General features: G+C 39.1%; 1 protein-coding gene across 1 annotated transcript; it reads right to left on the bottom strand.

Annotated features, from left to right (window-relative positions):
* Positions 1–37897: 37897 nt before the first annotated feature.
* Positions 37898–57860, bottom strand: LOC136878761 (F-box/LRR-repeat protein 2). Its single transcript, XM_067152218.2, has 2 exons — positions 57740–57860; positions 37898–39809 (listed from the first exon to the last, which is right to left on the bottom strand). The coding sequence occupies exon 2, from the start codon at positions 39804–39806 to the stop codon at positions 38478–38480; it is 1329 nt and encodes a 442-aa protein (XP_067008319.2). The 5' UTR covers positions 39807–39809; positions 57740–57860; the 3' UTR covers positions 37898–38477.
* Positions 57861–72089: the final 14229 nt, after the last annotated feature.

The raw sequence follows: 72089 nt of genomic DNA, 5'->3' as shown, positions 1-72089 counted from the left end.
TGATACGTGAGGGTTTTTCAAGCCCTCTTATTTTTCGTAGGTGTTCCCAAATTGTGTTTTGTGGGGTCTGATGAGACAGAGATGACACATACTTCAGCCAAGATGCTCGTTTACTCTCTTTTATGACTTTTCGGGCTGCAGCACGACTTTCTTGGAACCGTATTTTGTTTTGTAAAGTGGGATGGCGTTTATACTTGAAGAACGCTTGGTTTTTCTTTTTAATTGCAACTTTACAGGAATCATTCCACCAAGGAACTTATTTTCTGTAAGTTGTATTGTTGATCCTAGGAACAGAATTTTCTTCGACTTTAAGTATGATATTGGTGAATTCTCTTACAATATAGTCAATGTTGTAATTCTTGAAATGGGTAGGTGGTGGTAATCTATATAACTCTGCCTTAATATTTTCTTTATATTCTTGCCAATTAGCATGTTTAGTATTCCATTTATTTTGGGCATACACTTGGGTAGTGATGGGCAGTCTGAGACGAGGTCTCGAGATTTCTCGAAATTTCTCTAGACTACCGCTGACACTATTTGTCGCGAGAAATTTCGAAAGATCTCGAGAGGGTTTTCCCCGCATTGTGTGGCGAGCAACGTGTCGTAGGCCTATGTTGTTTGTGTCGAGTATGCGAATAGCCAAACATGGACCTTCTCCAAGCCGTCAATACGTGTCTAAAAGCGGCTAGGGCGTTCATTTGTTTCATTTCTACCGAGGTCGATTTCGATGCAATATAACATAACTATAAATTATAAGCATTCTAGCATTGTATGCAGCAGTGTGTACCAGTACACGAATGAGCAGGATAAGTACAGAAACTGGCGGCTACTGTAGGTACCCCTACCTGGATACTAGAGACGTGTATTATTCGAACTCGAGACGGGACAAGATGTGCCTTTCTGCATATGCAACCACCATTACGCATGAGTGGAACGTGTAATCTAAAATGCCTGAGTTTCCTCCAGTTCTTTCGACAGGTAAGTGTACATCGTTCTCAGATCCCACATTGAATATCATACGACTACTATTTTTGTGTTTACCGATGTTCTGGTGACGAAGGAAATAATTCCTTACAATGTCATAGAGTATTCGCGTCATAATTAGGTACTTTCGTATATGACGGTGCAATGCGTAATTGTGTCTAATTGTACGCGACAACTTCAAGGCGATGTCCGAAATGCAACGTAAGTCATGGATGTACGTTATTTTGAAGAGATGTCATATAGCACAGCCAGCTGTGTTGTTTATTCAAAAGGAGTAAAATACTAATAATGTTATTTGTTTTACGTCCCACTAACTGCATTTTAAGGTCTTCGGAGACGCCGAGGTGCCGGAATTTAGTCCCGCAGGAGTTATTTTACGTGCCAATAAATCTACCGACACGGGGCTGTCGTATTTGAGCACCTTCAAATACCACCGGACTGAGCCAGGATCGAACCTGCCAAGTTGCGGTTAGAAGGCCAGCGCCTTAACAGTCTGAGCCACTCAGCCCGGCAGGAGTAAAATACGTCAGCAGAAATACTTCTGGGATGATCCGGCACTTAAAAACAGTAGCGGGCGGTGATAGGTGGGGAGGCAGTTGCCCCACGTTGTGGAGAAAACATTGCATTTGTATTCTATTTTAACCTGCTGAAACTGGCAATTATTTTTAAAGCAATTTATTCAAGACCTGTTGTCTTTTCAGCTCTTACTCTATTTTATTACAAACGTTTTGGCAGAAATATGCACAAAATGTCATTTGTAGTGGCTAACCGATTTGTATAGCGTCACAGCAATTAGTGAAGACTTTGCATTTGCATGTGCTGTGAGGAAGGGTAGCAGTCTTTTATTTGCCAAAGTTATGAACACTAAGGTATGATTCACCCGCTTGCCGTGTGCATTCGTCAGTCTGACAGTCTCTTTACTGTCTGTTAGTTTCTTAGTATGCAGTCAATTAATAAATGATTTTAATTGTATTATCATGCCTTACTTCTATTAAATTGTAATACATGTGTAATTGTTCCTTTGATGAACGTTTTAATGTATAGTATTGAATCAAAATCTCAAAAAAAACTCTTATTATCGCACTTAAGTTCGTAAACTGTTACCTCTCTGTCGAAATTCGCTCAGAGAGCTTCAGAAATTTACCGTTTTGTAGATTTTGTTTTCAGTTTTATGACCCCCCCCCCCGTCGCATTATACCACAATTCCGGGTACTTTTTGTTATATGTGCATTTTTTGCCCCCTCACTTCTAATTCCCAATCGCCGCTACTGCTTAAAAACGCATATCTATGAAGGGGAATCGTCACAGAAACGTCACAGGTATAGTAATACCCACAGTATCCCCTGCCTGTCGTAAGAGGCAACTGAAATTGGCTCTTAACTTGGGAGCGTGGGTTGGCGACCACGGGGCCCTCAGTGGAGTCATGATATTGCTTCCACTTACTTGTGCCAGGCTCCTCACGTTCATATCCTATCCGACCTCCCTAGGTCAACTTGTTCTTTTTAAACCCCGACGGTATTACAGCACTCGAAGCCTAGGGCGTTTTTCAATTTCACGCCCTTCGTGGCTCTTGTCTTCCTCTGGCCGATACCTTCATTTTTCGAAATGTTGGACTCCTTCCATTTTTCTCTCTGATTAGTGTTGTATAGGGGATGGGTGCCTAGTTGTACTTCCTCTTAAATAATAATCACCACCACCACCAATTGTCACGGAACACCTCCGGCTTGGTCTGCACCACAAGAAGCTACCCTCGTGACAATAATTGCGAGGTATCCAGGCAGGTGTACGTCCTGTCTACAGTTATTAACAAATTATAACGTAAGGGTTATTCAGCTACGATGTCCACCTGAAATAACTCTTGAACCGACATTCTGTTTTCACTTTCGTTAATGGTATTAAGGCTCATAGTTCAACATGCAGTACTTTTCCAGGCTTTTGACACAATTTATTGGCACACACATTTCCAAATGAGAACTGCTGATGATATACTATCAAGTTTACGCTCGTAGTTACTGGGACGTCGCACAGCTCGCAACACAGAAGAATCGGTCTCGAGAGCGTTTCCCATAACCCCTGTCGAAAGAATTAGAGCAAATCGGGCATTTTAGATTACACGTTCCACTCAGGTGTAATGGTGGTTGCATATGCAGCTGTGCACATTTTGCCCCGTCTCAAGTTCAAATACTGCGCGCCTGTAGTATCCGAGTAGTTGTACATCCTATCTGCAGTTATTCACAAATTATACAGGATTATTCAGCTAAGATGTCCACCTCAAATAAGTCGTGAACAGTTTAAGATAATGACAATCTCTTTTCACTTTCGTTAATGGTATTAAGGGGGCCATAGCTGAACATGTAGTACTTTTCCAGGCTTTTTAAAAAAGATGTCAGTTCACACGTTTCCATATGAAAACGTTATTTCACACAATAACTGCTTACGGTACACTATAAAATTTACACTCGTAGTTGCTGGGACGTCAGTCTCGAGAGAATCGAGCGAGAGCATTGCCCATCACTACACTTGGGTGGGGCTTGTTGTTTCCCATTTATTATGATAGGAAAGTAATCACTTCCGAAATGGGTTTTGCTAGCTGATCTGGAGTGCTCAGACACAGATCTATAGTATACTAAAAGTTCCGTGCTGGATATCATAAAGAGTAGGGTCATTCGAGTCTATTCGGATCAAAATTTCAGAATGTAGCAACGATTCAATTATTCTTCCTCTTATGTTAGTGTAAAGACAGTTCCATAGGGTGTTATGGGAGTTCAAATCTCCCAAGAGGAGGAATGGTTTAGGAAGTTGATTTATCAGATCTACTAATTCATTTAAATCCATGTTCTGGCTGCTGGGCAAATAAATATTACAGATGCATAGGGAAAATGTTAGGAAGACGGTACTGTTACTGCTTCCAAATTGGTTTTCAGTGGTATTTATTTTTGAGGAACATTGTCACGAATGTAAGTAGCAACCCCTCCACTTTAATGAATGGGATTGTTGCGGCTTTTGTGATATGCTGTGAAATGTCTCATATTAGCTACGTAGTTGTCTCGAAAATTAGTTTCTTGTAAGCAAATTCGGGTTGGTATTCATTAATAAGTTGTTGTAGATATTCGTATTGAGGGTAAAATCCGTTCATATTCCACTGCAGTATCCAAAAATTCATGATGGCTTTCTAAAGATGTATTTACTAGATTTGATCCTTATCAGTTATGGGGATTCTCTAATCTGGGGCAGGCCTATTGCTTTCTCCGTTTATGGCAGTAAGTAGTTTCTTAACAAGTCTGGTACTCTGGTTTTTCATTTTTTGTCCTGATAGTAGGGGTATAGTTTATGCAGGGTCTCGATTAGATCTTCAACATGGTAAGTGTAAGATAATGCAATAGGTAAGATATTTGTTGCTGATGTTCCTTTAGTATTTTCAAATAAACTTTTGAATTGTATGAAATTAAGAATAAAATTTGAGGGATTAGCTTTTATTACTTCCTTAACAGGACGTAGTTGTTCTTCAAGACTGAGGGGATTTAATACCATTAGTTTCTTCTTAGGCTGTTTAATGTCTTGGGTTTAATGTGATCCTAGAACAGGAAATTCATCATCTGTTTTATCATCTCCCGAGATAGAAGATTTATCTAAGAAGGAATTATTATCAGCCTTGGAAGTGTTATTTGAAGAGTCACTTGAAAGGAAGGGTCGTTTTATTCCTTGAAGTTTAGTTATGAGTGATTATTTACTTCATATATTGGGACTGAAGTGTTCAGGTTCAAGGAGACGCCCTGTTGAGGGAGGTTTCTAGAGGAAGATGATGTGTCATTAAAATGTTCAATAATTTGCTGAGGGTCAGTAGTTGGCTGAGGATTCATAGTGCATTTGCTGGGTTGGAGGTGTCCTCCTTAGAGGAAATTGAATGTTGATCAGGTGGCTGGTTGTTTTCTTCTAGAGTCTCAGGTAGTGAGGGACATACTCGGGCCAGGTGGCCTTCTTCTTTGCAAATAAAACAGGTGGGAACGTCTGACGAAGTGTAGATCCAATAACTGGTTCCTTCAAAACATATTTGTAGTGCATTTGGTAGTTTATAGAAATCGTCGGGCTTAACATATAGTTGTCGGCGGAAGCTAAGAATGTGTGTGAATCCCGGAATATTAATTCCAGCCTTTAGGTTGGATATAGATGACATTGGTTTGATACCCAGTCGTTGTAAATATTCTTCAGTGACTGTGTTGGGTAAAATAGGACATACATTGGATAACATCACTCTCTTGTTTGCGACAATTAACGGTCTGAGAGTGAGATCAATATTATTGATTATAATTGCAGAGTGACTGAGTGACAATTCCTGAACAATTTTTGTGTTCGATAGCAATATGCAAATTCTTGAGTTTGAAATACGAAATATAGAACGTATGTTAGCTGGATCTGTTATTTTTCCTACAGCAAGGACGTAGTCTCTTATTGGGATTCCGTCGTGAGCATCAATAATAATAGCCTGTTCTTTTTTTGGTGTTAACTGCATTACAGAAGCATAACTCTTCTGAGACTGTTTAGGAACATTATGGATAGAACTGTCGGTAAGGTTATATACGGTCTGATTTCCTTGGTAAGAAGCCATTTCTTTGAGGGTGGAAGGCTTTAAAGCTCCCTGAATTACGATGTTCAACTGTTGGTTATTGATTTCCTAACGGTTTTATACACGTAGAACAGAAAACAATCAATTTCTCAGTAATTAAATAAAATTATGTCGAGTCCAGTCCTCGAAGTTTTCACTGAGTCGTAATACTCACATTTAGTCCAGTGTTTGCATTGAGAAAGAACGTGAAGTATGTTTATTTAGGTAAAAACTGGCACACATCAATAACAGGTTTGTACACATTCACTGCCACCTCGATCTCCCTATGTATGTTATTTTCTCCTCTGTCTTATTATTACCATATATGTATTACCGAACTCGTACGCCCATGTTCATTACTGATTATATAGGCTACTTGCTGAACATATTTCTAATTATTATGAAAGGTGTTGTCAATACAATTTGAGGACAGGTATATGCATAATTCCTAATGATGTTGACAGGAAGGAAATATCCATGTAAGACCCATCTGCGGTGTAAAAAGAATCTGTTGAAGTAAATTTTAAAAAAATATGCTACATATAGCATACTTTAATAATATTTTATATTGATTTAAAATTGGCGTCCGCGGTATGTTCGCCCAGTGGGTACCGAAAGTTTTATCGATTGATATTGCGCCGTGGTGGGGGTGTGATAGGCGTCATTCGATTGTAATTAATTATTGAGGAATATATATTTCAGTTTCAGAAGCAAGAAAATCTTACTTTACATATAGTAAGTACAGAACAGGCCGAGATGGTATTGTGCAATCTGCCACAAACTATTGTCTCCACTAAGATTAAGGAATACAATGGCTAGCAAAATTAGAATTCTCAGAAATTGTGACGAGGGGGAAGAGACAGGCAAGAGTTATTTCCGAGTCAGTGGAAGGTTTCGGGCCCGCGGGCGAAATTATAGTGCGACACACTGGATGGAGCCGTGTGCAAAATTCCTAGAAAAGATGTCAAGGGAGCTACAAGTTACTAGCAGGAGCTGAGTGCAAGGTTGGCACTTGAAGAAAAAATATGAAACTTCTCTGTCCCGCGCTAGCTTGGACCAATCGTAAAATTCATAGACCAGTAGTAGGTACGACAACTTCGTATTGAAAGAAGCACTGTCAACCTTAACTCCACGGATTAAATTTATAGAAGGAAGTGATTAATAAATTCGGAATGAGGTGGAATTTAGAAGCCTAACCATATAATAAAAGTTATTAACCGAGGGAGATTGATTGACGTAATTCTGAGAATTCGTGGATGCTATCCGTTGATTGGCTGCAGGCAAGAGACGCGGCAAAAGAGCGCGAAATCCCAGGCCGGGATACAAGAGCTAAATTCGCAATTATATCAATTACCAGCGAACGATATTAATTGAGAATTGGCATGGAGCCTTTGAGAACATAATTACATCATTGGATCCCATATTTAAGCCACTGGCAGAGCCGCAAATAGTCGTATGAGGATATTGGAGCTGCGCGTCGTAAGATGACTTTTCGTGAACTCGGAGGAAAGGGGAGACGAATACAAATATATGGTCGTGGAGACGGACTTACTTCTGATAAGGTGTTCGAGCTGTTACCACCCCAGGGGTGCGTCACTTACTTGTGAATATTCCGTGCCGTTACTACGCCAGGGAGCATGTGTGTATTTACTTGTGGAGTAGTGTTCGAAGTGTTAGAATGTTACGTAGCACAGTGATTCGTGACGTTAAGTAGTTCATATTACAGTCTTGAACAATATACTAGCAGGAAGAGTTCCAATTTTGACAGAACTCATTAAATTAAAACCTACGGATAGCTGTGTGAAATTCTACAAAAAGAAATTAGGAAGTACGTGGCGTGAGAACGATCACGGGTGTTCGACGTATTTCATCCAGTAAACAGTCATTCATCAACTGATACCTGGTCAGCAGCGCGTTCACGCGACGGGAATTCGAGTGCGCGCCCGGGCCGTTGTAAAGGGGATCCCGAGATATCCCACGTTCCTAGTGTCCGGGAAAGGAACGAAGAATGTATATTTACATTAAGTGGGCTAGATAAAGGGCCAGACATGTAAAGTTTCAGTTCAGTATTAGTGTGTGTAAATTTGTTAAAATGTTAAAATTTTAAAACTTGAAAATAAATATGTGTAAATCTGAAAAGTGCATTGGATTACCTCTTCAAGCTGGCATGAAAACCAATAGTATGCGGGGCTAGACTGGACGGGGCCTGTGCTCCTCGTCCAGTTTAGCAAACTACAAGGCTGAGATGAGTACACCTTAATATACATTTGTAGATTGCTATCGTTAGCGGGAGGAAATCACATTCTTTCATTATGGTAACTTAATTGTGAAACGAGCCGTTTCCGGCTCGTATAAATTCAAAGATAGGTAGACAAATGGATAACTTAATATGTACATAATTAGATCAAGCACTCATCATAATTTTTATTATTTAATAGAGTACAGTAGGGTTGATTTGTTTATTCAAGTGCTTGAATTGTTTGAAATTATATGGAGCACGTTTCACGTAAAGATAAGATTAATATTCATTTCATAAGTGCCCAAATGTTTTTTCCGTTATCGGAAACTTTATAGATATTAAGGCAAGTTGTAAGAGTATCCAGAGGTAGAGAGTTGCCGAGTGATTTCGTTCTTGTGGGACGGAATGAAGTCCATTGAATTGTCTGTAAATATCGATGATTATTCGTGCAGCGAAGTTCGGCAGTGGACAGACACATAATAATCAGTAGAAGTATCGGAGTGTTAAATGAACATGTGTAATGTGTAATGCTTCGTGAATGAGGGCACGGGCCTAAGTATGAGGATGATTACAAGTTAAAGTAATTTCGATGTCGAGATAACATGTGGCGTGAATATTTTAATTCGGGCAGTAAATATGATTTTAACCTTAATTGTTGATTTAACGGTTTTTTTGGACTCCATACTAATTATAAATATTTGTTTAGAAGTGATAGAGGAACGTGCATAGGATGGTCATGATATGTTGAAAGCCCAGAGTGGTTTGAGCCCAATTTTGAGATCGGAAGTCATGCGGGTCGAGAATCCGGCATGAGGTGAGAATTGAACCGTACTGTTTTTGAGGGTGAAATAGATAAATCTCGATGCCTACGTCGACATAATATGCCGATTCGGTGTCATGAGTGGCAGGAGTCCACGCGCCGAAGATTAATAAATGAATTAAATGTTTGAAGAGTTCCAGTGGAATAAATGGAATTCAAAATGAAATGAAAGGAATAATTTAGCACTTGCAGAGATTGGATGTGTTTGCCCAACTGCGAGGTGCCATGGGATTTGAGATTTGTCTTGGGAGGACATGGTGTTCCCATAAATTAACGACAGTACGAAAATAAGGTTGCGGGTTCGAATACCGTTATTATGTCCCGAGCGATATGAAATCGGATCTGGGTGGTTCCTATTTGAGAGTTAACATATGTGACTAAGTTCTAAAGATGGGAAATAAAAATATAAATTTTTGAAATAATAATAATAATAATAATAATAATAATAATAATAATCAAAGTAAATCATAAATCAATTACCTAGGGCCAAAGTAGACCGAAATTGTAAAAGTTTATGCATTAACCATAAATATCGCTAACGGTGGGGTAACGCCTGAAATTAATTTACCATAATAATAATAATAATAATAATAATAATAATAATAATAATAAAATTTGAAGAATCAGAAGAATTTTGTATTATTTATGAACATAACAATGATGGTGGGAGTTGAAATGAAAATATTGAAATTTTCAAACTACTATAATAATAATAATAATAATAATAATAATAATAATAATAATAATAATAATAATAAATTGAAGAATTAGAAGAAGAACCTACTTTTTTATTTCAGATGAGAATAATAAGAGTGAGAAGTTGAAATATTAGAGCGAGGATGATTACGGGTTACGATAATCATGATCTCCACTAATAATAATAATAATAATAATAATAATAATAATAATAATAATAATAATAATAATTTTATTTTTTTTATTGTTATTTCGGATGATTATTGTTACCGTATTTTTGTGGTAGGTAGAGGTGAAAGAAGGTGCGGGGGTGAACAGGTCTCAGGCTACGAAATTAAAGTTAATTTAAAATTTAACAAGGTTATATTTTCTTTGTAAAATCAAGAAATAACAAGCATGGCAGGTACAGAGTAGCAAAGCCACTTTTCGAGAATATACAATTACAGAGTTACAGGATGGGCTCCAAGAGCCAAGCCCACAATACTTGAACAATTAGCCCAATCTTACGATATACAGAAATTCAACAAAGGGGCAGAAGACCCCAATCATGCCCAGGAGCACTTGCTCCCAATTACACAGAAAAGCCTCCTCGAGGCATACAACACTCAATTTTCGAGAAAGAGCCACTCGCTCTCAACTTTAAGCCTATCAAAGGCCACACCAAACTCCACCTTCAAGTTGTCCTCTAAGGACATAGACACAGGGGTAAAATACCCCACCTACTGAGGCCTATTAAGTGAGAAAAAGGTTAATTACATGACCTCTAAAATAACAATTTGAGAGGAGGCGATCTGCACTCCTAATACATTTTGTTTAAAACCTAATCTGGCTCTAGGCCGCTAATGCAAGGGCTAATCCCATACTACAGAGGTGACTTTAGAAAAGAACAATTTACATTACATTAAGGAAGAATCGGTTGTGAGAAATAAGTTCACCTCAAAGCAATATGAGTGGGAGCTCGAGAGGGTTAAGCACTCTCTATCCCAATATGTAGCTTTAAAAGAGAATAGATGCTAAGAGTAGTTACATTTTAGGGAAAAGTTACATGGTGGAAACGCTTCGGACCCGCCCCGAGAGTTAAACTGCTGAGCTAGCAAGAAAAGAAGTTATTAAATGGCCATTACCTGGTTGTTGAACTGCTGCCCGAAGAAAGAGGCGCTTCCCGCCCCCTGCTACGTACTTTACACACCAAAAGCTGTTACTGGAGTGGCCCGGAGACCCGAAAATCAGCAGTTTATATACTCTCGCGGAAAGTTCGAGGCGTTTTTGGAATGAGAACACCCGCCCACAAAAACTTTATTGGCTAGGGTTAAGCAAGATATTCAAGTTGGGGGAAGATACATCAGATTGGTCAGAAATTAATTAAAGAAATTCGGGATTGGCTAAATACAAAACAAGGGGAAAGAAAGGGGTATACAGCCAACTTAAACAATAACAGAAAGAAATTTAACAAGAAACAAACTTTTGAAATAAAAATTTCTCCAAAAAACAGTTCTTTCACTTCTCACTAGGGTGCACCATTGTAGTTTTTCAGTAGTGTCCTCTAGAAGAGCACACTTCTTACTACAAGCAAAACAAAAATACGTCGAAAACGACCCAGTTCAGAAACTTCAAAATTTCCAAGTAGTGACATCTTCTGAGAAACTTGAAAATTAATACCGTAGATAAAGTTCAGACTTCCTCCAGCAGAGGAGTTTCAACTGGCGCAAATTTTAAATAAGCGGCGTGGAGGTGTACCGCCCGGTACAATTATGATGAATGTTACTAGGGAAGTCAGCTGGTGAAATAACGTAATAATGTGAAGTTGTTGTAAATAATAAGTTAAGTTAATATTGGTAATATGAAGGCAAATCCCTACATCTGGACCATTAGGTTAGAGTCTCTTTGTCGGTTCCTTCAGTTAACGATTAGCATATCTTGGTTAGGAACCCGGAGAGATTTTGTAGTGTCGCGGGTTGGTCTCATCTCAATAAAAGTGGAGGCGATGACATGGGTCATGTGATCGCGGACAACTTGGCCGTCAGGTAATTGGTCCATGACCATCAATGGTCATTTTGTTAACTAGGGTAAATCTGATACCTTCAGATATCAACGTTTCCACCACCCAAATGGATGGGTGGTCAAAAGTGTCAAATACTGTGTAAAAATTTCAGGAATAATTTGCCAATACCGGCAAATTAAGGATCAACAGATTTTGGTTGTGTGTAAAAATATTTTTTTTTACTTAAATAAAATGCTCCTTTATCATTTGCAAGGAAACAGTTCCAGGTTCTTGTTCTTGTAGAATAGTAAACCCTTGGTAACCATTTAAATATCCGTCCCCATTCCTAGGACGGAGCCTTCATATTTTTCCTTGTGATCTGAATTAATATATTTTTTATGTATTTTTATGATGGGCCTTAACGTTAATGATTATAGAGTGTCCCGTTCAACCCAGTAGTACTGATTGGATGGCGCCCATACATTTAGTTTGAGATCTTATATCTCTATATTAAATCTTATTGTTTATTAGTTGCGATAGATTCGGACCGTAACACTCCCTGAGATAAATGCTGGTTGAGACTCAGGCTTTGAGCGGGTACAATATATACATGAATTCACTTTGGAAGCTGTTAGTCTGTTCTGGCAGGTTATTGGGCAACGCTACGAAGTACGTCCCTATAAATATTCACATCATCGACCCTTGCCGTCAAACGCTACGAAGTAGAATGCACTAAAAATCCAAATTCGCTAGGAAGTAGTATGCGACAGAAATTCAAATCGCCTACTATTACCGCCATTCTAATAGTTTAGTTGAATACTGACTGATGGCACATGCAAAATACACCTTATGCGCTTACACGGCTATTACTGAAATCGAGACTCCTTACCGCTCCTTACAAGCATACTCTTTGCTTGTTGTGCAGAAAAGAGGGTGTGCAGCGAGGAATCCAGGTGGCCGAGTGTTGGACTCGTATATACGCCACTCAATAAAACGGGGATCACGGCAGTTCCAAGGGGGAAACAAAATTAAGGGAATCAAATATAGGCTAATGACCAGAAATATTTTGTGTAAAATCATGGCAAAAAATTTGTTGTGTATTCGATAATGTGACATGTTTAGAGCATTGTTACACTCTGCACCGAATTCAGATCAAAAGCAATGTTTGATATCAGTTTTATCTACTACTGTTTTAATATTCATTTACATATATTAATTTCGTACGTAGTTTTAATAATGGCACCTCCAAAAAGCAAGGCTTGGAAATACTTCCAGAGAGTAAATAAACAAACAGTTCAATGTGATTTGTGTTTGAAAATGTTGAAAGTTACCAACACATCTAATATGTTTGGTTTAAACAGGCAAGGCGTCCAGCTCCATGGCTAAATAGTTAGCGTGCTGGCCTTTGGTCACAAGGGTCCCAGGTTCAATTCCCGGCAGGGTTGGGAAATTTAACCGTAATTGGTTAATTCCGCTGGCACGGGGCTGGGTGTGTGTGTGGTCTTCGTCCTCATCACGACGCGTAGCTCGCCTACGGGAGTCAAATAAAAAGGCCTGCATCTGGCGAGCCGATCTTGTCCTCGGACACTCCCGGCACTAAAACCCATACGCCTTTCCATTTTTAAATGTAAGAAAACACAGTTTCATGTCATCAAGCCCAGTAACTGGATTAGCATCTGTATTTCTGGTATATTTCTGTTTCATGGGGTGTTGTATATTACAGACTGACCATCACTTTTAAATTATTCTACAAACTGAATTGTACCATGGAAACATCCATACCTTGACTTTGAAGAAATTCCAAACCAGCAACATTCCTAGGATCACAGCTTTTTACTGCTAATGATACATTCTGTTTCTATTGGCGTTGGATAAAGAGCCTTCCTAGATAACTTTTAGCAACAATCTCTTCTCTGAATGAAACAACTCTTCAAGGTCTGAAAATTTGGCCTCCATAGTTGTAAATTTACGAACTGACTCTGTATCAACATCAATATTGACCAAACCAAACCCCACAGCGCAGCAGCCCCGAAGGGCCATGGTCTACCAAGCAACTGCTGCTCAGCCAGAAGGCCTACAGATTATGAGGCGTACTGTGGTCAGCATGACGAATCCTCTCGGCCGTTATTCTTGGCTTCCTAGACTGGGGCCACTATCTCACTGTCAGCTAGCTGGTCAATTGTAATAATGTAGGCTGAGTGACCCTCGAATCAGCCCTCAGATCCAGGTAAAAATGCCTGAACCTGGCTGGGAATCGAACACGGGGCATGCAAGTTAAGAAGCAGACATACTACACCTTCACAACGGGACCGGCTATCAATATTTACCATTTCACTTAAAACAGCAAATGTCTCTATCAATGTTTGGTATAATAAAGGTTTCATTTGACGTGTTCAACCAATTATTTGTAATGCACTTGAGGATATGTACACACTGTCAGGGACTTCAATGGATCTGCTGAATTTGGTAGGCAGGGTTTCAAGTTATTACTACAACACAAAAGCTCAAACATTTTCCTGACGGTGCGATGATATCAGCAGTAAAGTAGAAAACATCAAAACCTAATTCTACCATGAATTCTAACACCTTAAGTGTCTGAGTTAATGTTATTCACCAGAAAAAGACCAATGACATCTCTATTCCCAGAATGCAACGATAAAGCCATAAATACTTGCACGCTAGATGCTGCATAATATTCTTAACTATTTTCAGCCATTCCCACTAATTTACAAGGTTTATATGAATTTTATCAAGCATTAATGACACTATTTTTTCACTCACTTTTACAGCTGTACTTATTTCTTTCAAAAAGCTATTTATTCAGGACCTACACCTCGACTGCTGGCGCCTATTGACATAAATATGTCTTGTGGCTGAGGGTCAATGAAAATGTGTGTTTCGGATGTATATCCCTAGCAACTGTGCAGGCTGGTGGTCATCGGAAATTAGCAGCCGTTGATGGATATATTCCATGGATAATTAAGCCGCAAATTCCAGCAGCAAGATAAACTCGACCAACCAGTCGCGTGCACAGGCAGAATAAACCAATATTGATATCTATGCATTGAGGTCTGATGATATTGTAGTTGGTCGTGGACTCTTGTGTTATCATTAGCGATATATCGATGTGAAAAAAAAAACCTCTTCTTCCTTCACGCAAACAATAACCAAGTAAGTACTTGAGATATGGTATGATATCCTAACCCACTGCCATTAGTCTTACCTATTCCTGCTTTTCTAGTTTCTAGTTTTTAACTTTTGTATCTTATTGTAAATGTTATTGTAGATGAATTTCAATATTTGATTAGTAATGATCTTCTGATCATCTCCTCTACTTAGACATTATACAGTAGTCTCGTTAATCCGAACTAATTGGGACGAGAGTGTGTTCGGATTACGAAATTTTTGGATTAACTGGAAAATATCTACTACCGGTAATAATAATGTTATTGCTTTTATGTCCCGCTAACTACTTTTATGGTTTCCGGAGACGCCTAGGTGCCGGGATTTTCACCCACAGGAGTTTCTTCCTGTGCCAGTAAATCTACCTACACGAGGCTGACGTATCTGAGCACATTCAAATACCACTGGACTGAGACAGGATCAAACCTGCCAAGTTGGGGTCAGAAGGCCAGCACCTCAACCGTCTGAGAAAAATAGCTTCTACAATACAGTACATACTGTAATTTGAAATGTCCATTCTTTAGCAGTTACATTAATAAAATACTGTATAAAATTACAGTAGGGTAGTTAAGAACCTGTAGAGGAGAAAAAGACTAAAACTAGGTTAAAAGTTGTCTCCTAAAACTGCTAAAATACGGCAACGGGTTACACTTTTGCATTGTGCTTGTGATGTTAATTTAATAACACTGCATCTTCGAGTAGAAACAGACTTTATAAAAAGAAACGACCAGTGATTGATGGTTTGTGATATGCAATTATGTCTACATTTAGTTATTCTAGTAAAATACGACTAAAAAAATGCAAGTAAATCTTCATTCTATAATATGTACTTTCATTTCAATAAGGAGAATTGTTTTAAAAAATGGAATATTTCGGTTCGGATTAACCAGACTTTCATATTAACGGGGTTCGAATTAACGGGACTCTAGTGTATTTACAACCTACTGACTGAATACTTTCCGCCTTCTCTGCCCCGAAGAGCTGATTTCTGCTTCCCAGCACTCATTGAGGGGCCATCTTAACACATGATGCAAGAATGTAGAAGAGAGGAAGAGAGAAGAAGACAGCAGTGTCCATTATCAAACTCTCTGCTGTTTGCTCCTTTCCACCTAGCTAAGGCATTTGATAGGGTGGATCATGTGACCCTGCAATAATTAAAAGGAGAATTCCTCAAGGAAGTATTATTGGACCTTTATGTTTTCTTATATATAGGAATGATATGAGTAAAGAAGTGGAATCAGAAACAAGGCTGTTTGCAGATGATGTTATTCTGTACAGAGTACCTAATAAATAAGTTACAAGATTGTGAGCAACTGCAAAATGACCTCGATAATGTTGCAAGATGGACAGCAGGCAATGGTATGATGATAAACAGGGTTAAAAGTCGGGTTGTGAGTTTCAGAAAAAGTCCTCTCAGTTTTAATTACTGCGTTGATGGGGTGAAAGTTCCTTATGGGGATCACTGTAAGTACCTAGGTGTTAATATACAGAAAGGTCTTCATTGTTGTAATGACATAAATGGGTTTGTAAATAAAGGGTACAGATCTCTGCACATGGTTATGAAGGTATTTAGGGGTTGTAGTAAGGATGTAAAGGAGAGGGCATATAAGTCTCTGGTAAGACCCCGACTAGAGTATGGTTCTAGTGTAAGGGAACCTCACCAGGATTACTTGATTCGAGAACTGGAAAAAAATCAAAGGAAAAGCAGCTCGATTTGTTCTGGGTGATTCCCGACAAAAGTGTAGCGTTACAAAAATGTTGCAATGTTTGGGCTGGGAAGACTTGGGAGAAAGGAGATGAGCTGCTTGAGTAAGTGGTATGTTATAGATACTGATTCCTGTAGGGAACCTGATATATTTGTCCCAAATGAGTAAATTTATAACACCAATATAAATGGTCCATTATCGGACATTATACATTTTCCAGCTAACTCATTCCTGGTTCCCAGCATTACGCCCCAGTGTGCTAAGTTGGGCTCATCAGTTTGGTAAACAGCACATCTACCAAGGTGCATGGCTAGTGTATACTGTGGAGGCCATTGCGTAGGCTACTTGGAGCCACCGGCAGTGCCAATGCACTATCAGAGACTTTGTCTCATTACCAAATTTGATGCATGCCTGGCCATCAGATATATTGATTCCCATAGGGAACGTGAAATATTTGTCCCGAGTGAGTAAATTTATAATACCAAAATAAATGGTCTGTTATTGGACGCTGGGAACCAGGAATGAGTTAGCTGGAAAATTTTATGATGTCCAATAACGGACCGTTTATATTGGCATTATAAATTTACTCATTCAGGACAAATATTTCAGGTTCCCTATGGGAGTCAATATCTATATCATCTGATGGCCAGGCAGGCATCAATTTTTGGTAATGAAAAAAAGTCTCTGATAGTGCATTGACTTCAAGTAACCTACGCAGTGGCCTCCACGGTATGCACTAGCCAGATAAAAAATTAGATGGATGGCTTTTCCGGCGTTTGCTCTATTAACCAGCGTTTCGTCTTAGGTCTGACACTAGACTCTTCAGAGTGGGATGTGTCAGACCCTACCCACTGACGCTGGGGTGTATGCAGGTGAACTTATCAGAAGCTTATTTATGAAGCACAGTCTGATAACTGCATACGGGAGATAAAACTCCACAATGGAATTAATGCCCGCCTAGCAATTCCAAATGGAAATTCTAAGTTCCCATGAAGGGAATTAGATTTTTTTCCACCAATAGAGCATATCAAATATCAGATAAAAAATTAGATGGATGGCTTTTCCGGCGTTTGCTCTATTAACCAGCGTTTCGTCTTAGGTCTGACACTAGACTCTTCAGAGTGGGATGTGTCAGACCCTACCCACTGACGCTGGGGTGTATGCAGGTGAACTTATCAGAAGCTTATTTATGAAGCACAGTCTGATAACTGCATACGGGAGATAAAACTCCACAATGGAATTAATGCCCGCCTAGCAATTCCAAATGGAAATTCTAAGTTCCCATGAAGGGAATTAGATTTTTTTTCCACCAATAGAGCATATCAAATATCAGATAAAAAATTAGATGGATGGCTTTTCCGGCGTTTGCTCTATTAACCAGCGTTTCGTCTTAGGTCTGACACTAGACTCTTCAGAGTGGGATGTGTCAGACCCTACCCACTGACGCTGGGGTGTATGCAGGTGAACTTATCAGAAGCTTATTTATGAAGCACAGTCTGATAACTGCATACGGGAGATAAAACTCCACAATGGAATTAATGCCCGCCTAGCAATTCCAAATGGAAATTCTAAGTTCCCATGAAGGGAATTAGATTTTTTTCCACCAATAGAGCATATCAAATATCAGATAAAAAATTAGATGGATGGCTTTTCCGGCGTTTGCTCTATTAACCAGCGTTTCGTCTTAGGTCTGACACTAGACTCTTCAGAGTGGGATGTGTCAGACCCTACCCACTGACGCTGGGGTGTATGCAGGTGAACTTATCAGAAGCTTATTTATGAAGCACAGTCTGATAACTGCATACGGGAGATAAAACTCCACAATGGAATTAATGCCCGCCTAGCAATTCCAAATGGAAATTCTAAGTTCCCATGAAGGGAATTAGATTTTTTTCCACCATAAATAAGCTTCTGATAAGTTCACCTGCATACACCCCAGCGTCAGTGGGTAGGGTCTGACACATCCCACTCTGAAGAGTCTAGTGTCAGACCTAAGACGAAACGCTGGTTAATAGAGCAAACGCCGGAAAAGCCATCCATCTAATTTTTTATCTGATATTTGATATGCTCTATTGGTGGAAAAAAAAAAAATCTAATTCCCTTCATGGGAACTTAGAATTTCCATTTGGAATTGCTAGGCGGGCATTAATTCCATTGTGGAGTTTTATCTCCCGTATGCAGTTATCAGACTGTGCTTCATAAATAAGCTTCTGATAAGTTCACCTGCATACACCCCAGCGTCAGTGGGTAGGGTCTGACACATCCCACTCTGAAGAGTCTAGTGTCAGACCTAAGACGAAACGCTGGTTAATAGAGCAAACGCCGGAAAAGCCATCCATCTAATTTTTTATCTGATATTTGATATGCTCTATTGGTGGAAAAAAAAAAATCTAATTCCCTTCATGGGAACTTAGAATTTCCATTTGGAATTGCTAGGCGGGCATTAATTCCATTGTGGAGTTTTATCTCCCGTATGCAGTTATCAGACTGTGCTTCATAAATAAGCTTCTGATAAGTTCACCTGCATACACCCCAGCGTCAGTGGGTAGGGTCTGACACATCCCACTCTGAAGAGTCTAGTGTCAGACCTAAGACGAAACGCTGGTTAATAGAGCAAACGCCGGAAAAGCCATCCATCTAATTTTTTATCTGATATTTGATATGCTCTATTGGTGGAAAAAAAAATCTAATTCCCTTCATGGGAACTTAGAATTTCCATTTGGAATTGCTAGGCGGGCATTAATTCCATTGTGGAGTTTTATCTCCCGTATGCAGTTATCAGACTGTGCTTCATAAATAAGCTTCTGATAAGTTCACCTGCATACACCCCAGCGTCAGTGGGCAGGGTCTGACACATCCCACTCTGAAGAGTCTAGTGTCAGACCTAAGACGAAACGCTGGTTAATAGAGCAAACGCCGGAAAAGCCATCCATCTAATTTTTTATCTGATATTTGATATGCTCTATTGGTGGAAAAAAATCTAATTCCCTTCATGGGAACTTAGAATTTCCATGCACTAGCCATGCGTCTTGGTAGGTGTGCTAAGTACCAAACGATGAGCCCAACTTAACACACTGGGGTGAAACGCTGGGAACAAGGACTGAGTTAGCTGGAAAATTTATAATGTCCAAAAATGGGCTATTTATATTGGTATTAAGTGATATATTCTGAGCTATCTGTGGAGAGATGGTGTGGAATGACATTTGTAGACGAATATGTTTGACTGGTGTTTTTAAAAGTAGGAAAGATCATAATATGAAGATAAATTTGGAATTCAAGGGGACAAATTGGAACAAATATTTCTTTATAGGAAAGGGAGTTACGGATTGGAATAACTTACCAAGTGAGATGTTCAATAAATTTCCCATTTCTTTGCAATCATTTAAGAAAGGGCTAGATAGGGAATCTGCCACCTGGGCAGATGAGTAAATATGAAAATTGAGATTTGAAAAGATGTAAGAAACCTATTTTGTGACCTTGTACAGAAATCCTTTCATTTTTGGTTTGTTGAATAAAAACTGAAATACATGGAAGCAAGAATAAGATTGAGCTGCCTGTTCTCACCGACATGTTCATAGTTTATGTCACGCCAACACAGACAGGTCTTACAGGAAGGGAGTGACCGTGGTCCCAGCATTTGCGATAGTCAGAAACCATGGAGAACCATCTTTGGGACTGGCTAACAGTGGGGTTTGAACCCACCATTTACCAATCTCCAATCTAACAGCTCTGTAACATGTTCATGCAAGAGGCAATTTTGGAGATGAAAACAAAAACAACAGGAATTAAAATTAATGGTGTTTCTGTTACTGATTTTATGTCACACTAGCTTTTGCAGTTTTTGGAGATGCCGAGGGGCTGGAAGTTTGTTCTGCAGGAGTGTTGAGACTGGACTCAGCCAGGATAGACTCTGCCAAAACTGAGCTCAGAAAGCCAGCACTCTACTGTCTGAGCCACTCATCCCAACAAAGAGAGATGGCGTGGAATGACGTTAGTGGACGAATAAGTTTGAGTGGCGTCTATAAAAGTAGGAAAGATCACAATATGAAGATAAAGTTGGAATTCAAGAGGACAAATTAGGGCAAACATTCATTTATAGGAAGAGGAGTTTGGGATTGGAATAACTTACCAAGGGAGACGTTGAATAAATTTCCAATTTCTTTGAAATCATTTAAGAAAAGGCTAGGAAAACAACAGATAGGGAATCTGCGACCTGGGAAACTGCCCTAAATGCAGATCAGTATTGATTATTTGGTTGGTTATATGGGACAAGAAACACACTGTACAAGATATGCAGCAACTGTAGCTAACAGTACTGGCTGGCACCTCAAAGACTAAAGCCATTCAAAGATCTCAGACAGAAATTCGGAAATTCAGAACTTGAGTAGATAAGTCAGTTTTGCCATCATTATCAGTAGAACAGAAGTGAAGGAAAGAATATATACAGTATGTCTAAGTAAGCCTTCCCAAGCAAACAAAATCTGCTAACCACATAAATATTGGAACAGGAGGGTTTTTGTCAGGACTGTACTTACATCACACATTAAGGTCAGAATGTGTAGCACGAGGATGTGGAGAAGACTGACATTCTCAATGGAAATCTCATCCATGAAATTCAAATACACAAGGCAAAAATTGTGGTGCATTATCTTTGAAGGAAAAGTTGTTGAAAAGAGGGAAAGTGGATGATCAAGAGCAACGGTACAGTCTACATTTGTAGCAGACCTATTACACTTACATGAATGATAGCCATTTGCTGTGAGCTCTGTACCTTGGAGCCTCAGTCTACCTCGCAGGATCATTGCGACAAGTCCTCTTGGCTGTTATTCTGGACCAGAACTGTCACCTAACTGTGAGATAGATCCTCAATTGTAATCACATAATCTCAGTGGTGTTTGAAGAACCCTCAGACCTCACCTGGCCAGGAATCGAATCAGGGGCCTCCGGGCAAGACCAGTGTTTTTGGCCATAAAACACGTCATGTGAAGGGAACAGCTTAAAATATGTTACAATTATTTAAAAACACTCAAATTGTGTTTGAACAATTCAATCGATCATCATTGATATACATTTAGAGCTGTCAGCAGATTCCTTTTATTAAACATTTCCTAAGAGCTTGCAAATTTATCAAACATTTCCGTTGATATATTATTCCAACCCCTTACTTCTCGTCTTGTAAATGAATATTTGCCTTAGTTTGTCCTCTTGAATTACAACTTTATCTTTATATTGTGATCTGTTCTACTTTTAAAACTACACTCAAGCTTATTCATCTACTAATCTCATTCCACGCCATCTCTCCGATGACAGCTCGGAACATACCACTTATATCACTAAGTTTACACAAGGAGTAATTTATTATACCACCTATTCAATACAATTTATTCCACTATTGTGTGGTCAAATGCACATAGAAATTACCAGATTTTTAAGGTACATGTTTCGGCCACATTTTATTGGGCATCAACAGCCTTGTTCAATCTTAAAACACACATTGGTCTGAGGATCAAATCAAATTACATAAGTCGTATTGATGAACTCTTAATGGTATTGACACTGTGGTTATGTAATAATTACAGCACAAAAATATGAAATAAAATATATATATATATACACATACTAAAATCACTTTGAGAATTAAAATGTTGATCTAAAAGTGATTGTGTCACATTGTATTTTAAAAACAATCCATGTCTGACACTGAAATAGATCTTCTTGATAAAAAGCTTGAACAATATATATCACGCTTGGGGAACAGAATATCTGATATTCTAACTTTCTTATTACAAATACAATGATGTATTGCTCCTCTCGTGTAGAGGTGACATAGCTCAAAATTGGCTGCTTTCCATTCATCCGTGTTCATAGTGGTGTTACCGAAGTTTAAACAGAAAGGACAAAAGCCATCACCTGCATTTGGTTTTGAAAAATCTCTATTTTGTTTTGCCTTGAAAAACTGACCAAGTTTAATATCTAAAATTATTGTTCTGGATGAGGACAAAAAGAAGAAACTTTGGAATCTTGTTTTGTGCAATATAAAATTATTATCGTTTTATTTTCTGTATATCAAGGACAATGTTATTTAATTTGGGAATGTGAACTCTATAAATTATTTATGTAACTTGAAGAAATTATGCGTATAAGATGGACATCAGACTCAATGTTTACTATGCTGTTTAAAAATATTATTTTGGTTTTATTGTAGAAAACAAATACATATGGACCATTTTGATTTAAATTGTGTAACAGGATGTTTTTTGATGAGGTTGTGAGGCAGGCTGTACTGCCACGGGTCATTTTTAGGAGTATTTTTACAGTAAGTTGCTGGTTCATCAGAAAGAATATTCTCGAAAAGCTCTGTGATAGGTTAGAATAAAGAACTTTCTCATTGGTGAATGTGAGAGCCGCAAGTGTGCTCCCGTGCTCTAATTGCTTACCTCCTGATTGCCCCATTTCCTGTTTCTGGGCTCATCTGTGAGAGCGTACCTTTCCAGCGGATTCTCCTCGACTTCACGGTTAGTGCTATTCATTTTGGTGTTTCCAGCTTTGTTTTATTTAAGTAACTTTCAGCGGAAATGAAACTTTTAATTTTGCGTATCGGAGTTTCCCCCTAGAGTTTCACATTCGCCAATTTTGCCCGTTGACATTTCATTTTTATTTAACAGTTATTAAGATGTATCTCATGTTGTTAGCATTTCTATTTTCTTATTCTCACTTATTATGTACCTCATTAACTTGATCTTGTTCTATTATTTTATTTTACTTGTGTTTTTGTTAATATATTTGCGTTGGAGGATAACCGAGTGGTGCCTTTCTTTCCCTACAACGAGATATCTTCTCGTGGCCTAGTCGGGTTCCTTCCATGTCCTTCCGTAGTTGTCATTTAGTAGACCTGCAAATTACAGTTTTTGCATCTCCAACAGGGTGTTAATTTTGTTTTAATACCATATACTTCTATTTTCTTTATTTCATTATTATTATTAATAAGATGTGTAAGTGCCAGAGTGCTACAGTGGGAATATTGAAAAATTCTGGCTCTATTCCTGCAGTTTTCTGGAGTCGTTCGCCCAGGAACCTTTTGGTAGCTGGTAGCAGGTCTTCTATGAACGAAGATGTTCCTGCTAGCTGGTATACAAGTCGATTGGGTGAAAACTTTGAGATGCAGAGTGCTCTTTTTATGTAACTGGCTTTAGTTCTCTCTAAGGTTTTCAGAGATCTGTACAAAAGGTGCGGCCATGCGATGCTACTGGTGCAACTTTCAGCTTGAATAAAGACATTGCTGTTCTTAGTGAAAGGTATTTGAGACTGCCACTGTTCTATCTTCAATGCGCCTTGTGAAAGTGAATCTGGTGACTTGTAGAGTCACGCCTAAATATTTCACTATTTCAATTGTTTGGTTTCCGTAGGTAGCGTTTCTGTCCTTTGCGGAACTTGCTCTGGTTTATTTGCAGACCGTGATCTCTCTTCACTGAAGAAGACCATCGCTGATGTTTATTGCATTCCCTTCCATAATGTTGATTATTAACTGGAGGAAGTGATCTTCTGGTCCTAAAGCTGCGATGAACTTCTGTATTAGGACGTTACGGTTTAGTCGATGAATTCAGCTAAACCACACCCTTTTGATTTCCTTATTGAACCTCTAATACACTCGAGTACACAGTGCCCTACTTGTACTGTGGATCTCCCGAGTATGAGCCCATATTGTTCCATTGGCGTGGTTTCCATCAACCAGTCAAAGATAGCAACTTAAAGGTATCAATTCCTCTGTGCTAGTCAGAAGAGCTCTGATGTCCTTTACCTTCAGCATCGATCTTCCCCAGGCGTTAGGGATCGTTCAGAGTTCTATACATTTGTTATATAGTGCTGACCACATGCTGATGGTGTTCAGGAGGGCCTCGTTGATATCTGCACCTTTTTGGTGGTTGGGTACAGCGAGTTTTGGAAAGGTCATGTGACCTACATTCTAATACTCTCACTGGTTATCTCTTTTAAGAGTAAAATAGGTATGTAGTTTTGACGCAACAGGACCACTAAATATAGCAAGTTTTGGAATGACTGTTTATAGCGACTTTTGAAATGACAGTACAATGCATAACGTACAATCTAATGCTACCAATATCTTAACAGCACAAAATTTTGCACTTGGCCAGTTTTGGAAGAGACTGCCTCAAGAATTATCGAGATTCTGAAGAACAAGTTCAAATACACAATGAATGTCCGGAGATCCACCAAACACAGCATGACTTAATGTAACCTTCCCAACCTCCTCAAAATCCAATTTCTCTACCAGTCCTCCTTTAAAGTAAAAATGCTGTGAGGCAGAGTCTAGAAAAGCATGCACAAGCTAATGAAGAACCTTAACCAAAACTCTTTGAAGATATACACGAGCGGAATCAATGCACAAGTTTGTCAGCCTGTGGCCCTTTCTCAAGCTTTCTTTCAGAAAAATCACACATAAAAAGACTGTGCAGAACAGGTGAGTGTGGCATCGTGTTAAAGCATGAGCATGCACCTCAGTAGGAACAACAAGTTGTAAGTACTCTTCATTTTATACTTCACATTTCAAAAATGCTCAATGGTCTTTAAGCTTATCTTGTGACCCAGTTTCTTGTATCTCTGCCACACACGAATTAATTCACCTTCAAACAAGAATCCATCACGGAAAATGTTGTTGTTGTTGTTGTTTGAGTCATCAGTCCATAGACTGGTTTGATGCAGCCCTTCATGCCACCCTATTCTGTGCTAACCTTTTCATTTCTATGTAACTATCACATCCTACATCTGCTCTAATCTGCTTGTCATATTCATACCTTGGTCTACCCCTACCGTTCTTACCACCTACACTTCCTCCAAAAACCAACTGAACAAGTCCTGGGTGTCTCCAGATGTGTCCTATCATTCTATCTCTTCTTGTCGTCAAATTTAGCCAAATCGATCTCCTCTCGCCAATTCGATTCAGTATCTCTTCATTCGTGATTCGATCTATCCATCTCACCTTCAGCATTCTTCTGTAACACCACATTTCAAAAGCTTCTTTTCTCTTTCTTTCTGAGCTAGTCATCGTCCATGTTTCACTTCCATACAATGCCACGCTCCACATGAAAGTCTTCAAAAACATCTTTCTAATTCCTATATCAATGTTTGAAGTGAGCAAATTTCTTTTCTTAAGAAAGCTCTTCCTTGCTTGTGCTAGTCTGCATTTTATGTCCTCCTTACTTCTGCCATCGTTAGTTATTTTTCTACCCAAGTAACAATATTCATCTACTTCCTTTAAGACTTCATTTCCTAATCTAATATTTCCTGCGTCACCTGCCTTCGTTCGACTGCATTCCATTACTTTTCTTTTGGACTTATTTATTTTCATCTTGTATTCCTTACCCAAGACTTCATCCATACCATTCAGCAACTTCGAGATCTTCTGCAGTCTCAGATAAAATAACAATATCATCGGCAAATCTCAAGGTTTTGATTTCCTCTCCTTGGACTGTGATTCCCTTTCCAAATTCCTCTTTGCTTTCTTTACTGCCTGTTCTATCTAAACATTGAAAATGAGGGGGGGGACAAACTGCAGCCTAGCCTCACTCCTTTCTGGATTGCTGCTTCTTTTTCAAAGCCCTCGATTCTTATCACTGCAGACTGATTTTTATACAGATTGTAGATAATTCTTTGTTCTCGATGTATGATCCCAACCACCTTCAGAATCGTAAATAGCTTGGTCCAATCAACATTATCGAATGCCTTCTCTAGATCTACGAATGGCATGTACGTGGGCTTGTCCTTCTTGATTCGATCCTCTAAGATCAGATGTAAAATCAGGATTATTCACATGTTCCTACATTTCTTCTGAAGCCAATTGATCTTCTCCCAACTCAGCTTCAACTTGTTTTTCCATTCTTCTGTAAATAATACGTATTAAAATTTTGCAGGCATGACATACTAAACTAATGGTGTGGTAGTTTTCACACCTGTCAGCACCGGCTTTCTTGGGAATAGGTATAACAACATTCTGCCGAAAATCGGATGGGATTTCTCCTGTCTCATACATCTTACACACCAAATGGAATAACCTTGCCATGCTTGTTTCTCCTAAGGCAATCAGTAATTCAGAGGGAATGTCATCAATTCCAGGTGCCTTGTTCCTAGTTAGGTCTCTCACAGCTCTATCAAACTCTGACCTCAAAATTGGGTCTCCCATTTCATCAGCATCAACAGCCTCTTCTTGTTCCAGAAACAATTTATCTACATCTTTACCTTGATACAGTTGTTGGATATGTTCTTGCCATCTTTCTGCTTTGTCTTCTTTCCCTAGAAGTGGCTTTCCATCTGAGCTCTTAATATTTACACACCTAGATTTCCTTTCCTTTCTCCTTGATTTTCCTGTATGCAGCATCTACCTTTTTATAGAATCATACAACTTTCAACATCCTTGCACTTCTCCTTCAGCCATTCTTCCTTAGCTACCTTGCACTTTCTATCCACTTCATTCTTTAATCACCTGTATTCTCTTCTGCATTCTTCATTTTTTGCATTCTTGTATTTCCATCGTTTGTCGATCAGGTCTAGTATCTCTTGAGTTATCCATTGATTCTTAGTTGACCTTTCCTTTCTTCCTAAGATCTCTTCAGCAGCCCTACTGACTTCATTTTTCATGACTGTCCATTCTTCTTCTACTGTGTTTCCTTCAGCCTTTCCATTTAGTCCTTGTGCAATGTGTTCTTTGAAACAATCCTTCATGCTCTTTTCTTTCAACTTGTCAGATCTCATCTTTTTGCATTCTTTCCTTTCTTCAATTTCTTCAACTTCAGATGCCATTTCATGACCAACAAGTTGTGGTCGGAGTCCACGTCTGCTCCTGGGAAAGTTTTGCAATCCAACACCTGGTTTCTGAATCTCTGCCTGATCATAATGAAGTCTATTTGATACCTTCCAGTGTCTCCAGGTCTTGTCCACGTATACAGCCGTCGTTTGTGGTGTTTGAACCAAGTATTGGCAAGGACTAAATTATGACCAGTGCAGAATTCAACCAGCCGACTTCCCCTTTCGTTCCTTTGTCCCAATCCGAATTCTCCTACTGTATTACCTTCTCTTCCTTGGCCTACCACAGCATTCCAGTCTCCCATCACAATTAGATTCTCATCACCTTTTACATATTGTATTAACTCTTCTATCTCTTCATACATTCTTTCAATTTCCTCATCATCCACTGAGCTAATAGGCATATAGACCTGCACTATTGTGGTGGGCATTGGTTTGGTGTCTATCTTCACGACAATAATTCTTTCACTATGCTGGTCGTAGTAGCTTACCCGCTGCCCTATTTTCTTATTCATTATTAAACCAAGTCCTGCATTTCCCCTGTTTGATTTTGTGTTGATAATTCGGTAGTGGCCTGACCGAAAATCCTCTTCTTGCTGCCAACAATACTTATACCAACTACATCTAGTACTTCACTTATACCAACTACATCTAACTTTAGCCTATCCATCTCCCTTTTCAGATTCTCTAACCTACCACAACGATTCAAACTTGTAACGTTCCACGCTCTGACTTGCAGAATATCAGTATCCATCTTCCTGATGATCGCCCCCTCTCGTGTAGTCCCCAAACGGAGATCCGAATGGGGGACTAGTTTACCTCCGGAATATTTTACCTGGGAGGAAGCCATCATCAGTACATCATTCACACAGAGAGAGGTACATGTCCTCGGGAGTTAGTTACGGCTGTAGTTTCCCGTTACTTTCAGCAACTGCTGCTCTTGCAACTTCCAAAAGGCTGCTATCCTCCTTTCGATGAACCATTCCTTAGTCTGGTCTCTCAACAGATACCCATCCGATATGGTTGCACCTGTGGCTCAGCTATCTGCTTCATTGGGACACACAAGCCTCCCCACCGCGGCAAGGTCGCATGGTTCACAGGGGAAAATATTTAACCTCAATTACAGGATGCTTGTAGTTTAAAGGGGCCTAACATCAAGGTCATTGGCCCCTAATGGTATGAAATGAAATGGCAACAAAAAATTCAAAATCATCCACTGACCAAAATAAGAAAATGTCATGAAGAATGAATGGATGGACATGGACCCCCATAAAAACAAAAAAAAGAACAATAAACAAACAAACAAAAAACAGTGCATCCGACACAAAAAAGATAGTCGCAGATTCTGCATCATGCAGCTCAACACTTTCATGTGTTCACTTGAAATGGGCCTAAAATGGTTCAGCAGTATTTAATATTTAATATCTCTTGAGAACTCCTCAAGTGACAACTTACCAGTCTGAAAAATACTAGCTCTTGTAGAAAAACATCACATGGTATTTCACATTCACTATATTTCCCGTGCCTACACTTCACTGTTGTCTACTTATCTCGATATGCTTCAACTTCATATTCGGTAACTTCATCTTCACTATTCCTTTCTTGACTACGCCAAGCTTTGCAGATTTTCTCATTGAGTGGAAACATTATATCGTCTTTATCTTCAAAGAGCTTGAAATTAGTGAAATTATCTTCCTGCATCACACCTTACTCTTGATGTTGAATGCTCTTGTAAACAGACGACGTAACTCACTTCCTTCAGCCGCGTTGTTACGCCGGTCAAAATCAAACACCATTTACGAGGGGCGTTCAATTTATAATGCAACATATTTTATTTCTTGGCCACTTTCGATTTTAAAAAATTACAATTTTGTTTGGGACATTTTTGATTATTCACACTTTATCTCGTAAAGTTTCATTAATTTCCGATAGGTGGCAGCGCTATAACAGAGGTGCGTAGCAAACAGGGAGCAGTTAATAGGAGCTTGGAGACCTGGCAGTGGACAAAAGCAGGGGGAGTCATCGTCATCACAAGGTCGAGCAAACCTTTCTGATCTGGACTCTTCTTCCCCATGTACCCTTCTGACTTCCATTTGTTTGGTCGAATGAAGGATGCATTGCGTGGATGATGGGGAAGTTATCAATGCAGCACGACGTTGGCTCCAACATTAACCAGTCGAGTGGTACCATGCAGGCGTACAGGCCCTTACATAACGGTGGCGTAAGACCACAGCATTGAACAGAGATTATGTTGAAAAACAGAGTATTGCAGCAAAAGGATTGGGGAATAACTTGGTGTATTTGAATCCTCAATAAAACCAACCTGCTTTTAGAAAAAGAATGTGTTGCATTATATACTGAATTGCCTTCGTATCTTCACAGAATTATTACACAACCAAAACAGCCCTGCCACAGCGGCCAAACTCTAACCTTATGAAAATATCATGCTGTGGTACAGTATCTCAATTCCTAAAAATACTGCCACAAATCACAATCTATAATAAACAACAGCTATATATATATATTTTTTTAATGCTAGTTGCTTTACGTCGCGCCGACACACACAGGTCTTATGGCGACGATGGGACTGGGAAGGAAGCAGCCGTTGCCTTAATTAAGGTACAGCCCCAACATTTGCCTGGTGTGAAAATGGGAAACCACGGAAAACCATTTTCAGGGCTGCCGACAGTGGGGTTCGAACCCGCTATCTCCCGAATACTGGATACTGGCCGCACTTAAGCGACTGCAGCTATTGAGCTCCGTCATATTTATTTTACATGATAGCCAAAGTAACAATATATAATACCCACAGTACATGTAGCCAACACCAACAATGGTGTTTCATATACAGAAAGAAAAAAAAGCTCACATGGTGGAGGAAATATAAGAATGGGCATTAAATTTCAACGAAATAATGTTGCTTGTTTTTATGGTTTTTGGAGATGCCGATGTGCTGGAATTTAGTCACACAGGAGTTCTTTTACATGCCAGTAAAACTACTGACATGAGGCTGAGATATTTGAGCACCTTCAAATACCACCAGACTGAGCGAACTTGCCAAGTCGTGGTCAGAAGGCCAGTGCCTCCCCGTCTGAGGCACTCAGCCCTGCATAAAATAATGTGCAGTCAAAGCAGAAAGGTTCTTCTTTTATTTGATAATGCTCCCTGCCATGCCAGTAAACTGAAATTGAAAAAGATGTAAAAGTCCAGTTCCTAAAACAACGTGAGGTTAAGCCCCAAGCAGAGTTTCCTTCATTATGTCACTGCCCATGCAGTGATACTACAGTAGCCTGCAACAGTGACCATGAAGTCCTTCCAACCCTGTACATTTCCTGCATCAATGCTACAGCAGCTCTACAAGACCTGAAACTGAGATGAGAGGGTTGTGCAAGACTGCTAACTTTCATTGCTTTTTAAATTCTATTAGAAAAGTTCAATAACAAATCTATTGGGATGATGGTGATACAGATTCTGTACAGGAAACAATGTCACTTTGAAAATTCTGTCTGACATGGACAGAATTTATCAATTGGCGACACTAAAAGATGATTATAAATAAAGTAGTCTAATGAACTAGCAAGTACATTCTTTCACCTGCAAAGTCCGTTGGGAACGGAGCGCCCTACTGCGCGGAGTACAGATGTTACTTCCTTTGGCTTTAGAAACAGGCTGAAGTCCCACCAAGAGTTCTGTATGGTGAGTACAGAGTGTGTTCCAAGATCTCCCAATGCCACCGTTGCAATACGAGCTTGACAATGTTTGCGACATGTCATGGAACACGATCGGGCAATAGATGCAGACACTTGCGCCGCAAGCCGAACGCAGATGTTGATTCAGAAATCGGCAACAATAGTCACTGTTGTCCCTCAGGCATAGCACCACGACTGGGTTCTGTGGACGTGGCGAACCTGGGGGACGCCATTCATTAGACTGGTGCTTTAATTCTGGCTCGTAGGCTCGTGCCCACGTCTCAACAGTGGCCACAGCACGCTGCAGAAAGGCGTCTCCTTCATTGCGGTATCTGTCCATGTGGACGCCAGCCAGTGCATAGCCATGCCATTTCAGTACGTCGGTGAGGTGATGTGGAACCGAATGGGACGCAATTTTCCTCATGTTAGGACATTTCGTCAGTATGTGTCACACCGTTTGATGACCGAGACCAACCTCTATGGATAATTCCCGCACATTGACGGTCTACAGAAATGAGACCGCTCACGATGCCAATCTGATCTCGAGGAACGGACGACCGACCCGTGCGGTCTCAGTCCGACCTGTCGTGCAATCATCCTATAGGGTAATGCATTCACACCACAGGCTTCATGTAATCCTCGATACTATTCTGATGCATTTTTGCCACGGGCAACCTCGATTTTAATCCACGAACGCGGATGACCTTTTGAAAACGTGCTTTAGAGCGGTGAAATCGAAACTCTTCACTTCAACACCACACAACAACACTCCCAACTGGATGCAACGCCACCTGACCGCTCTGGCCTACTTTATCAACAGCGCTTATACGAGTGAGCTTTTTAACATTAAAGGACAATTTAGATAATGAAATCATGAGAAAAGGATGTATCACAATGGAACAAACTTCTATTTTTTACTGTAGAAGTAGTAATAGTAAATGACAAATGCATTTTCAAGTTGCATACAGTAATTATGATCAATAAATCATGCCAGGCTATAATATACATCGCCACCTCTCCACTGAAAGACAACCGTCAGTGGTTTTACTCTGACTTCTAGTTAATATTAAACAATGAAATTTATAACAAAAAAAAAAATACATGTCTTGTTTATTTTCATCACATTTTAAATAAAAATCATAACAATTTGTCAGATGTAATTCAATTCAAGAAACACAATCTGGGCCTTTATATTTATTTATTGAGAAATACAAATCAAAACAATCCAAATCTAGTTATATTACTTAAAATTACAATTGAAAGAATATATCTCAAAACTGACAGAAATATATTTTCCAAAATGCATAACAAAATAAAAGTCAAACTGTGCTCCATGTATTGATTCTAACTTGCACAATAATTTTAGAAAATCCATACTAAGCATACGAACAGACAACATCCCTTCAATTATTATTGGTTTTAAGGAGATATTCAGACAGTGTAGACTAGTCAACAAAAAGTACACACAAAAACCCGCAGTTCTTCGTATGGTGAGCGCGGCACTCACCTCGTAGCATATTGCTTTTTTTGTTGGAATGTTACAAACAAACTATGTATACCATTGAAACAGATTGTTAGGAATGGGATGTGCCAGTCATTTCCGTTCTCTTTGAAAACTACGACCCTCAACACATTATTAGGTGTGACAGTGCGGTGCGCTCAGTATCGAGTAATGCCGGGTTAGTCACATTCGCATACCTCGTGTGAGAAAGGTAACAGCAGGAGAGAAATGACTTAGCGAGTAAGCACACAGAGCTACAGCCTGGTAGTGGTCATTGTCGACTAGAAGGCGCTATTGCGAGGTAAAGGAAGAGAGAAGACAGGCAAGACAAGAGAATGGAAAAAAAGCAGCGCTTGTCTAATGTTGAGGCTGAGTGCTTCGCTACACCTGAGGACCATAAGACACTGGGAAGATGGAATGTGAACACAGAGTGCGGTAGTTGCAGCTTCGAATGGACAGAGTGTTGGGCACGAGGAGACTTGCTTCTTGTCTTCTCATGCAGTCCAGCGACGTGTGCCTACACTACTCACCACTTGTTCCCTATAAGTGTCTGAAATAGAGGAACATGCCATTACCCTATTCAGCAACCATATGGCTGCAAAAACTAAGCCTTTTGAAGGCCAGTTGTAGAGTGGGGGGGGGGGGGGGGGCGAGTGTGGTTTAAACAGTGAAAGAAACAACATTTCTGTAGTCCGTAAGAAAAGCAAAATGGGCTCTGCAAACAAGCTGCCATCGTGGATCAATGGTAAGAAGCAACCTTCGCCTGGCAAGTTAATATTTCATGCCTCCTGATGATTAAAGTTGTGTTGATTTTGCCACAGAGGTGTAAACTTACTTCCACTACAATGATAATAAGCCCTGGAAGTACGTCTAGAGTTACGCGATCCTGATGGCACCCTGTGTACAGGGATGGATGTCCTACAAGTAGACAGTACCAGATGGGAGCTGACGACACCCTGTGCACAGGGACGAATGTCCTACAAGTAGAGAGTACCAGATGGGAGCTGACGACACCCTGTGTACAGGGACGAATGTGCTACAAGTAGACAATACCAGATGGGAGCTGACGACACCCTGTGTACAGGGACGAATGTGCTAGAAGTAGACAGTACCAAGTGGGAGCTGACGACACAGCACGTGCAGGGACGAATGTGCTAGAAGTGGACAGTACCAAGTGGGAGCTGACGACACTGTGTGTACAGGGACGAATGTGCTACAAGTAGACAATACCAGATGGGAGCTGACGACACCCTGTGTACAGGGACGAATGTGCTAGAAGTAGACAGTACCAAGTGGGAGCTGACGACACAGCACGTGCAGGGACGAATGTGCTAGAAGTGGACAGTACCAAGTGGGAGCTGATGACACTCTGTGTACAGGGACGAATGTGCTAGAAGTAGAAAGTACCATGTGGGAGCTGACGACACAGCACGTGCAGGGACGAATGTGCTAGAAGTAGAAAGTACCAAGTGGGAGCTGATGACACCCTGTGTACAGGGACGAATGTCCTACAAGTAGAGAGTACCAGATGGGAGCTGACGACACCCTGTGTACAGGGACGAATGTGCTACAAGTAGACAATACCAGATGGGAGCTGACGACACCCTGTGTACAGGGACGAATGTGCTAGAAGTAGACAGTACCAAGTGGGAGCTGACGACACAGCACGTGCAGGGACGAATGTGCTAGAAGTGGACAGTACCAAGTGGGAGCTGATGACACTCTGTGTACAGGGACGAATGTGCTAGAAGTAGAAAGTACCATGTGGGAGCTGACGACACAGCACGTGCAGGGACGAATGTGCTAGAAGTAGAAAGTACCAAGTGGGAGCTGATGACACTCTGTGTACAGGGACGAATGTGCTAGAAGTAGAAAGTACCAAGTGGGAGCTGACGACACTGTGTGTACAGGGACGAATGTGCTAGAAGTAGAAAGTACCATGTGGGAGCTGACGACACTGTGTGTACAGGGACGAATGTGCTAGAAGTAGACAGTACCAAGTGGGAGCTGATGACACTCTGTGTACAGGGACGAATGTGCTAGAAGTAGAAAGTACCATATGGGAGCTGACGACACTGTGTGTACAGGGACAAATGTGCTAGAAGTAGACAGTACCAAGTGGGAGCTGATGACACTGTGTGTACAGGGACGATTGTGCTAGAAGTAGAAAGTACCATGTGGGAGCTGACGACACTGTGTGTACAGGGACGAACGTGCTAGAAGTAGAAAGTACCATGTGGGAGCTGACGACACTCTGTGTACAGGGACGAACGTGCTAGAAGTAGAAAGTACCATGTGGGAGCTGACGACACCCTGTGTACAGGGACGATTGTGCTAGAAGTAGAAAGTACCAAGTGGGAGCTGACGACACAGCACGTGCAGGGACGAATGTGCTAGAAGTAGACAGTACCAAGTGGGAGCTGATGACACTCTCTGTACAGGGACGAATGTGCTAGAAGTAGACAGTACCAAGTGGGAGCTGATGACACTCTCTGTACAGGGACGAATGTGCTAGAAGTAGAAAGTACCAAGTGGGAGCTGACGACACAGCACGTGCAGGGACGAATGTGCTAGAAGTGGACAGTACCAAGTGGGAGCTGACGACACAGCATGTGCAGGGACGAATGTGCTAGAAGTAGACAGTACTAAGTGGGAGCTGACGACACAGTACGTGCAGGGACGAATGTGCTAGAAGTAGACAGTACCAAGTGGGAGCTGACGACACAGCACGTGCAGGGACGAATGTGCTAGAAGTAGACAGTACCAAGTGGGAGCTGACGACACTCTGTGTACAGGGACGAATGTGCTAGAAGTAGAAAGTACCATGTGGGAGCTGACGACACTGTGTGTACAGGGACGAATGTGCTAGAAGTAGAAAGTACCAAGTGGGAGCTGACGACACTGTGTGTACAGGGACGAATGTGCTAGAAGTAGAAAGTACCAAGTGGGAGCTGACGACACTGTGTGTACAGGGACGAATGTGCTAGAAGTAGAAAGTACCATGTGAGAGCTGACGACACTGTATGTACAGGGACGAATGTGCTAGAAGTAGACAGTACCAAGTGGGAGCTGATGACACTGTGTGTACAGGGACGAATGTGCTACAAGTAGACAGTACCAAGTGGGAGCTGATGACACAGCACGTGCAGGGACGAATATGCTAGAAGTAGACAGTACCACTTGCTGTGGACCAACGGTAAAGCATTCTCAGAATTCGAGAAGTCTTTCTCGTAATCAGTCGAGATTTTCTTCTGAAGACGCAGAGCAAAGTTCTGTGCGAAACGTGAAGAATTTCAACTCGTTTTCTAACACGGCATTAGCCCAAATGTGTGTTATCATGCCTACAATTACAGGCCGTGAAAGCAGGAACGTAAACATTATTTCAACTATATCATACCATCCAATAGATAGCAGCACTCTCTCTTTTCTTGGCACATTTTTCTTATTGAGACGTAGTAGGTTGAGATCTGACGGTCACACTGTTTCAATAAGTAATTTCTTGAGTTGATCACTTTCAGTGCCCGGTTCCTTTGGTTCACTTTCAGTGCCCGGTTCCTTTGGTTTCAAGGTCATGTCTTCAATTCTTGTTTCCCATCCTTTAGCACATCTGTTTTAAGACTTCTCATTGGGAGAGTATTTTTGAGTTTTATTTCTTGAAGTTCTCTTGTATGTTGTGGTTAGCCCAGCCCAAAAACTTCCCTGTTGTGCAGAGACATGCGTGTAAGTGGGTCTGGACATTACAAACTTTTGTTTTGGCTACTATTTTCGCTCTCTGTGTCTGGGATCTCTCTAGTGATTATCTCCGTTGCCTGCCTCAAGTGAGGACCTCACTGTATCTCTTCAAGACAAAATTGGTTTAGATAATAATGATAAATTTTAATATCGAAAGCTATTTTCCTCGGTAAGTTTTGATTATTGATATGTCCTTGCAGGGACATCCTGTTCTACGGGATGAGGCTACTGTAATATCATTTCTCTGGTTTGGTGTTTGACGACAGCACCTCTCTTTACGTGCGACTGATGGACCGTGTGACACTTCCCACTCCTGTTGTTTCTGTTCTTTTCATTCACATTTATTATTTTGATCTCCGTGTAAATTTTCTTTTCTGGCTCCTAATTTCTTGATTTTAGCTTTAATATTATGCAAAACACCATTGAAAGTTTTTGTGCACATGTCTCTCCATTTTGATATTGTTGCAGCCTCAATCTTACTGGTGCGTGATCCTGGCTGGGTCATCCCATTTGATGTCTTTGCGATTGGTCCAGCTGTTGCATCACCTTCCTTTATCTTGGGATGCGGCGATAATCTTTGGCCCGGTGTTTGAATGACGCCCTTTCCTCGAGCCTACCTCTCGGGCTGATGTGTTCTGAAATTTGTCGGGACTTGTATCTCTGTATGTGTTAGGACAGTTATGTTGCGATTTCTGTTGCTCGGAGCTATTTGGAAGTTGCTGCTAACTTTATGGGTGAGCAGAATGCGCGTGTATGAATTAATATTGATGTATTCAAATATCTGTGCCTGAATACAAAAGGTATATTTAAGGTTTCGTATGTGATTTTAATTTGTTTTGTGTGACCTATGGTCCTAATTTTCTCTAGTTTTATTGAACCGCCATTGTTTTGCTGATTCTATCATCATTTAGTAGCTTGGTATTCCCTAAGTAGAGTTCTTTAAGATAGGCTAAGCGGGTTCAATTCCAGTGTTGAATTGCTGACTTTATTGGAAATTCTCAGACCTAACTTTATACCCTGGTGATTTCTACTGTGCGCCAATGTCTCTGCTATAATTTATATCTTGCGACTGTTATCATTCTCTAACCAGAGGTATCTGGGTTCCAACTAGGCTTTTCTATGGTAGAAGCTGGATAAAGGTCATGAGTTCACTCCACGTATGATACCACCTGAGAAGGTTCATTCCTGAAGGACAGGCTCCACGTCTAACTCAGCCATAGTATGTGCTCCAGCAGAATTCTACTTTCGTTGCTAGATAGCATCACATTGGTTCGTTATGTCCGTGCAGACCCTGCTCAAGCAAATCTGAAGAGAATTTCCCAGGTGCGTGACACTACGCTCCTCTTGGTAGATCCATACTTTGCTACACACTTTAGTCATGTAGCCTTACTTTCTTTATCTACCAATAAATTTCCTTATCTTTTGTTAGTAATAAGCGGTACTATCTAGGGACAATGTTTCGTAAGCACACGCACTCAGCTGTTGACAGATTGCATGCCATAAAGTGGATTTTCCAAATTATATATTGTATACAACAGAGCAAAACCTGGCACAACTCAGAGTCTAAATCATTCTGGCACACGAGAGAAAAACCATTTTAAGTAGTTTGGCCATATAGCATTAACAACAGGCAGAGCTCAAAATAAGAAGCAAAGAAGGCAACACACGGTGGTTATTTTCATGACATTGCACATCAAATCTCACAGCCTTCTCTCTCAGTGAAAGGTTATGTCTTACGGTTACAAAGTTACTTGGGTTTAAGTCCAATAAAGTTACTGTGGTGCACAAACTTAAGCTGGGTCATCATGTCTGTAGGATAAGATTCTGCAAATGCATTTTGAAACAAGTGCATGCCCCATCATATTTGGTTTTCAAATGAAGCAGGGTTCATGTTACAGGAGAGCCAGAAAACCCAATCCACTCCAGGAGAAACCCCTTTATGCTGCGCAATTAGCGGAGATAGAACAATGGACTCAATTTCTTTCAGGAAAGAATTATTAGTGCAAAATATTTTGTAACTTGTTTTGCTTAATTACTGCTACATCTGAGAGAATACATGTTCCTTCAGCAGGACTCGTACAGGGAGTTCACAATCCCTAAATTTAACCCCCAGCGATTGTTTTTTCTGTCGTATATACATTTGTTTTACGCCCCACTAACTACTTTACGGTTTTCAGAGACGCTGAGGTGCCGGAATTTATTCCTGCACCAGTTCTTTTACATACCAGTAAATCTACTGACACCTAGCACCTTCAAATACCGCCAGACTGAACGAGGATCGAAACTGCAAGTGTGTGAGCTACTCAGCCCAATTTGAGAAACTGAAAGACAACATCGAGATGACTCAAAGGCGTAGAAAGAGCTTTGCTACCACTGGCTGTGAACGAAAGCTTACTGGATGATTCTGTAGATAACTTGTACAAATTTAAGGCTGTTAAAAATCAACAACCGATAAATAAGATTCCTTATTTTGTTTAAGAAGAAGATTGCTCTTAGGAAGACTGGTGTCAGTTGAAAGATAACAAACACTAATCTGTACTCACTCTCAAATGTGGCATTTGCTTTCTGAGTTTATCTAAGGCACAAGAATCTACATTTACACATCTGTTCAGATCAACCCATCTAAGCCGTTTCATGCAAACTGGAACTTGACGCCATGGAAAGAGTTCAACATCCTGGTAACGAAGATTTAAAATTTCTAGTCCAACATAGCTTGCATTTAACTCCAACCCCAGATGTTTTATGCACTTACAACCTCCAATACTCAAAGATTTCAATTTTTTCAACTTTTGCAAATACAATAATCCTGTGTCAGTTATTTCAAAATTTTGAAATATTGTGAGATACTTGAGATCTTTAAACTTGTGCATATTTAGTAAACTTGCATTAGTCAGTTGTTTACAGAAATCTAGAGTTAGGTTTTGAAGTAGCGGGCAGTTTTCAATAATAGCATCAGTAACAGAATCGTTATAATAATAACTGGCATAAATGTGCAACTCTCTTAACTGTCTCAGATTACCTTTTCTAAATATGGTAATGATATCATCAGAATGTACATATCGTAAACCTTCTAACGTAAGAGCTGTCACAGAATTCAGTCTGCCGAGATGCTCCGCTTTACTTTCATACCGACAACTGCAGTAACCATACAAGTATAAAGACTTTAAGGCAGTCGGTTTACAGTGAGATATAATCGGAAGAACGCACTGCCCAGTCTCATTACAACAACGGACACCGAGAGTGTGAAGCAATTCTCTCCTCATCCATATAAGATCACGAAGATCAAACACTTTAAATCTGATGTTCCGAAATTCAAAATATTCCAGTTTCTCGCAGTGATCTGCAATTGGTTTCAGGTGGGTGTAACTGTCCGTCTTTAAATTTATTGCGCAATGTAAAGTTTTTAAGTATTTGAATTTTCCAACAATTTCACCCATTTCAGGATCAGACAAAACTGAGTCAGGAATCCTCAGGTCTTCAAGTTTCGGACACTTTTCAAGTAAGCTCCTTAAGAACACCTTGGTTACACACTGAAATCCACATATTTCTAATTTCTTCAGTTCAGCACAATTCTCAGTCAAGGCTTGAAGAACTTCTTCACTATGTGCACTTCTAAAGACCACCGCCTGTAACTTGGGGGACATTTTCAACATGTCCACGATGCGTTTGTCGCTGGCTTCCGTTCTTGGACAGTACACTATATCTTTCCAGAGATGGACAGACTGCACTACTTGCCTCCAACGAGTGCTGACATGCTGGACAGATTGGACTAAATCCTCATACGGACAGTAAAAGAATATTCTCTCCAAAACCTCATCTGGAATGGTTTCAGCCATGGAGATCATGGTAGCCTCCATTTCCTATAAGAGAAGTTAATAGGTTATATATATGTCGGGAAAGGTACATGTAGAACATTGGGCATAAATACAAGCAGCAGTCAAATGAAAACAGAACACACATTCTGCCATCGCTGTGGTAGGAGACAACTCACAGGTGCGCGGACTGGTCTCGTGTGTTCATCGAGCTGTAGAAATGGAGGCAAGCAAAGAAGAGCGGAGAAACGTGGTTCGTTTTCTGGTGACTGAGGGGGCTGGAGTATGGCGAACACTGCATGTCCATGACGAGTGTGCACGAGTGGCATAGGACAGGCCCATCGAGCCTTTACTCCTGATGTGATAGTCATAGGATATAAACTTCATGGTATTTGATCCATATTGAATTGTGATCACAATGATAATTATGTTTATATGGTCCAACTGTTCAATACTATATCATGCAATGTTTGCAATACATTCTTAATCTTGGTTGGAACTATTTTCGGCCTTGACTAGGCCATCATCAGCCATTACATAAAATTGTACAAATACATCAAATGACAAAAAACAAATGCACAGCATATATGACATAAAAAGAAAATGAATGAATGAACTATGTGCACAACACGTAAAATGAAATTAAAATAAGACTATAAACATGTGTTGCATCACGTTAAATTGTTAGTGCTTCTAATTAAAATATTCTTCAAAATACTGATGGAGATTGTCGGAAACAGCACACAAAGATATATTTCATTGCAGTTCATAGAATGCACCCTGCATTAACTGGCAGTTCATAGAACGCACCCTGCATTAACTGGCAGTTCATAGAACGCACCCTGCATTAACTGGCAGTTCATAGAACGCACCCTGCATTAACTGGCAGTTCATAGAACGCACCCTGCATTAACTGGCAGTTCATAGAACGCACCCTGCATTAACTGGCAGTTCATAGAACGCACCCTGCATTAACTGGCAGTTCATAGAATGCACCCTGCATTAACTGGCAGTTCATAGAATGCACCCTGCATTAACTGGCAGTTCATAGAATGCAGGGTGCATTAATTGGCAGTTCACAGAATGCACCCTGCATTAACTGGCAGTTCATAGAATGCAGGGTGCATTCTTTGTGTGCCGTTTTCGACAATTCCCATCAGCATTTTCAAGAATATTTTAACTAGAAGCACTAACATCTTAAAGTGATGCAATGCATCTTTAAAATCTTATTTTAATTTAATTTTACATGCAGTGCACAAAGTTCATTTATTAACTTTTAATGTCATGTGGGTTTGTGCATGTTTTTTGTCATTTGATTTTATGTTATGGCTGATGATGGCCTAGTCAAGGCCGAAAATTAAGAATGTAATGTAAACATTGCATGATATAGTATTGAACAGTTGGCCATAAACCTGATGTTAGAGTCATAGCCGAGTCTGGGCACCACGGAGGAAGAAAAACATTCATTGACATAGGTTTCATTTGGATCAGGAAGTGCAACAGCGGGTGTGGTTGTGAATCTCTTTCTACAAAACTGGAATTGATAGTCTCGTCTCCCAGTGGGATAATTGTATTAACGCCTATGGAAATTACTTTAGAATAAAACCATTCCGTGGTCACGTGTGTTCAGTTTTCATTTGAATGCCCCATATACACCATCTGAAGAGAAGTATCTGGATGCCGTCTGTACACCTAGAGCGGTGATGTCACCACGAATGCTCCTGCTATAAAAGATGGCTGAGGGTTTGATACTGTTCCATGTTATTAGATACCTACAGAATGGGTGGAGCAACTTCAAAAAGGGAATGGTTATTGGTTGCCAGATCAGTCAGAGCCATTTCTATCCTTCTCAGGTTGCTATAGATGTTGATTCCCATAGGGAACCTGAAATATTTGTCCCAAATGAGTAAATTTATAACACCAATATAAATGGTCCGTTATTGGACATGATAAATTTTCCAGTTAACTCATTCCTGTTTGCCAGCGTTTTGCCCTAGTGAGCTAAGCTGGGCTCATCAGTTGGTGCAGAGACTTGCATTGCACTGTGTTAAAATCTTGAGGCTGTATTTGGCAGGTTGTCTTGGTAAGAATTTGTTTGATGTTTCTGTGAATCTCAAACAGTTCTCAAGACAGATTCTCTTGTGTTGCAATCTGTGTGACATTCCAGTAACTACAAGTGGTATTATACAGCCTCAAGATTTCAACACAGTGCGATGCAAGTCTCTGCACCAACTGATAAGCCCAGCTTAGCTCACTAGGGCGAAAAGCTGGAAACCAGGAATGAGTTAGCTGGAAAATTTATAATGTCCAATAACGGACCATTATATTGATACTACTTCTCAGGTTGCCTAAGTCAACTGTCCGGGATGTGAACCACACATGTTGACTGACAGGAAGTGAAGAATGTGGTACATCATGTGATACCATCACATACAAATTGTGCAGCTAGGTACTGCGACTGTGCACCAGGAGATGAGCAAAGCTCAGGCACGCATTCATAACAGTCAGACAAAATTTCTTACAAAGAAATTGCCAAAGCTCAACTCACCTGTTCAATACAGTACATATTAGTGAGCCCTAGTTGGGCCTTTTCAGTTAAATAATTTATTTTCCCATTTTATAATCATTTAAATAATGTCACTTTTGGATCTTAACGTGCATATACTGATGATAATGCTTGTTTTAAGGGGCCTAACATCGAAGGTCATTGGCCCCATGCATATATTTGGACTTGTTGACCGATATTTGAATACATTGGTTATAAATTATTTCTTCTGTCTACCTCTAAGCTATTACCTCTGTGTAGATTATTTAGCCCCAAAGGGTCTTGGCCAACCAAGCTCGAAGACCTGCAGATTACGAGGTGTCATCTGGTCGGCACGATGAATCCTCTGAGTCATTATTCTAGACTGGAACCGCTATCTCACCGTCTGACAGCTCCCCAGGCTGGGTGAAACTTGAACCAGGAGACACAACCAGGTAAAAATCCCTCATCTGGCCGGGAATCGATCCTGGAGCCTCCGGATAAGAGGCAGGCACACTATGCGGGGCAAGCTGGTACTATACATTACAACCTGCCAAATACAGCCTCAAGATTTCAACACAGTGCAATAAAAGTCTCTGCATATTTTGGCCATGGAGATTTGTTGTAGGATGTAGGAAAAAGCCTGGCAGTATTTTCAAAAAAAAACTCAGTTGCTAAAGAACTGAGGCAATATAAAGGAAGAGACAAATCTATATATATAAAATAAGAGTTTTGTCTGTACATTGCTCAGAATTTGAAAAGAATGGTATTTCTGTATCGGTCATGTCCCCAATAACAAGGAAATGCAGTTTTTACTTTTCCGTAATTTCTGTCTGTCTGTCTGTCTGTCTGTCTGTCTGTCTGTCTATCTGTCTGTATGTATGTACACGCATCACTAGAAAACGGCTAAAGGGAATTTAATGAAAATCGGTATGCAAAGTCGGAGAATGAGCCGCTACAATCTAGGCTATAAATCATTTTATTCACGCTGAGTGAAATGGTAGTTTAGGGGAAGGCCTAACATTTAATTCTCAAATGTTTATATTATTAGTAGTCGTATCGATAAATACTACATAACTAAAGTTATATAAAATTAAATTTCCTACCATTTATGTCTTATACATTTTTACCGTACCGACTATGATAACACAGATATTCATGAATTTGTAATTTTGTTGCTAAGTCCATATCAACGCCGAGCCAAGAGAAAATGGATTAACAGAATTGAATGAAAATGGGTATATAGAGTCAGGGAAAAAGAAACAACAGTCTAAGCTATAAGCAAATATATTCACCCAGGATGAAATTGTAGTTTAGGGGAAGGCGCCTTTAATGTCATTTTTAAATACCTATGTTATTGGACCTATTGAAAAGTATTGAATAACAAAAGTTATAGAGAACACAATTTCCGATCATTTATTTTTTATTCAGTTTTACCGTACCGACTATGTTAAGAGTGGTATTTCAGAGTCGGGAGGAAACTAAATGTGAAGGCCTACAATTACATAAAATCAGCTTCATGGTCCGTATCGCACTTCAATAGATTCACAATTAAGTATTTATTTATTTTCCACCTAGTCGATACAATGATTGCTTAAGGCAATTTTTAATGGTCAAAAGTGGTACATGTTTCGTATATTATCAACATCTTCAGCCACATAACACTGTTTAGATGAAAAATATATAAAATTGACAAAGTAATGCTTTAGAGGAAGTGTCCTTAAAATTAACATAAGATTGACAAGATTAAAACAAACAAATAACTCAAGAGAAAATATATGAATTATTTCTACAATAGAAAGCAGTCGTCAAGGAAACACTTGTACAATATTCCATAGAGAAATTGTCCTAATAAATATTCTTTTCTTAATAATTCATGAAAAAAGATCAATTTATAAATTAAAAATTATACAATTTATAAGTAATTATCGAAATGAAGAAATCCTGATATCACAGTGCGGCTCTTATTAATGTAGATGAAAATATAACTAATTCCTATTTGTCAAATCTTGTTAAGCCTGCTTTCCTTTGGAACAGTAACGCCTGTCATTCTTTCACAGTTTTGCGCCGGGTGTAATATTGATGATGCGTTCTTCCTTGCTCTTGCACCTGAGGAGGTGGAGGAGCGGGGGATATAGGTGTGTCAAGAACTTCCTTGCTGTCACCTATAGCTTCAACTGAGGAGGAATAAGCTGTAGGGCTATCTGTAGGTGGAGAAATTCCAATTCTTTTTTCGTGATCCTTCTCAAGCATTTTCAAATATACTAGAATTTGATAATATAATGGATTCTTATATTCTACAGCCTCATTAAGGTTATCATTTTTCTTTACAAGTTGGTTTAGATGAATGTACAGGTCTTCATATGTGTTCATTAAGCTGCCCTTTTTTAACTTTTTATGATGGTCAGGTCTTGTTCTATGTTGGTAAATTTATGAGCTCAGCAATGGGATCACACATGACGGCCACAGGTCATAAATTTACCAACATAGAACAAGACCTGACCATCATAAAAAGATTAAAAAAGGGCAGCTTAATGAACACATATGAAGACCTGTACATTCATCTAGACCAACTTGTAAAGAAAAATGATAACCTTAATGAGGCTGTAGAATATAAGAATCCATTATATTATCAAATTCTAGTATATTTGAAAATGATTGAGAAGGATCACGAAAAAAGAATTGGAATTTCTCCACCTACAGATAGCCCTACAGCTTATTCCTCCTCAGTTGAAGCTATAGGTGACAGCAAGGAAGTTCTTGACACACCTATATCCCCCGCTCCTCCACCTCCTCAGGTGCAAGAGCAAGGAAGAACGCATCATCAATATTACACCCGGCGCAAAACTGTGAAAGAATGACAGGAGTTACTGTTCCAAAGGAAAGCAGGCTTAACAAGATTTGACAAATAGGAATTAGTTATATTTTCATCTACATTAATAATAAGAGCCACACTGTGATATCAGGATTTCTTCATTTCGATAATTACTTATAAATTGTATAATTTTTAATGTATAAATTGATCTTTTTTCATGAATTATTAAGAAAAGAATATTTATTAGGACAATTTCTCTATGGAATATTGTACAAGTGTTTCCTTGACGACTGCTTTCTATTGTAGAAATAATTCATATATTTTCTCTTGAGTTATTTGTTTGTTTTAATCTTGTCAATCTTATGTTAATTTTAAGGACACTTCCTCTAAAGCATTACTTTGTCAATTTTATATATTTTTCATCTAAACAGTGTTATGTGGCTGAAGATGTTGATAATATACGAAACATGTACCACTTTTGACCATTAAAAATTGCCTTAAGCAATCATTGTATCGACTAGGTGGAAAATAAATAAATACTTAATTGTGAAGGCCTACAATATCGAAAGCGCATAACATTGATCAACAATAACATTACATTGACCATTGTTGTGATGTTCTTTGTCTCTTTTGCTGCCTCTCAACTCCGATAGTCGGGACTACTGCTGCGTACCGAGTATAACAGCCTGACTGAATATTGGCGGGAAATAGCTGGGGAGTTAGAAAACTTTCTTCTTTAGCATGCCATTCCTCTGGTTCATACCTTTTCTGATACAGCTTATATCTAACACATTGGTTCATCATAGTATTCCAGCTATTCGATCCCTACTGTTTTGAATGAGCAGTGTGCATACATAAGGCAGAGGCTCAGTAATAGTAATTGTAGTAGCAGTAGGAGTAATATGGCCCGGTCTAAAATAACAATTTAGGCCTATTCCAAATTGTAGTACTACAATTCACTAAGTAACTCAAAATTCAACCCTGAAAAGAGCCGTTTCTTAAGAAAAGCTTCCTCCCCTTCACTTCTATTAAATTCTACATTCATTGTATTGCAAATTACCAGTGAAGAGGAAAAATTTGCCTCCAAGTCAGATAGATTTTTCGGCCGACAGTGTAGTGAATTAAGATTTTCTGACTCATCGGGTACTCCTTGGAAACAGATTAGTAAAAGGGCATAGTTTTTGCCCTGGGAGTCTTCACTTTCGACCCACTCCCCGCCGAAAAAAAGACGTAGATTGTTCACGGATCACGGCTGTCATTCCAACTCTGGAACTTTGGACTGTTAGATCGGTAGCGTAGACCTATTCGTTAAAAGTGAGAAAATGTGTGGTTTTTCATTTGATCGAGTATTTCATATGAAAGCACTGCATTTAATAGCGCCATTCCTACTGACGTCATTGCAATGACGTCTGTTCATTTCAGTTGGGAAAACCACTAAGACAGTCTTTCTAAGGATGTAAAAATGAAGGGGGAGAGTGAGTGTCTACCATTATAATGAAAACTTCCCAACCTGATTGTCACTGATGGTAGGCAAGCTGGCCTACCATTACAATGAAAATTCCGTAATTCAGTCTTCATATAAAAAAGACGTTTGGTGACTTCCCCGTCGCGTTTCTAGGGTAACGTTAAGAGCTATGCAATTCAATACAATCTTGCTCACAACGCATACACTACGCGTACTAAGGAATGATCTTCATTGGGGTAATCACATAAATATGATTGTAAATGAAGAGTACAGAACTCTGCACATGGTTATTGGGGTATTTAGGGGTTGTAGTAAGGATGTAAAAGAGAGAGCATATTTGTCTCTGGTGAGACCCCAACTAGAGTATGGTTCCAGTGTATGGGACCCTCACCAGGATTACTTGATTCAAGAACTGGAAAAAATCCAAAGGAAAGCAGCTCGATTTGTTCTGGGCGATTTCCGACAAAAGAGTAGTGTTACAAAAATGTTGCAATGTTTTGGCTGGGAAGACTTGTGAGAAAGGAGACGAGGTGCTCGACTAAGTGGTATGTTCCGAGTTGTCAGTGGAGAGATGGCATGGGAGGACATCAGTAAACGAATGTTTGAGTGGTATCTTTAAAAGTAGGAAAGATCACAATATGAAGATAAAGTTGGAATTCAAGAGGACAAATTGGGGCAAATATTCGTTTATAGGAAGCGAAGTTAGGGATTGGAATACCTTACCAAGGAAGATATTCAATAAATTTCCAATTTCTTTGCAATGATTTAAGAAAAGGCTAGGAAAACAACAGGTAGGGAATCTGCCACCTGGGCGACTGCCCTAAATGCAGATCAGTAGTGATTGATTGATTGATTGATTGATTGATTGATTGATTGATTGATTGATTGATTGATTGATTGATACCTAACCGAGAATTCTGTATACAATGTAAAATTCCGTAGCGAAGCACGGGTACATCAGCTAGTACAGCAATAAATTTGGACACCGTGATCAAATTCAATTTTTATCCCTGTTTCCAAGAAATGTAAGAAGGTGATAGTGGTATCAAGTACGCACAGCACCATAATAAGACAAACACTTGCTATGCAGTGTGGGAGGGGTTGGAACAATCTGAAAGAAATGTTACCATTGTAAGGGCTGTACAACTGACAGCGTGGCAACACAGCGCCATCTTATAGCAGAGTGTGCGTGCGGGTAGTCTCCTCTTTTATTTGTCAATTGAGACATTAAATAGTTAAGCACTCTCAGAGATAAACAAATTCTACTCAAACACTAACAGCATTTGAAAATTTTTCTTTCCATGTACCCGATGTCAAGGAAATTAAGTCTACAGTGAAAGGTTAAAGTCAGATGGTTTAGCAAAAAGAAAAAATATTAATGTACTATCTTTGACCACGCCTAGCATAAGCACTTTACAAATCTCAAAAAATTGAGTGAATCCTCCAAATTCAATACATCATATATTTCAATTCTAATATCTTGTAATAGCATAAGCAATGTATGCTGTAGAGAACATACCAAGCCTATAAGAAGCACAGTACATTCCTGTGAGTGGATCACCCAAAAATCCACATAACTGAAACCATTTTTTCAGTGCTCTTGTAATGGATGCTATCAGACAACAGTGCTCTTCAGGCAAGGAAACGGGAAGTAGCAGGCATTACTCACCCTCGTTACGGACAGGTGTTGCTCTAGTTGAGTGAGGCATGACAAAATACTCGCTGTGTTATGCAAATTCAGCAGGAAAAGTTCCCTAACAGACAGGTGTTGAGTCCAGCAAAGAAAATGCAGTAGTGCAGCGTGTTCATGATATCACAATAACATCACATGCAATCCTAGCAGTGGTGGAAGAAGTACTTGTAAAACCACATGACTGCGTATCTGCCTGGATCAAGCACAGAACACCGTGAGAAGAGCCCATACCACATTCAACGCCTCCAGTATCTCTCACCAGCTGAATAATTTGTATAAATTACAGAAATTTAATTTGATGAGGTCACCTCACGGTAATGTAGATGAAGAAACAGTTTATTATCACAACAAAAACAAACCATGAAAGTGTTTTTCACCACATTACAGCTTCTTGATACGTCAAAATTGATGTCTAGGATAGAGATTCTCAAACTATTATGAGATAGTACCTGTACCCCTCATTCAAAGCTACAAGTTCAATGTACCCCCATAAAAAACCCTAAATTATAGGTTTTAAAACACGAGTACACAAGAAACTCGTTTATCCGGATTAAGTGAGACCGGAACTGATCCGTATTATCGAAAACCTGGATAATCTGGGAAAAGTAAAAAAGAAATACAGTTCATATTATATATTAACATAAGTTGTACAGCAATACCTTTTTCAATTGTACAAACAAAAAAAAAAAAAAACCACTTTTCTTACATTTACGACTCTGTTTGGTGCACTAAAATAATGTGTGAGCCTTTTCTGTTTTACATAAAGTTTGCGCACAGCACGATCACAAAGATATTTTACTAACATCCAAGGATCAGATCGGCCAGTGTATTTTCGGTCTGGGATTTATAAGACCATCAGTTTGTCCAGCTGCATTGTTGCATCTCCAAGAGTCATTGTTTCTCACAGAGCGCAGGTTTCATTTTCGAATTCACCATCAAAGGAACAAGAGGCAATCATTTATTCATCTGTCATTATGCCGTAGCCTGAATTACAGTCTTTTTCAACAAGTCATTTATGTCGTTCACATCTACGTCCAAGCATCTGGGAATGCGTGCAAATGTTTCAAGGAACTCAGAAGAGTGCACGGTTTCCCATTCTCAATTACAGCCAAATGCCGGGACGGTACCTTTGATAGACAGCGGCTGACTTACTTCCAATTCCTGTCCTTAACTATCCTTGGCAGAGCAGACATTCAAGAAGAATTGATCTCATAAAAGAAACACTACAAGTAAAAATAAATTTTTCTTATTTTCAATCTCGATAAACCAGAGATCCGGATTAATGATGGCCGGATAAACCAAGTTCTTGCATACCTGGCTAATTATTGAGACATTTTAATTCATTATAAACCATTCCTTTAATACACATTGTAAATAAGACTAGACTGTGCAATGAAATACATTTCTGTAACACATCACAAGACATTTAGGAGTTTATGTTTGTACCAAGTATAATACAATAACTGTTTGTAGGAAAGTTTCACAAAACTCTAGATAATAGCCTCAACATTAATTTTGGAATTCAGACATTGTGAACCATCAAAATTTCAATGGGATGGGTGTGCCTGCACTTTAGTGTAGTCATAATCCAGGTAAATCTTTCAACCGAAGCGTGGCTGCATATATACATATTTAATTTTATTTTTATTTGTTTCCATATTTAAATTTTTCTAAATGTTTTCCCTGAAGACTGCTCGTGTACCCCACAGTTTGAGAAATACTGGTCTACAACATCTGAATTTCGAACTCAAGAAACTATAGGAATGAAATCTACTGCTTACCAGACAAAGCGATATTTGGATGAACACAGGTGATTATGAAGAATACCCATTTTGATTATGAAGATTCTACCACAAGTGCCTTCATTTCACGAAGTTTCCATTTTATAGGTAATTTATAAGTATTATTAATATTTATTTATTTATTTTGTTCAGATAAGATGCATGTTCTGACAGGAACTGAGCAGAGGTAATCTTTAAATGTAATTTCAGTCCTACATTTCATCAAAAGGTAGGCACTTTCAGGTAGCCTAACTACAAGGAGGAGCTCGAAGTTTTCCTTTCAATAACTCCAGATAGAAATAACCTCTAAACCAACTTCCTTAGGGATGTCATTTTTACCCCAATGCATCCATTGTTACTAAATTTAATTCAATCGGAAGCAGAAAATTCAAGGAGTTCTCCTGTGAGATTCTGTTTTGTATGTTTGCCCATCCACCCAACCAATACATGTCACTTGACAAGTGAACTATTTAATTAAAAACATATTAAAAACATTTAGCGACATGTTTCGTCTCTATTCGAGACTTCATCAGCCATAAAATCACGTGCTATATTACAAAACTCAAATCAGAAACTGAACAAAATGTAAATATGGAAGAACTCAATATCTTTTAAAGACTATTTGGGAAATGCAAAAATATAAATATATATACATTATTTACACAAACTGACCTCACTTCTTGCAAACAAAACTTTTGTCTTCAATGTTAGAAATGAAATTAATTTGAAGTTGACAAGCCTGCCATAACGTCTCGTACGGAATAAATGTCCATTGTTGCTGTCCGTATTTGAAACGGAACTTCCATTTTTGATGATGATGCTGCTTGTTGTTTAAAGGGGCCTAACATCTAGGTCATCGGCCCCTAATGGTACGAAATGTAATGACAAATTAAAAGTTCAAAATCATCCACTGACTCAAAAAAATGTCATGAAGAATGAATGGAGGGATACGAATTTAAAACAATAAGTTGATCCGACCCAAAAACGAACATAAAAATAGTATTACTGACCAAGGGACCACTTTTAATGCACAATCCTGAATCGAGGAGGCTTGTTGGCTAAAGGGGTCCAAAATCCAGGTCAGCGGCCCCTCACAGTACTTATCGCTAGCAAAATGGAACCACGGTATTTGTCATGTTGGGGTACTAATCAAAAGTAGCATAGACTCATGGTATTCCACACATGATGGTACAACTCACAAGTATTGTATGTCGCACAGGTAACACAGACCTATGGTGTTTCTCACATAATGGCACCACTCATACGCAATGCAAACCGATGGTGTTCCTCACCTGCGTGTACTAATCACGGACGTGGGTATTCCCCTGGTGTTCCTCATATAGTGGACAGTAGGCAATGGTATGATGATAAACGGGGATAAAAGTCAGGTTGAGAGTTTCACAAATAGGAAAAATCTTCTCAGTTTTAATTACTGCATTTATGGGGTAAAAGTTCCCTATGGGGATTATTGTAAATACCTAGGTATTAATATAAGGAAAGATTTTCATTGGGGTAATCACATAAATATGATTGTAAATAAAGGGTACAGATCTCTGCACATGGTTATGAAATTATTGAGGGGTTGTAGTAAGGATGTAAAGGAGAGAGCATATTTGTCTCTGGTGAGACCCCAACTAGAGTATGGTTCCAGTGTATGGGACCCTTACCAGGATTACTTGATTCAAGAACTGGAAAAAACTCAAAGAAAAGCAGCTCGATTTGTTCTGGGCGAATTCCAACAAAAGAATAGCGTTACAAAAATGTTGCAAAGTTTGGGCTGGGAAGACTTGGGAGAAAGGAGACGAGCTGCTCGACTAAGTGGTATGAATTGTAATTTACAATCTTCATTTCCGTATTGACGAATTGCACAATTAAAAATAGGAGAGGATTTCCACCAATCAATACTTATTTATTGCATATATTAAGCTACAGGACCGGTTTCGACCTCACATACAAGGTCATCTTCAGCTGAACCATACATACATATTTATATAATGAAGCTTTGATTAAGATTGTGTTGTTAAAGGAATGCTATATGATGATGATATACATTTAGTCACATACAAATGTGGCATGTCTTAGCGTGAACTGGCGTATATGTCATTCTGTACAATATTGCAACTGTATGTCTAAAATATTATGTTGAAGGTCTTAACATTAGTGTATAAAATATGCCTTTACTTAAACTAACTTATATGTGTGTGTGTGTGTGTGTGTGTGTGTGTGTGTGTGTGTGTGTGTGTGTGTGTGTACAAGATAAATACAATATATAAAAGCACTCCATGCATTTATTTACAGAATGACATATACGCCAGTTCACGCTAAGACGTGCCCCATTTGTATGTGACTAAATGTACATCATCATCATATAGCATTCCTTTAACAACACAATCTTAATCAAAGCTTCATTATAAAAATATGTATGTATGGTTCAGCTGAAGATGACCTTGTGAGGTCGAAACCGGTCCTGTAGCTTAATATATGCAATAAATAAGTATTGATTGGTGGAAATCCTCTCCTATTTTTAATTAAGTGATATGTATATCTCAAATATTCAATACGGAATCAAAATGAGAATAGTTACTTGTAAGTGGTATGTTCAGAGCTGCCAGTGGAGAGATGGCGTGGGAGGACATCAGTAGACGAATAAGTTTGGATGGTGTCTTTAAAAGTAGGAAAGATCACAATATGAAGATAATAATAATAATAATAATAATAATAATAATAATAATAATAATAATAATAATAATAATAATAATAATAATAATAATAATAATAATAATAATAATCGTATGGCCTCAGCTACCGTGTGCAGACATTTCAATTTGACGCCATCTGGCTGTCTGCTCGTCAATTTCGACGTTCCGTTTTACTCTAGGCCCCCACTAGGTGGCAGACCGAGTAAACCGAAACTCTCTTGGGCGTCTATGGCTGAAATTTAATGAATTTTGTCGGGTAAACATCAAATGTGTCACCAGAGATCTTTTACATGCCGACATCGTACGACATGGAGTGTCGAATGGACTTTTTTCCGCCCTTCAAAAATCCTACTACCTCTGCCGGGTTTGAACCCGCTATCTTGGGATCCGGAGGCCGACACTCTACCGCTGATCCACAGAGGCAGCTAGTATGAAGATGAAGTTGGAATTCAAGAGGACAAATTGGGGCAAATATTCGTCTATAGGAAGGGGAGTTAGGGATTGGAGTAACTTACCAAGGAAGATGTTCAATAAATTTCCAATTTCTTTCCAATGATTTAAGAAAAAGCTAGGAATACAACAGATAGGGAATCTGCCACCTAGGCGACTGACCTAAATGCAGATCAATAGTGATTGATTGATTGATTGATTGGATTGAAATCTGAATGAGAATCCTACAAAATGGGAGGCAGATACAACGGACCAGATGGCAGCTATTTACGCTATGAAAGGAAACAAAGAAGTAATCAGTGGACATTGAATTATTGAAAGGCAATATTTTCTTAGTCAGGGCAAGAACTTGTAAGGAACATCACGAGTATTAACTCCAAAACTAATCCTAGAGTCGAATGTCACTGATATACAGTCAGCTGCCACAAATGAATATTGCAGATATAGTGTGTTCCCCGAGAAGAAGTTTTCTACAAATGCCAACAGGTGTTTGTTTCAATCACATGCAAAGTTGATAACGCACTTGCAACAATCTTTCTTCTGAAGATAATGACAATGTTCAGATAAGATCATTTGTGGACAACAATGGAAATGTGTGAACTGCTTGAACAAAGATGCCTTGAAAGTACAACATAATAACAAGCAAGTACTATTTGGTTGAATTTTATTTTTACAGACTAAGGAAAGGAAGCTCAGAGATTAACTAATCATTTTTAATGTTTTCTATCTTTCCTGTTCACAAACTTTTCTATTTATGAAATGAAGTTTGGTAAATTTATAATGATTTGTACAGCTTTGTTTGTTTATATGTCTGTGTCGAGTCATCAAAAATAGGAAAGATCACAATATAAAGTTGGAATTCAAGAGAACAAATTGGGGCAAATATTCATGTACAGGACGAGGACAAAGAGAGTGGGATAAATGATCACGGGAAATGTTTGATAAATTTCCAAGTTCTTTGAAAATGTTTACAAAAAAGCTAGGAACACAAGTGGCAAGAAATCTGCCACCTGGGCGACAGTCCCAAACGCAGATCACTGATGACCAAGAAGCTGGATGGATCCTTGCAAAGCACTACCAAAGGTTGCTTTATTTCTTTTTTACAAGTTTTTTTTATGTCGTACTGAAACAGATAGGTCTTATGGCAATGATGGGATAGGAAGTGACCATGGCCTTAATTAAAGTACAGCCCCAGCATTTGCTTGGCGTGGAAATGGAAAATCGTGGAAAACTTGCCAACAGCGGGGTTCTCCTGAAAGCAAGCTCACAACTGTGCGCCCCTAACCGCACGGCCATCTCGTTCAGCAGTAGCTTTCTTCACTGAGCCAGAAAGTGGTATTGCGGCATGGCAGACCACAGCATTCAGGCTCAGAATCTCATTACAACAGCTTCCACACGAGACACAGACCGCATTTTTATTTTGCCTATGCCAAGAGCTGGGTGCAAAAATACTACATCCAAGGAGTTTAGGCAGAGGTAACTGCCCCAAAACATTAAAAAAAAAAAAAAAAAAGGAAGTGCGGACATGCTTTCCTCAACTCAGTTATCATGTCAAGATAAACAACATTATCCTGAAAAGGTATGATTATTGCAAGTGATTAATCTCATGTTTTAATCCGTATTGAAATCTGTTATTTGCAATAACGAAGTTTTTATTGTAATCCACCTGTTCAGTACATTATAATGTTGTCACATTTAAAATATCATCATTAATAGACAAGTTATTTGTGGGACATGTTTCGCTCCCTTACAGAGCATCAGCAGCCAAATCTGAATCTCGAAGAATGGTTATGTTCGTAAACAATGAATCAAGAACTATTGAAAACATTTTTTCACAAACTTAAACTTACTCCATTAGAATATCATAAAATACATAATGTTTGGTGACATGCCTTAATAACGTGGCTTAGTAGGAGATATACGTTACCATTGTGGTAGAATGAGTTATTCTAAAATACTTAAAACAAGTAGCATGTTTAACATCTTTGAAAGAGGTGAAATTCAATCTTAAGAATTAAATTTGAAAATTTCTTTGTAATGAGATTTGGTAAAAAGTTTTATATCCTTAAGGATAAGAGTCTATAAAGATTCAAAGATCTCTTCGATTTGATAATTGGACTTATGACAGGATCAACCAAATCTGAATCTCGAAGAATAGTTACGTTTGTAAACATTGACTCAAGAACCGTTAAACCACTATTTTACAAACACAAACTTACTCTACTAGAGTATCATAAAATTCAGAATTTTTGGTGACATGCCTTAATAACTCATTCTACCACAATTTTAATATATATCTCCTACTAAGCCACGTTATTAAGGCATGTCACCAAACATTATGTATTTTATGATATTATAATGGAGTAAGTTTAAATTTGTGAAAAAATGTTTTCAATAGTTCTTGATTCATTGTTTACAAACATAATCATTCTTCGAAATTCAGATTTGGCTGAGTGAAACATGTCCCACAAATAACTTGTCTATTAATGATGATATTTTAAATGTGACAACATTATAATGTACTGAACGGGTGGATTACAATAAAAACTCTGTTATTGCAAAAGGTACGATTAGTATGATATTTATTTAATAACTGCATATCCCAAAGAGTCTTGGCGTAATCTTGAACGATATCAATACCAAGAAAGTATTCAGAAGAGGGGTCCATGAAGTCCAGTCCCCACGGAAAATTTCTCGACCTTTTAGAATGCACCAGACTTTTGTGAAGCAAATGTAGGCTCTTGTATTTAAGCTGTTAGGTGGCTGAAAGTTACGTAGGTTAAGTGTACAAGCCGATTAGCTTTCACTATAACTGGTGCTGTCTGTATAATCATGTAACAATGTATATAACAATAATAATAACAATGAACTTTTTAAATTTTTACAATTGGTTTTACGATGTACTGACACAGAGGTCTTATGGCAACGACGGGATAGAAAGTGCTAGGACTGGTAAGGAAGGGGTTAATGGCCTTAATTGAACCCGTTATCTCCTGAATGCAACTTTACAGCTGTGCCACCCTAACCACACGGCCACTTGCTCGGTTTATTATTGGGGTAGTCATAATGATGGTTGGTAAGGAGAAAAAGATAATGTACTGAACGAGTGGATTACAATAAAAACTCTGTTATTGCAAAAGGTACGATTAGTATGATATTTATTTAATAACTGCATATCCCAAAGAGTCTTGGCGTAATCTTGAACGATATCAATACCAAGAAAGTATTCAGAAAAGGGGTCCATGAAGTCCAGTCCCCACGGAAAATTTCTCGACCTTTTAGAATGCACCAGACTTTTGTGAAGCAAATGTAGGCTCTTGTATTTAAGCTGTTAGGTGGCTGAAAGTTATGTAGGCTAACTGATGATGATGATGATGATGATGATGATGTAGTAGGTACCTATTTACATGCAATTAAGTTAGCAAATGAACAATTCATTATTATGATCCCTTTACACCTACTAGAGCATAATAATAAAAATAGATATAATAACTTTAAAAATATGAAAGGATAATAATTAAATAGGAAAAGCACGGACTTACCAAGAGAAAGGAATAAGAAGGAGATGAATATCGTTAGTGGGAAAACGAAGTCCGTTGAATGACATGAACCACAGATGGTTGAAACAAAAAAAATAATGAAAATAATAACAGTAATGCAATGTTCTTTCAGTGGTAATTTGTGTATCCTATAAATGCTCATAATCTTAAATAGCATTGCCAGTGCTTTAAATATATTTTTTCCAATTTGCAAAATCCCAGAAAAACAGTTTTTAAATTCATCCTCGGTGAATACTTTAGACCCTAAATTTCCTTCACTATTCATGTACATCTCCAAATAAATACTGTTTTTAGGATGTTTACTACATTCTGATGCGCTGTAAGTATATTATATGTCCCAAAGCCCACACTGTCCAGCCCATTCTGAATTTCAAACTTTAGCAAAATATTTCTTGTAAACATTTCTATAGACATCTCTGAACTGATAAATCAAGATAATATTTTATTTATTTATTTATTTATTTATTTCCTTCTCTTATTATAGCCTACTTTTTATTCAAATTTAAAGTTGATAGCTGCACTGTCACTTCAAAATTTATTTTTGAAGAACTTTAGTTCCAAATTAGATATTATATGAAGAAATGCTGCAAATGCTTTGTCTCTGATCAAAAGCATTATATATAGTAATAATTAGCACGTGAAAAGATATTTGTTTTTAAAATCTCATTAAGGGGGCGTGGGACATTGGTCATAGCCTATGTCCATTGCAGTGTACCTTCTGTTCTGGAATGTCTAATAAACTACACCTCCAATTATATTTGCACCGCTCCGATCAAAATTATATAGAACGAGTAAGTAACAATGTATATTCGTCACGGATGCCGAAAAATCACCTAGCACAAGATTTTAGCGCTCAACTTCCTATTCGAGTCACTGTATAGGCTATGTTCTGGGTGCGCATGGCAAGACAGATCGGGCTTTAAAAAGAAAGAAAACGGCATAAAACATATTTGGCTAGGAATTCATAGCATGATAATGCTTTCTAACTTACAAGTATAAGAGCACAATTCCACCCTAGAAGAGCAGTAGCCTATATTAGATTCCTGACATTTCCAAAATGCAATCCGACAAATGTCACATAGGGCACAACAAGCGAAGGCACGCCAGCTGTCAGTTTACATCAGCTGATGGCAAATACGCCAGGTATACCAACATAGGGCAAACCATACAGTGATTGTCCACCCCAGAGCCATCTACAGTCGGCTATGGCGTTGCCTTCGAAGATACACAAGGCCGGGAAATAGAAAGCAATTTGCCGCTGAAAAACGGGCCCGACCGTGTTCACGGCTTGGCCGCTAGATGTCAGGTTTCCGTTCTGTTCTTGGCGGACTTTTAACATTGTGATGTGCGGACTAATAGTGATGTTGTGTTGATTTTGTGCAATTTATTGTCAGTATTTTTTTCTGTCGGTTTGTATATGTGAAGTTGAGAAGATGGTGAACCTCTGTGTACTTCCGATACTGCTAAAACGTAAGAAAATGTGACGTTTCATAGTTTCCCTTCGGAGCGCGGTTTAAGAGAGAAGTGGAGGCAAGCTATTTCCAGGCAAGGTGATAAAGTAGGATCTCTTTGGGTACATAACAATTCTTCTCGAATGTGTAGCTTGCATTTTAATACGTCAGATTTTAGTGTAAGCACATCAATCAAGCGAATTCTTCCAAACAAATTTCCTTCTTTATTTGTGTGTGTGTGTGTACACTGTTCATAAACAGAAAAGTAACAAGCGCAGGAAGAATCCAGCTCCAGGAAATGACGTACCATCAAAATTTAGTAGAATTTCTGATTCAGATAATGATATATCTTCAACAAATAACGGTTCTACACCAGTCACAAACGATAAAGGGGTACAAGTCTCGTTTCTATGTAAGGGAAAGGCTACGAGTAACTCTTTTAAATCGAAATATTTATTGACGAGAAAGCCAAATACCAGGTTAAGGGAAACACTATTTAAATTGAGAAGTAGGATACGGGCAATGAAATCAGAAAAAAACGCTTTAAGATATCTGAACTTCACTAAAAATTTCCAATCGGGATGATGCGTTCAAGAATTTCAGAAGGAAACCCCCGAACCGCAAAGTGCTGAAATTGTGATAACTTCCTGCATCTCAGGTAAGCTAATCTTATGTATCGGTACGTCATACGTTATAGATAATATTCTATGAGATTAAATGAATTGTTCCTTGTGATCATTTGAACATTGATGCTGCTGATATGTATATGTCTTAATTGATCTCGAAGTTTTCGTGAACTATTTATTTCGTCTTAACATAGTGTGAGACAAAGGCCTACGTTCTAGAAAATAAGTCATACAATTGCTCTTAGTATATTTTTTCTCTTATATCTGTTTGGTGTCCTCTGAAATTACTAGTTTTAATTAAATTTTATAGTTTTTCGCAAACCAACGTGTTGCAATGAGCGGGCGAGATAGAATAGTACAGAAAACACTAGCGGCGCTTGTCGGAAGTATCTCGAGGACAAGTTTATAGGTGGGCCGGCGTAAGGTTGCACATGACAGCTGCGCACAATGTTGGTCACACTGCAATGGCGCACGAAGCAATGTTGCCACCGCAACAACAGCTGATTGCAAGACACGTGAGTTTTTAAAAACATGGAAGAAATGTTTTTAATATCATCACGATGATACCTTCGAGCATACAAATAGATAGAGGGGGCGCTGCCAGCAGAACGTGGCGCCAAGATACAAATCAGCTGATGTTGGGCACCTATCGTAAATTGCGCGGGCCATCGGCATAAGCGGAGCGATTTCAAGGATTCATTGTCGACAAACCAGGCTTTTTCTATGCAATTTTAATGTGTTACAAACATAAAAAACACGTATTTTCGTTTATGTGATAAGTGAAGTACACCAGTCTGAAAGAATATAGCAAAAATTGTCATATCTTGCTCTGCTTACCATTGCAGTCAGAGATTTGAAAAGGGGAGTAAGATATCTTTTCACGGGCAAGGATTAAAATCTGTAACTCAAAATACACTGCCTTGATTTCATACAGTATCTAGACTGCCAAGGAAAACGAGTATAAGGCAGAAAATGACTTGTACTCTTTTCGCATAGATGTTATTAACATGTTTACTTATACCGTTGGGACCAAATGAAATATTAGGCCTAAGTAGGCCTGCATATAGTTTAGTTCTGACTTATAACTACATCGTGGACTTATCTTACTTGGAACTTTTTTGACATACTCGTTTTTCCTGGTAGCATAAATTTATTTCTGGACCTCACAGCACAGCCGTAAGTCGCGCACCATGACCACGCGGCTGAGCCGGATGTCCGGGTTTTCCAATACTCCTTCCAGGAAAATGCCGGGATGGTACCTTGTTTAAAGCAACCCCCTCCCCTACTTGAATCCTAGACCTTAAAAACTAGTTACATACACAAAGTTACCAGACAAATTCAACAAACACCTGAGCATAAGGGGGTGATGGTCAATATGTCCCAAGCCACTCAAATGAAGTAACATCATAATTTATTTAATGTAAGATATAAATGTTGGAGGAGGGGGTTAACAATGGGTTATTGTGGGATCAATTGGTGGATATCACCCTCTAAGCATAACTGATTATGTTATTCACTTATTTAAGTTTCCCTTCGGATTCCGAATTGCTGAAGAAATGGGCCATAAATATGGAGAGGGTTTTCAGCCATCAAAATTTAGTAAACTTTGTTCAAAATATTTTGAACCGAACTGCTTCGACAAAGAGAGGTTTAACCATCCAGTTCCTCTGAAAGGATCAGTTCCGACTGTTTTTGAATTTCCAAGACACCTGAACAAATATTCCAGGCATCGTAAGCCATCTAAAAGTCGAAACAGCCCTTGCACTTCATCTTGCCTGGTATGAAAATGGGAAACCACGGAAAACCATCTTCAGGGCTGCCGACAGTGGGGTTCGAACCCACTATCTCCCGAATATTGGATACTGGCCGCACTTAAGTGACTGCAGCTATCGAGCTCGGTAAAAAAGAAGCTCTAAAGCTTACAGTGGAAGAAGGTAATGCCACAGGTAAACCTGTCCTTTGTAGCCTTATCACTGATGAAATGGCCATCAGGAAAAGATAGAATGGGATGGAAAGGCCACATGTGGTTATGTGGACATGGGGGCTGATGTTGATGATGGTTCACTCCCAGAAGCAAAGGAGGCCCTTGTGTTTCTGGTAAATGCCATCAATGACCATTGGAAGGTTCCCATAGCTTATTTTTTAATTGATAGCTTGTCAGGAGAAGATAAGTCAAATTTACTAACCACTGCTCTGACCATATTGCATGACACTGGTATTAATGTAGTCAGTTTAAAGTTTGATGGGGCAGCCAGCAACTTGTAAATGGTAAAATTTCTGGGCCTGGATATTCACCAAGCCAATGAGAAAACCTCATTTGAGCACCCAGTGATGAAAGAGCCAGTGTTTATTTTTCTAGATGTGTGCCACATGCTGAAATTGGTGAGAAATTCTTTGGCTTCTTTGGGCACAATTTTTAACAGTGAAGGTAGTGCCATATAATGGACATATGTAGGAAAACTAGTGGACATACAACTAGAAGAGGGATTAATGCTTGCTACTAAGATTCATAAGTGCCATATTAATTGGGAATCGGAAAAGGTGAAAGTCAGATTAGCAGCCCCAACTTTGAGTAACAGTGTGGCTCAGGCACTCAGGTGTTTGAAATATTCAGGGTATGATTTATTTAAAGATTGTGAAGCTACAGCTGAATTTGTAGAAATTTTTAATAACATATTTGACAGTTTGAACAAAAGGGATATAAGTGCACATTCTCTCCCTCAACAGAGGTTTTTATAAAGGATTTCCTCAGCAAGGCAGAATCATAATCATGCAGCTATTAACATCAAGTTCATTACTCTTCTGTTCTCCACTCAAGAAAGAAGATTGGATTTCTTGGATTTTTGGTGTGCATAAGAAGTTGCCTTGGCCTCTATAAGTATTTAGTAGGCCTACTCAGTGAGCAGCATAAACTGAAATACTTGTTATTGTACAAATTCAGTCAGGACTACTTGGAGGTACCGTATTGTTCTCTGTCATTAGGAGAGGTGGTGATAATAACAATAACCCTACTGCTGCTCGGTTTAAAGCTGCATACAAAAGATTACTGGTTCAACATGAGGTAAAAGGAGCAGATTCAAGTAACTTATCACATAAACAAAAATACGTATTTTTTATGTTTGTAACACATTAAAATTGCATAGAAAAAGCCTGGTTTGTCCCCATTTGTGAGTGATGTTGAGACATATATTGCTGGATTTGTGGTGTGGAAGGTGGAATGCCTTATCAAATGTGCAGTATGCTTGAGTGCTCTGAGGAGTGCCAGAGAGAACTACACAGACTACACTTTAATCAAAGAGAAGGTGTAGTCTGGAGATGAGGGATTAATCGTGCCCTCCTAAGATGTGATAGTGTTGTGTACGTTGACTGAAAGTGCACTCAGAAATATCAATGTACTAAGGAGCAAAGAAATTTGTTGAGGTCAGTGAATGGAACCTTGTTTTATTGTATGAAGGGCCATTTACTTTAGCAAGAACCATCGCAAAGCCATGAAATGGACTTGGTTAAGTTAACTGTGAAGTGTTATGTCAATTCTAGAATGCGACATGAATGTGCTAAGGTAGATGAGGAAAGAGACAGAAAGAAAGTAAGAAGTGTATTGAACAAGTACATATTGTTCAATCATCAGTGATTTAGGACAGTATTGTGAAGACATACAGTTCTCTGGTTTTCAAAACATTCCTGATCTTCAGCCTGGAGAAGAATGGTGAATAACTTACATGTAAATATTTGTTTCCTGTGTTCTATCATACATTTGTGTATTAACTGGCTGCAGCTGTTTTGGTGAGTTGTAGCCTACATGGCTTCCTGTTTTTCATCATATTGTAAATTATGTTATTGTACATTTTTAAGGATGGTTTTGTGAATGTTACATCTCATTAGGTTTAACTAACTCAGTTATAGTTTGATATAGCCTGAGTATTTAGAACAGTTGAACAACTTTTGATGTGTGTGTACTTATTCATATCTGATAGTGGCTGCTAACCTAGATGGTAGGTTGTTCTTTGTGCGTTCATGCATGATAGTGGCTGATAACCTAGATGTTTGGCCCTGTAAAACAATAGCTATCATCATGCCTAAATGTACATCTGTAAACTAAATTTGAAGGTCTGTGAATAAGTGTGATGATGGTGACAGCTGTTCTTTAATAACAGAACCTTGAGGTTATCACCTGCATTAAGTATTGGTAATTTCAAACTTTGTTTGGCCGTAATTATTATAGGTGTAGTGGGGACGATTGCGTTATTATCGGTCACGTTTCTTGATTTATAAGGCTTAACCAGGATAATATCGGCATTATTAGAAACAGGTTATTGACATGTTTTGTTGAATTTATTATTTACAGCACTGTGAAAATATTTTAAAAATAACTATTTCAGACGAATATTACGGAGAAAAATTAAACTTGTGAAATTAGGAGAACTAAAATAAGTTGACAACGTGTGAGACCTATTCACGTCACCGCACCGCTTAACTGATACATAAACACATCAGAATATCACACATATAAAATGATACTTAAAATTTTTCATACAAAAAGGAACAGAAATATTCCTAGGGAATTGCATTTATCACCATCTTCGATAGTTTAAATAAATTAATCATAAGGAGCTCGCTTAAATCAGGATTTAAAAACACTCCGCAATACTGTTCTTATGGAAGACCGCCTTGTTTTGCTCTACATCAGCTGATCGCTCAGAGCTTGATGTTGGTGCCACGCTTGGCCGGTAGAAACATACGGAGCGCCCTCTCTATCTATTTCTATGCTCGAAGGATGATACACAAAACAAATGAAATCCGCCGACAAAAATCGAACTTTCAACTCACCGATTATTCATCACACAAAATGATACGAGATAAATATACTATGAAGTTCTTATTATCGCGATGTTAGAAAATACTGAAGAAATCGGCCGACACGAATCCCACTTTAAATACACCAATAAATGTTAGAATAATATACACCGGTACTAACACAAAAGATTTCAAGTAAAATCTATAAAATTTACGAAAATTCAGAATACTTATTTTCATACCTGATTCATATACGTAGAGGCTCGATACCCTCCAGATCACTGCTATCACTACTGCCGCCTTCGTTGTCATTGTCATCATCGTCTAGGCAGATCATCAACTCATGACAGTTACTGATGATGCCATGTATTGCCATTGTCGAGTTAATGAATGTTGCGACATGGCTAACTTTTTTCATCCACAAAGCCGCATCCTTTCGAGTAATACTCTCCCGGAACAGTCCTTCCACTTCAGTAACTGTGAAGGACTTGTTATTAGTGCGTACCGTAAAATGGGGTGAATAGGATCACTGGGGTGAATAGGATCATAAAGTGATAAAGTTATTGCTTTCACTTTTCAAGGAGTAAACGACTTTCTTTTTAAAGATTTCCTGGTTTATACAATTACATGCTATTTTATCCTTGGAATCCAGTAAATTTCATGTGTGAGGGTTGCCTGTCGTGACACCTGCACATTTTCCCGCCATTTGTGTCACTGTGAAAATATATGGGAGTGAAATAACTTTGTCCGAATCTCAGAAACTATTAGATTCCCCGAAATCACAGTTTGTATTTTGTATTCAAAATATATTCCAAAATCATGTGTGAAATAGGCAAAATTGTGCGTTTATTAGAGTTTCTGGAATTGAGGTTAACCTCGCTTTGTAATTTTTGTACGCTTGTTTGGGGTGAATAGGATCACCATGCCAAGAACTTACAAACGAGATACATATGCAAGAGCTTACAAGAACCATGATCCTGAGACCATACAATTGGCTAAGGATGCTATTAATAAAAAAGGTGTTAGCATAAGAGCTGCAAGTAAGCAGTTTGGGGAAGAGTTTTAAAAGTGTTGCCACTTGATGATGGGGTAAATTATCCTGATCACGTCAGAGAAGTGTTGGACGATTCTTTCAAGGCTTTTCTAATGAGCAAACGATATGAAGAGAACGTAGTGCGGAAGCAAAAGCAGAAGCTGGATGTTGCTCCAGACAAAAGCGTGACTTGTAGTGAGAGTGACTCATCCTCAAATCCCAACGTGAGTGAATCTCAATGTGAAGTGGATGTTCCAGCAGCTAACAGTGATATCTCCGAACCTCGTTTGCATGAACAGAATTCAGAAGGGAATGCAAATAACATAATACAAGTTCCTGCTTATGAAGTTGAAAATGGGGACTGATTACTGGCTTCCCTTCTGACCAGTAAACCAGGCACTAGTTCCAGTATGAGTCAATATTTTATTGGTCAAGTTCTAGAGAAGAAGAAGAAGGATCGATTTGTGGCCAATTTTGTGAGGCCGAAGGTTACTCGAGATTATTCTGGTTACATTTACACTTTTCCTGATGTTAAAGACATATGTGAATTTTCCTATACTCAGGTAATAGGAAAACTGGACAATCCACATATAATGAACAGGGGCCAATTGAAATTCAATGTGCACTCTCAGACTCTGCTTTCATAGAATGTAATTCCTTGGTAAAACAAAAACAAATGTTTCTCCTTCATATATGTTGTTGTCATTACACACACATTACAATACATTTGAACTATGTACTATAAGTAGCACTTTTTGTTATTATTTTATTTATGAAGGCACTATTCCTGCTACAAATTTCACAGATACTTTTTATTTTGACAACAATGTTTTTTTACCCTAATCAGTTTTGTTTTAGTTATTTCAGAACATTAAACTATAATAGAAAATGTATTTATGTGTTTTAACTATCAAATAACCAATCCCATTGACCCCAGTTTGATGTGAATCGAATAACTTTCATATTTATATGCCTGATCCTATTGACCCCAGTCAAGGGGTGAAGAGGATCACTTAACAAATTGGTTAAAATCAAGTAAATATGAAGGAATTCTAGAATATTTGTGGATAAAGTTATAAAACACAGAAGGACTCATGTACTGAAACAAAAAAGGAGAATAATTCTGTATTTTTTCTGTTGGTAGGTTAATGTTCCTCGTGAAAGTGATCATATTCACCCCATTTTACGGTACGTAATGTTTTACTTCACCCCATACCGTACCAATTCATTGAGGTTGAAGTGACAGTGGTACGGCAACAACCTAATAACCTCGTGCCCTTGTTCCTTCGCTACCTCGTCGACTAATTTAGTCATACTCATATGCGCTGGGATATTTCTTTACTGCAGCCATTCCACTAACAGTTCTTTACGGGCGCTCGAAGTAGGGGTCTTGTTCATTATTACGGAGTGGTAAGGTACATTGTCCATGACAATGACAGAAAAAAAGCGGCAAGTCATTCTATGCTGATTCTGTGTGTCTCATTCGGACCGGTGCGCGGGAGCTACATATTTTAGGCAGTTGCCAATGCGATCTTCTATTGTTCAGCTTGAACAACTCTACATTTCTTCATAAAATAATTCATCGTCCGCCGAGTATGCTGTTTCGATGGGAGAAACGTGAGGCATGACACTAACCGGTGCAGCAATCGGTAAGGATCCAAGACGTCGTTGAAGAAGTGTGTAAATAAGGTTAGGGATGCTCTTCGCAAAGAAGGTTGCATCCGTACGTAGAGAAAGTCGTCGTACTTTTCTCTACCAGAATACGATTTTTGATCTGCAACAGTAGAGTGCAGTGCGACTCTTACCTGAAGGTATGATAAATGTAAATAGTGAAAATAATTTTATGGTGGTTTGTAGACGTTGGTTATTTGCCTTCATAAACGGCAAACACGAGTTGATCTCGTAAAGTGATGTTTCTTTCTTCATGTTGGTGGTTTGTAGATGTTTGTAATTAGACCTTGTAAGCGGCAAACACAAGTTGGTCTTGTCAAATGATTTATTTTTGTATGTGGTTATTAGTGGTCTGTAAAGTTGCCCTTTGTTAACGGTGAACAGGTGATGGTCTCATCAAATGATGATTATTGTGGTACTTATTATATTTTTGTTTATTTATTTTGGGAGTAAAGTCATGGAAGGAAACTTGCAGTGAATCATTTATCAGTAGAGTATGGATGAACCTGACTTGCTACTCAAATCTAATATCAGGGGTAAACAGGTAAGGTTATAAAGTAAGTCTGGAGCTTCGTCAGCCTGATGACCGTCGCCTTGGGAGAGGGAGTTACTCATTGCTCTGCATAGTTATATTCCTGTAATTGTTTTACAGGTGACGCCCAGACTTGGTATTTACACTTATTTTAGTCACCGTTTATTCATTTATAATTATTATAATTTTGGGAAGTAACAAGGTGGAATATTGACTTAACCTTTTATACAAAATTCGGATATAACGGCAATCCGTTATAGCGAGGGAAGTTTTCGCTGTTATGAATTCTCGCTATAACAGACTTCTACTGTACATTCATTAGATTAGCAATACAATAAGAATAAGAACCTAAATGATGAATTTTAAATAAAGAACCCCCTCTTAAAACAATTACCAAAATTAATACGAATAATTAGGTGTGATCTAAATTCTATAATAATTTTAACCCAACAAATGCTAGTAATTCATTGACGCAAACAAACTCAATTCCCCCCTTATTACCCCTAGACAGTCCCCTCCACCATCTACATTACCTACCTATGCACTGCCTACATTCGCTTCCCTTTCCCACTCCCCGCCAAAACACAAGCTCACTCACACTCACTGGTATAATAAAAGGAGCACTAATGGAGCAACAGGCGGTTATTGCGAAGTTGTAACATTAGACAATTACGCAGCAGCAGGAAGGGTAAGTGATAATTCTCTCACTAAGAAGTTTATACAGACTTATAGTTGAAGTCTTATACATATATTTTATTTACAGAGATATGAACAAGCTCAGTTCGAAATCTGCGGTGTTTATACAAATTCTACTTCACATTGAACGTTTTCATTTTACCAACAAGTTCATTTAAGAATAACAAGGCTTATGTAATGTCAAACATTTGGATTCTTGGCCAATACATATTGTACTAGTGTTACTCCATTAATATTGGGAATACGGCAGTGGTTTATAATACACGCTATTATTAGCTTCCTAAAATCGTTAAACATACAATGAAGGTTCAGGGACAATTATACAATTCAAGAGTGTTGAATCAATACAGTTAGCCAGATCTCATACAAAGGTTTCAAATAGATGGTTAATAGATGAGTTTCATCTGTAAGTTTTAAAAGACAATGTTAATGCCAAGACTTTAGGCAATGGTGTTTGTGCTTAAAGACATAACTTTTTACTGTCACATGATCAGTAAAATATTGTAAGATTTGTCACTCATGCTTGTAAAGCATATTTTAGCTCAATAGAATATGCTCATGATCTTATTAAATCTTGGGTAATTGTTAAATGGCTGATGATGCTCACTAAAAGGAGCGAAACATGAACCATGTTAACAATTTAATAAGGATGTAATTACATATTAGCTTATGATCTATTGAATAGGTGGTCTATAATAAAATTATAATAATTATTTACCACAAATAGATCTTCAATATGGACAACAAATTAAATGTATAGCCTGCAATAAGTGGTAAGTTCCGAGCTGTCAGTGGAGAGATGGCGTGGAATGACTTCGGTAGACAAATAAGTTTGAGTGGTGTCTTTAAAAGTAGGAAAGATCGAAATATGAAGATAAAGTTGGAATTCAAGAGGACAAATTGGTGCAAATATTTGTTTATAGGAAGGGGAATTAGGGAATGGAATAACTTACCAAGAGAGATGTTCGATAAATTTCCAATTTCTTTGCAATCATTTAAGAAAAGGGTAGGAAAACAACAGCTAGGGAATCTGCCACCTGGGTGACTGCCCTAAATGCAGATCAGTAGTGATTGAGAGAATTGAGAGAAGGGACTTCGAGCTGTAATCATCGTACGGTACCGTCTTTTCCTATTGCATCAGCCTGGAAATAATTAATTCCTATTACAGAAGATAGCTTAATTCGTTTCTTCCCGAAGTGCTGTGAAATAAGTCCCTACTATCAGCCCCGTTTCCGCTACTGCTATGTACCCCAGTCCCTTTTTACTTCTGTTCTTGGAGGCGAACACCTCTCTGAATAACAGTACGCTTTGAAAGCCCTAATGTTTGACGTATGCGTTCCACAACATGATCTGCAGGAACAGAGAGACGGCTATACAAGCGTACAAATTTCCTCTCTCTCTCGTAAAACTCGCGAGTTCTCCGCACTAATTCTAATGCCTCGCTATTAAGGGACACACCGCCACGGCGCAAAGAATTATCACTTCGTGTTTCATGACTATGTTGTCGTTTCTGAGACATCGCACTGCATTCGTTAAAATGGAACTTCACAGTTATCTCACAATGAAAACAAAACTTTCATAAACGCGCGAATCACACCTGACCAAGTGCTAACGACGACAGACATAACGGCACCACTTCAATGCGGTAGTCAAGCTAGTTATAGATGGCACCACTATACTACCCATATTGCCAATAACAATCAACTGAAAATAGTTCGTATTTATTTTGTGGCTCGCTTAAACCTTATAACATTTATTAAATGCTCATATTTGTGTAAGCAAATAAAAGATTATAAGCACTATACGGAATTAAATACGAATTAACATGAATAAAATGCGTAACTGTATCTGACATATAAAAAGTAGTAGATTGGTGATTCTGATTGACGGGTGACGTTCTTCATTTCATTTTTGTAGTGGTGGCAACATGACTTACAACTGTCAAGTGCAACCTTGTGCCGGCCCACCTATAGAGTGCTGTATTTTCCGGCCTTGTGTATCTCGTAGGCAAAGGCTATGGCGACTGGCCACCATCCTTAGTGATTGGATATCTTGTGATTCTTGTTCTTGTTGATGGGGGGGGGGGTCTTTTAATGTTACCCAGTCACAAATCAGGAATATAAACTTTACTGTTTTTGTAAGGAATCTCCACATTAGACACACACACAATAATAACGAAGCACTTATTCACAACATACACTATGGCATACACACGTTATTGACCGAAAGCTATATACGATGTTGAACAGATGATGAGATCATATGACAATGGAACGTAAGAGTGCGCGATATTTAAAAAACAAGAGAAGATCAGTTGTTTACAAAAGTAAGAAACACTGTACCAGTTGTTTTAGTAACGTACGTCGCCGAGAAGAATATTCAGGACATTGGAAAAACAGGTGATTACTGTCGCCTTCTGGTACTTATATTGAGGAGTGAGGACATGGTTGAACCGTAAACGTATAAAGTTAATAATATGCCGCCGCGTATATGTACCAAGGTTTCTGTGGAATATATGGTTGTAGCTGATAATAAAATTTTCCTTTCGTTCGAGCGGAGCGTTGCCACACTTCCTGCCAAGATGGAAAGGCTGCGTCTTTAAGGAGAGGATAATAATCTGTGAAAGGGGTAGCTACTGTCAGAGGCTCAAAGGGTGAATTACTCGCTTCGTGAGCAGCAAGATCAGCTTTGCCATTGGCTGGATTTGCGGAATGTCCTGGGATCCATATTACAGTTAAATAGACACCCGAAATTTCAAGTTGATAAAGTAAATATTTTACATTATATAAGTAACCAATTATATGACTGCGTGTGCGAACTGAGAGCTTGTAAAACATTTTGGGCATCAGTATATATGGTTGCTTTTTTAGGGAGTGGTGTTTAATATATAAAAGCGCTTGCCGAATAGCAAAGATTTCTGCTGAAAAGATAGGAAAGTTAGTTGGTAAACCGCGCCTACACCCCGATGAGATTTCGATCCATCGGTATAGAATTCAACACCATAATCGCATGGAGAAATTTTGAATTTCTTGACGCGGTAATAGAGAATGGGCCACCTATTAATTGATCTGGTGAAATGGATGTGGAAGTAATTATAATATGGGGAGTAAAATTTAAACTATCATAAGAAAAGGAATGGATAGGTAGTTGACGGGTACGTAGTAATGAATTGCGGAGATAACTCATCTCAATGTAAGCCTGATATAGGCCGACTGCAGGCGATCGTCCATATTTTCGAGGGCGTAGGCTATAGTATTCGCGTCGAAGTTGTAACTTTGGGATTAACGTAGAACGGGATAGGAGTAGTATAATACAGGGATTCGGGCGCCGCCACCGCCACCGGGCTCCCAGAGGCCACCTCCACCTCAACCACAGCCAGAGGCCTCCCAGATGCCTCCTCCACCACCACCACAGCCAGAGGCCTCCCAGAGGCCTCCTCCACCACCCGCGGGAAATTTGAATTTGTAAACAAAGCCACGTGCTTTTTGACAGCTGTCATCGACAACAACGCATCGCTAACCTCAGTACTGCCATCTTGACGGGCCTAAACCTCAGTAGTACCAACTTAACCTAACTAGCGCGAGGTAAACAAAGCCACGTGTTTTTTGACAGCCACGTGCTTTTTGACAGACAACAACGCATCGCTAACCTCAGTACTGCCATCTTGACGGGCCTAAACCTCAGTAGTACCAACTTAACCTAACTAGCGCGTGGTAAACAAGCCACGTGCTTTTTTGACAGCTGTCATCCGCCATCTTTAAACCACAGAGCACTGTGCTGCCCTCTTTATCGTAGTAGACGTAAAATTCGTCACCTGTCATCGGCAGTGCTGCCATCTTGGCGGGCCTAAACCTTAGTGCTACAAACTTAACCTCACTAGCGTGAGATAAACAAATCCACGTGCAGCTGTCATCCGCCATCTTTAGTCTATAGAACACAGTGCTGCCCTCTTTAGCTACTTACCTTTGAAATGTGGTACGTCACAGCTGTCATCCGCCATCTTGCATCCGAAACCTCAGTGCTGCACTCTTTAGCTAGATACCTTTGAAATGTAGTGGTGGCAAATTCTTTATGCTCTTGTTTGGAAACAAAGCCACGTGCTTTTTTGACAGCTGTCATCCGCCATCTTTAATCCATAGAGCACCGTGCTGCCCTCTTTAGCTACTTACCTTTGAAATGTGGTACGTCACAGCAGTCATCCGCCATCTTGCATCCGAAACCTCAGTGCTGCACTCTTTAGCTAGATACCTTTGAAATGTAGTGGCGGCAAATTCTTTATGCTCTTGTTTGGAAACAAAGCCACGTGCAGCTGTCAACGGCCATCTTTAATCCATAGAGCACCGTGCTGCCCTCTTTAGCTACTTACCTTTGAAATGTGATACGTCACAGCTGCCATCCGCCATCTTGCATCGCAAACCTCAGTGCTGCACTCTTTAGCTAGATACCTTTGAAATGTAGTGGCGGCAAATTCCACGTGCTCTTGTTTGGAAACAAAGCCACGTGCAGCTGTCAACCGCTATCTTTAATCCAGAGAGCAC

This window comes from Anabrus simplex, chromosome 8, assembly GCF_040414725.1.
Source record: "Anabrus simplex isolate iqAnaSimp1 chromosome 8, ASM4041472v1, whole genome shotgun sequence".
Classification (NCBI taxonomy): Eukaryota; Metazoa; Arthropoda; class Insecta; order Orthoptera; family Tettigoniidae; genus Anabrus; species Anabrus simplex.
This window is presented reverse-complemented; position numbering and strand designations above follow the sequence as displayed.

Bases quoted from the DNA above. Each gene is read 5' to 3' on its own strand.
- LOC136878761 (XM_067152218.2), bottom strand. From the start codon at position 39,806: ATGGAGGCTACCATGATCTCCATGGCTGAAACCATTCCAGATGAGGTT.